Source organism: Takifugu flavidus, chromosome 21 (genome assembly GCF_003711565.1).
Source record: "Takifugu flavidus isolate HTHZ2018 chromosome 21, ASM371156v2, whole genome shotgun sequence".
Taxonomy (NCBI): domain Eukaryota; kingdom Metazoa; phylum Chordata; class Actinopteri; order Tetraodontiformes; family Tetraodontidae; genus Takifugu; species Takifugu flavidus.
The window spans coordinates 5,791,595-5,854,853 of NC_079540.1; the positions used below are offsets into that span (position 1 = coordinate 5,791,595).

Genomic DNA, 63,259 nt, shown 5'->3' on the forward strand with positions numbered 1-63,259 from the left:
CTTTCTCACAAACTTTAAATCATCGAACGTGTCCTTTGTGTCTCTCGCCGCCAACTTGAAAACAAATCGAAATTTGACATTTTACTTTCCAAACCCTCGACCCAAGAGGACGACGGGTCGCCGGCTTACATCCCATAAAGCGGCGCGTCTCTGGGCCTAATTGGCCGGGATGGCTTGGGGAGGTATGGAGGTGGCCTTTTGCCGGAGGATTCCCTCAGCTCCCGGATGATGAGCCCACTGCGAGGCCGTTTATCAACGCCCATCGGTTTCTGCTGAGTGGTTTGTTTTTGCTCTTTGCACAATATATCACCTGTCACATCTAATGGGGCCCAAATGTGTCCCACAGGGGCCCCGGCGTGTCCCGGGGGTCCGTTTCCACCAGTTCGGTGGTTCCGCCGCAGTTTGCTGAAGCGAACGGAGGATTTTAGCTGGGAACTGGGTGAGAAACATTAAAGCCGTTGTGGTTGGACACACAAACGACTTCCTGTTTCCACAGATTGAAATAAATGAACTCGGAGAGATGCCATCAATGCTTTTATTATTATTTTTAAGCCTAGTATAATAAAGCTGTATACATACACAAATACGATTCTTATTTTGACTTGATTTCATGCTTTTCCTAAATTGACTGGAATTAATCAGAGGTCATTTGTCATCAAAAAGGCCAAAAAGAAAAAAAAATCGTATCGAATAGATATTGATAACTTAAACTATCTTAAAGAATGAGCGCTTTTGAAAAACAGTAAAAAATAAAACAAAATAAACATCAGATAAAGGTGCTCGTAATTATTATAGACACATTTTTAACAGCGTTAAAAAATGGTTATAGTATGTTGTTAATATTAATTCAAACAGATCCCGGTAGTTGTTGCTGTTAAAAGAAACGTAAATGTGACATAAAATATAGCATAAACGCACTTGAATTAAGGCAGTTTCGCCAAAGGAAGTAGTAAATGAAGTGCGTTTCAAAACAATTTTAAAACAATATATTACGTGTTATATCTTCAATTATGCATGATATAAGCGGTCAATTGTTAACAATCTAATAAAACCTTATAACTTAATATTCAGTAAATAATCGGGAGAGACATATTTATCTAGTTGTATCAGTCGCGTTTGGTTTTATTTTGAAATGGAACTTACTTCCGGTCCCTTGCCGGCGCGTCTCTGCTAACTTGACGCAGCTAAAAGTGGAGACAAATGAAGTCCAATTTCCGCAGCTGGTGATGGCGGATGTTGTTGACAAAGACAGTATGAAGAATTACAGCATAGCGTCTGAGAAAATTAACCCAGGGGCCAGTCGGTATCCGTACTGCATTGTGTGGACACCTATCCCCGTGTTATCGTGAGTTTTCACCGCCGATGTGCCCGTCGGCGTTCGAACATAAACCCGGAAGATGAGCCGAAGTGACATCTGTATTAGCTTAGCAAGCTAGCAGAGACGTCCCGATCACGGCTTTATCCCAATAAAAAGCCCCGTTCGGCTTTATTTATTTATTTATTTTACAGTTCGTGTCAGAAGCATAAATGCCACAGCTTTTACTTTTGGTTGTGACTCAAAAGTGTTGCAAATATGTCGGTTGGACATTAAAATAGCACAAACAAGCGCAACAGCTACAAACTGGACCATCGAGGGGAAAGTTCGCCATTAAAGCTTATGAAGCTCGTCGAATTCATATCAAATGTTAATGTGTTTGGAAAGAAATGTGAGGTAGCGCCTTGCAACTTTTCTTAATTTTATGATGCTACTGTGTAGTTTCCCTATTTTGACATCGATTATTAATGTCTTAGATCAAGTCATTTATCGGGTTTTGTAAACCAAACAGCTTGTTGACATGGTCAAACCTCCCAGTAGAGCTTCCCAGTAGGTTTACGTGATGACGACCAGTGTTTAACAAGCCCAAATGTTTGTATGTCCTGCACAAGATGCGTAGCTCATTGCTAAAACTCTTCTAAACTCTTCCTCAGATGGCTCTTCCCTTTCATCGGCCACATGGGAATCTGCACTTCCACCGGCATCATCCGGGACTTCGCCGGGCCCTACTTTGTCTCGGTGAGCGATGCTGAAGCGGCCTGGCTGTTTTCTGAACGGACCAGGACACAGAACCGAACCTGGTTCTCCCAACCCAGTCAACGCAGACCCAAATGGGCAGACTTTACCGCACATGCCTCACATCTAATTGGACAGAAACTCGGCCTGACAGAACTCCCCGAAGATCCACAGAAGCTGGTTGTGTGATAGAACAGGGCTGACAGATAGTGTGGTTATAGGAGAGCACACGCTGCGCTTTGTTGTGCATTATTTAGCATTTCCCCATCAAAGCTACTGAGGATAATTACTGAATATGCAGAGCATCGTGATGATTAAGGCCTACAAACACCATGCGAGCACACCCCTGCGTCCTCCGTTTCCAATGACGACTGCAGAAATATGCACCTTTGAATTCATCGATGGCTTGTTTTTGATTTCCTGCACTAATATTTAGCATCGGCAGTCAAAGATCCTCGCAGCGAAGCGACTGCTGACTCTGCTGTGATGCTTTTCTCTCTTTCAGGAAGACAACATGGCTTTCGGAAGACCCACCAAGTGAGTGGCGGATGAGTTGGTGTCGTTGTGGTCACATGTTTTCGGGCTCAGAGCTTGAGTTTGCCTCTCTGATGGCAGGTACTGGATGCTCGACGTTAGCAAAGTCTACGCCAGCGGCTCCAACGCCTGGGATACGGCCGTTCACGACGCCTCTGAGGAGTACAAGCACAGGATGGTGCGTGATGCTCCCACTGACGTGACGTTACGCCCCCTACGTGAAGCTAATCGCCTCCGTCTGTCCCCAACAGCACAACCTCTGCTGCGATAACTGTCACTCTCATGTTGCCATGGCGCTGAACCTGATGCGGTACGAGAACAGCACCTCGTGGAACATGGTCAACCTCTGCCTGCTGGCCCTGGTCCACGGGAAACACGTCAGGTGAGGAGCCCAGTTTGACGACGAGATGCTGCTAATAGCATCGAGCGTGAGGCCGAGAAATGAACCCGATTAAATGAGTAACTATTGCCACAACAGCAGGAACCAGCTGGTTCAGCTCTCGGATGAACCTGAACGCACCACGTGGCCTCTTTGAAATTCAACATTGACAAATGGTGTGTTGCCAATGGGCCGTTGCCGCGGTTACTGGACAATAACCTCAGCCCTTCCCCACTCCCAGCTGTGCAGGGTTTCTGAAGACCTGGCTGCCTTTCCTGATGCTACTGGGCGCCGTCCTCACCGCGGCCCTCGCCATCAACCTGCGGTGACCCGCTGGGGACCCCCGGGGGTCGGACACGCCTTCGACCTGTCGATGACGGACTTTTTTTTTCTTCCTCTCGGAGACGTGCGCGGCCACGCATCTGGAGAGCGCCGCGCTCGCTGCTCTCGCCGCTTTGGAGGCGGAGCCTGGAGCAGAAAAGTATGACGAGTTGATATTTTTGAGAAAACTGACTACAAACCCGCACTAGCATAGCTACCAGAATCATCGGAACGCACCGGATTGGTCGGAACCCACCTCGACCTCGCCATGGCAACGCTTCCACGCCTTACTTTGCTGTAATCCCATGTGTCTGTGCTTCCAGAGCGCCGTTTTGATAGCGCGGAGCGCGGACATGCTAAGTCGATTAGCTGCCTTTCTGGGGAATTTCCTCCATTTCACGCTTGAACTAACGCAGCTCCTCGTGCGAGCTGCAGCACAGCAGCGAGTAGCGGTTTTCTACACGCGTCCTGTTTGCCAGAAACAACTATTTTTTATCCACAGACGTGCACACACGCGCACGTAGCGCCTCATAAATGTGCTCATACCTCTGAGAACGACAGATTGTAGCGAATGAATGTTAAACTGGTGCCAAATGCAGGAGACCATCTCAAACTGTGTCACTCAGCTGTATCCAGCAGCGTGTTGCCTTCACGTGCATGAATGTTGGGGAAACATGAACGTCTCGGCGGGTCAGTGTCGCCACGCTAAATTAAAGGGCCGGTGCGTCAATTTAACCTTAAACAACAGGCGGGTCCCCCTCCGCGGGTGCTAGCTAAACAGGCTTTTACATAATCTGCCTTGTTAGCGAACGTCATTCGGTGCTTGGCTTCTAAATTCCCGCCACTCGGTGGCGCCGTATCCCACTGGACCTCTGATCAATAAGCAGCGGTGCGTTCCCGAGCACGTTACCCACCAGAGTTTTAACCGAAAGGGCCCGCCGGCGTTCGGCTCGCTAAATCCGTTGCCACGGTTTCAGCGAGCAACTTCAAATCCCCTCATTGTTGGAGGCACTGAGCCGCCTCTTTGTCTGCGCCGCTGCCAGAAGCAGCAGGTAGCCGCCGTCCTCGGGACTTTCACGCTCACCGGCTCCCGCTGGATAGGCCCCGCCTCCAGCGTCGCTCCCGCTGGATAGGCCCCGCCCCCAGCGTCGCTCCCGCTGCTCCCCCAGCAGCTCAGTAATCCCGGGGAATTAAAATCCGGAGGTCACACACGTTGCCTGTCGATGCTCAAACCAGGTGATTCATTTTCCATATCAGCTCGGTGCCCGACCGCGTCGCTAACGTGGCAGCGGAGGGGAGCGTGCGCGAGCGCCCCCTTCCTTCCCGTGCAATACGTGACCATCCCATCGGCAAAGATCGCTTAATCCGGTCTGAAATGATCCACCAACTTCCTGGTTTGGAGCTTCCTGTTGGCTGATACAGGAAGTGGTTTATGGCAATAACTAGTCTTGGTCCAATCACCGTCGACAACTCGTCCACGCCGCCGCCGCCGCTTCTCCGTCATCCAGATCTTCCTCTCCAGGTCTCTCTCACACGGGTACGGAGGCGAACCTTTAAACTTCCAGGAGGAATCAGCGGTTTAAGGTTGCATCCTGTAACTCCGCTCCCAGGTCACCGGAACTGGGAGCGGAGACGAATCAAACTGTAAATAACTGTTGGTTGAATAAAGGAGCCCTTGTTCTGAGTCTGGTTCTGGTTCTGGTCGGTTTGTGATGTAGCCACGCTAGCTCGCTAGCCATGCTAACGTCCTGGAACCCGACGTCACCTGTCGCCTGCTGGGATGTCTGGTATCCAAGAGCCGGTCCAGGAATGCGGAGACCCGTGGTGCTGTTATGAACGCCCCTGTCCGAGTGTAAGCCCCGCCCCCTCGGGTTCTGGAGCCGCTTTAGACCCGATTCCTGTCAGACTCCTGTTAGTCGGAATAAGGAAAGTGGTCCGGGGGGCCGCAGGGGTCACACCTCGGACCTCCGTCCTGCTGAGCGTCGCCTTCAGAGGAGGACGATCAAAGCGCCCCCCCCAGCACCACCTGGGTGGGTGAGGAGGCGCCTGAAGAAGTGTTGGAAAAGACACTTTAACGAGCTTAAAATCAGCTTTTAGACCTTAAAACGATGAAAATGACGTCGATGCTGAAACGCATCATAGTTTAAAAGTCCGGGAAATAAAGTTTCGTCTCGTATTTTGGATTTCAGCGCGTGTTAAATGTTAAACCTTTGGGGGGGGGGGACTGGGGGTGAAGGGGGGGGACCCCGCAGGAGCGAAGCCCCTCCCCGCACATCCCCTCCCCGCACATCCCCTCGCGAGGCGGTGGTCGTCTTTAACTTCATTGTTGCGGGAGAAGCGACGCCCCGCTCAGGATCAAACGCCCCCCCCCCTCTCTGTTCTCATGGAAATCCGCCCCCCCCGCGCGCACTTTCCTCCGCGGAGCTGCAAAGTTGAGGCTCATTCCCAGCCGGGACCGCGGACGAGGACGATGTCCCGGAGGATCCGCCTGTAGTCGAGCCGATCCTGGACCCGATCCGAACATGCTGCGCGTCCTCCTGTGCGCGCTGCTCGCCTCCGCGTGCGCGTCGTGCCCGCCGCGGTGCGAGTGCTCCGAGGCGGCTCACACCGTCAAATGCGTGTCCAGGGAGCTGCGGGACATCCCGAGCGGGATCCCGGGATACACCAGGAATCTGTTCATAACTGGGAATCAGCTGATCCGGATCAGCTCCGAGTCTTTCCGGGGCCTGGAGAACGTGACCAACCTGTCTCTGAGCAACAACAGGTAAAGGTTCTGATCCAACTTGAATATTTAACCCCTTTCATCCTGTAAAACGCGTTCCGGACTCCCCCCGCTCGCAGGATCTCGGCGCTGGACTCGCGCGCCTTCTCCGGGCTCCCCCGTCTCCGCTCTCTGGACCTGAGCAGCAACCAGCTGGCGCTCATCCACCCCGAGGCCTTCACCGTCCAGAACCAGTCCCTGCAGGAGCTCAACCTGAGCCGGGCCCTCTACAACCACTCCTCGGTGATGGACCTGGCCACCTCCCTCCGCTGGAGCTCCCTGGGGACCCTGCGAGGACTGGACCTGTCCAACAACGGGCTGGTCTTCCTCCCGCCCCGGATCTTCTCCCACCTGGGCGGCCTGCGGCGCCTCCAGCTGGCCAACAACTCCCTGGTGGCGCTCCACAACGCCACCCTGTCGGGCCTGGAGCGGCTGGAGGAGCTGGACCTGACCCTCAACGCCCTGAAGACGGTTCCGGAGGAGGGTCTGAGGGAGCTGGACTCCGTCCCCGGCGCCGTCCTGCTGCTGAGGAAGAACCCGTTCGTGTGCAGGTGCGGGATCGAAGCCCTGGCGCTGTGGCTCAACAGGTCCCAGGGCCGCGTGGGGGACGCGGGGGGGCTGGCGTGCGCCTTCCCGGCCAGCATGAGGAACACGTCCCTGCTGGCCGTGGGGGCCCTGGCCCTGGGCTGCCACCAGGGGGGCGGGGGGGCCCACCTGGCCCTGCAGACCTCCTACGTGTTCCTGGGGATCGTCCTGGGCTTCGTGGGCCTGGTCTTCCTGCTGGTGCTGTACCTGAACCGCAAGGGCATCAAGAAGCGGGTCTACGAGCTGCGGGACACCTGCAGGGAGGTGTGGGAGGGGTACCACTACCGCTTCGAGGCCGACCCGGGCCCCCGCCCGACCCAGGGGGCCACGGCGACGTGTGACGGGCGGACGCTTCTGTCAGCGCTGAGCTGGTGTAAATATTGTACAGATTTTGCTGTAAATACGCTGTGGCCCCCCCCCAGGACCCTCCTCTAGCTGCTGGACTCTTCACTCTGTCTTATCTGTGCCCCCCCCCCCGGACCCTCCTCTAGCTGCTGGACTCTTCACTCTGTCTTATCTGTGCCCCCCCCCCCCCCTCGTTCTTTAGCCCCTCAGGGTACAGAGAGGAAATAAAACCCACAAAGTTCTTTAAAAACCACCAGCGGTTGGACTGGGGGGGGGGGGCACAGCTTTGTTTTAGCTGTTGGGGTTTTATTGTCAGCGTGATGAGAACCAGCCCCCGAGAGGACCCACCCCCCCCCCCCCCACCCCCTGTCTTCAGCCGCTCTTTGAAGGGAGAGTCCATGTTTTTCTGTTTAGGGGGCTTCACCCCCCCGTGATAAGATACAGATGATCCAGCCTCGTCCTTTTGATTGGCCTTTGATGCTTCATCTCAGGGGGGGTTTCAAGTTCCCCCTTAGCATCAGGGTGGCTAACGCGTTAGCCCCAAAGTGACCTCTGACCTCTTGGTTTGTCTGAAAGCAACGGGTGCTTTGATGTGGAAGGTGAGAAAGGGGCGGGGCCACAGTTGCTCAGAAGTGTTTACTGCTTGATTGCTGCCCCCCCCTCCCCTCCCCTCCCCCCCCCCCGGGAACCAAACACTTCCTCGGTGACACAATAGATCCTGAAACGTTCCCGACGTCTCCGCTCATGTGGCGTCTCGCCGTCACCTCCGTTCTGCCCCCGCCATCCATAATGGCCGCCACGATGACACGGTCGCTCCGATCCGCCCGCCGCCTGGGTCATCACTCCTGATTACCGGGACCACCCGGAGACGCCCCCCCCCCCCCCCCCCTCCCCCCCCCCCCCCCCCCATGTGTCACCACCCACGGGTCAGCCGGAGGAAGGATCGGCATCTGAACGCCATTTTTACTTATTAAAGCGTCGATTAGTGGGCCGGCCCTTCCCGTGTCCGTCTGCTCGCCAGAAGCCGGTCCCGGCAGGACGGCGGCGAGGAGCGGAGCCCCTCAGACGGGACCAGACGGTCCTCATTACCGGGGCGGCAGAGGGGCTCGTTAAAGGCAGAAAAAGGGGCTCCAATTACAGCGCTCCTCCCGTCTCAGACGTCCCCCTCTTGATTCTGGCGAGGAAACCTTTTTCTAAACTTCTCCTTTTTCCTTCTCCTCCGACCCCCCCGCCACCTCCGACCCCCCCCCCCACCTCCGACCGTACCTGTGACACACGTCAGAACGAAGAACACGCGTCGTTATTCACGCTAGCCTTCGCTAACAGTCATCAGATACGCTCTGATTTCCATTCGGCTCCGGTTAAATAAGGTTGTTTTTTCCTTCTTTAACGACATGAATCAATGAAATAATTTACCAGGCTCCCGGTGCCCCCCCACCCCCACCCCCCCCCATCACCCTCCCCCGATCAATCACGCCCAGTCGGCCCAGTCAGAGCAGCTGAATAAAGCTTCAGAAGTGGTTCCAGTGGGGAACCAGCCATTGTTCTGCTGCTCACTTTATCAATGTGGCTAAACATGTTAGCTCCCCCCTCGCCATTAAAGCTAGCTACACCCCCATTCATCACTTTCACAGAGGTGGGAGGTGACGAGCGCTGAAACCCGTGGATGCTAAAGTGTTAGCGCACGTTTTTGTGAAAATGCACGATGTGATGGAACAATTCTGCCCAACTATAAACAATAAAAACGAATAAAAGAGGTTTGTTTTAGCATCTTGTCTTGACTAACTCGTGTGGTGTGAATTCATAACAGCTAGCTTCATGTTTTATCATTTCTCTCTGGATTACAAAGAAATTAGTGAGTGTCAGCACTAATATCAGCTAATTTGATATGACTTAGCCTGTGTTGCTAACTATAATGTGAAAAATGGCGTTCCAAGGTGGGAATGCACCCGTCAACGTGACAATTTATCATAACTCTTCTTAGTAGATGTAAGAAATGGCAGCACATAACATTTAGCCTTCATTTGCTAGCTCCCACGTAAGACGTAAAAACTAAAAACTAGCCAACAAGTCTGATGTAAAACACAAGCCGCACTGAAAAAGACAGCGCTAGCTAATTTTATGCCGCTCGTACGACAGTTAGCATCATATTCCTCCAATTAATTAGCATCAGCAGTAGATATATCACTCACTGAGCCACTCCAGGTGATATAAACTACATGCTACATGCTAGCATTTATTTGAGCAACGCACGTAGTTTAGCTTGACTTTTTTCAGCCTCTTAAACTCTTTTCAGACGTTGCGTTTCATTGCTGAGTCTCGTCTTTTTCTGTTTATGCAACGTGTCTGAATTGAATTCTTCCAGCTCTTGACACTGAAACAAAAGGCCCCGATGCGTGACCACGACGGGCCCCCGGAATCTTGGAAAACGAGAAACAAATGTTCCGAACAAAGTCCCGACCGGCCTGGAAGACAGACTGGTGTAAATCAGCCACCACAACAATGCAGCTTCCCTCTGAAGCCCAGCGATTCGCCCGCCATTGATCTCAGAATTGATGACAACTGTAAACGGAGACCCCCCCCCCCCCCGACCCGGACCCCCCCCCCCCCTCTGGGCCTCCTCACCCAGCTGGCCCAGCCTGGATCCATGTGGCCTGTCAGAAGTTCTGCTTTGTTGTTCTGCTGGTTGTTTATGGGGGGACTTTTCAATTAAACACACGTCTCTGTTTGGGAACGCTGGGAAGAGCTGAAGATTCCTGGTTTGTTCTTCGGAGAACGACGGCGGATGAAGACGAACGATGTGCCGCGTCTCATTATAGACCCTCCGCTCTCCGAGAAACAAAATGAGGCCCGCGGTGCCACTGATTATAAATGGCCTTGACCCGTTTTGAAGAAAGAATGAGATACCGGCAGCTCTGGCGCTACTTCATCATCCGGCGTCGGTGAGCCGACTCGGAACAATAGTCCGGCATTCCGAGACGCTCGGGATTAAACCTGGCTGAGCGCAGCAGAGAACAGCTAAATTAGATAAACAGTCGTATGGAAGATAAGAAAGATTAGCTTCAATTTATCCAGAAATGCTCCATCAATCCTTTTATTGTCACTAATTCCTAATTAGCATTAGCGAGCGTGTGGTTTTAACCCTCATACGCACAGGAAAAAGGTGCCAACAGCTCCTTTAACACTACGTTATCTCAACGTTATTCTCATTTTCCTTTTTGTCTGGAGATCCCGAGAAAATTGGAAACACGTCCAACTATTACTTGAAAAATGGCGTTCAAAGGTGGGAACGCCCCCGTCGTCGTGGTAATTTATCATCTCTCTTAAGAGGCAGAAGAAAGAGGTCTCCTAGCAGGTCTTTAGTCTCCATATGCCACTTCCTAAATGGGAAGTAGGAAAAAGCACCACTTTTACTAGCATAGTGCTACTATGCTACTTTAACTAGCATAGTGCTAAAGTTAAAGTGCTAGTGCTAGTTGCTTTTCTGTCGTCTAATTTTCCCGAACACACCCTGGATGCTATTTAAGCGCAGACACGAGAGGAAAACTGGGATTGATTCCTCCGGCGATGCGTTCAGGGACCACGTACATGTCAGATTTTGCCTTATTTGATTGGTTCCTGTTGAGGTTCCTGTTTGGTTGAATCAGGCTCCAAACTGGATCCAGACAGAATCCAGACCAGGATTTTTTTAACCATCTGAACAGAACAAGTGACACGAAGTCGCAGACATCCTGAATTCTAGTGGGAACGTCGCTTTAAATTCCAGAGCGAGATTCCGTTTCCTGCCTCATCAGCAGCAACAACATCTTCGTTTACATCCGGAAATTCCGAACCCAAAAGACGAAGCAGCGAAATGTGAAAAATTCAGCTGGAACGTGTCGCCGTGACCTCTCCGCAGGTCGTTTGACCCCTCGCCCTCCTGGGGGGCGGAGCCTCAAGTTCATCAGGAGGACTTTGGTTATTTCAAACGCCGGAGCAGATGCTGGGGGGGGGGGGGGGGCAGTGCTCCCATCAGGGACCCGGGAAGCAGATTGGTGGGAAGGAGGGAAGAACAGTTTGGGGGCCAAAGGGGAGATTCTCCCGGAGATGAGACACCATCTGCTCCGAGTCTGGATGGAGACGGCGACACAAGCGTAGCTGCTCCGCTACCAGGCTATCGCCACCTAGCTAAACGTTGCTAGCTGATTGTGAACATGAAGGATCTGGCTGTCAAACACAGTCGGAACATGAAACGAGGCTAATTGTCCAAATGCTACAGCAAACCGCCACGGCAGCACGTTAGCCGAGGAAGCTAGCATGCTAGAAACAGGAGAAATATGAAGACGAGCGCCCGGCGAGCATTTAGCCCGACTAACGGGGCCTCATCATTCCTCATTAACGCGTGTTTATCCAGGTCATCGTGGCGGGATCGTTCGGGATCATTTCAACGCTCAGAAGTCGCCTTAACGTTGCGTTGCTAGCGCTGGAAACGCGTCCTGTCCTGATTCCACTGATTTCTCGTTTCCGTGTGTCTGCGCGGATAAGCGGGATGGAAGGGATCTGGAAAACTGCTCCGGAGAGAATTCCTCACCAACGTGTCCTCTCACAGGAAATTGTGCCTTTGATGTTAGCGCCGCCGCCGCCATCATCTGGCTGTCGCATGTGAGGCGACGTCTCCGAGAAGAGCATGAAAAATAAGACTGTAAATTCTAATTCTGGCCGACGGCGGCGAGAGATGATGAAAGGTGACGGAGACTAACGAGGAGCCCTGACGACCCATGAGCAGAACCGTCCCCCAGATTCTGCTAGCGGAGCGCCGACTGACTGGTCGCTGGTTCGATTGCAGCGCCGGCCTCACATCAAAGCTCAGCAGAAGGAACATTTCTGAAGATCAAAGATCATATTGATATAATTCACGGCGATCCAAGGTTAGCATTTTAGCTTTAGCCCAGCCAGAGAGAGACAGACAGATAAATAGAGAGAGAGACAGATATAGAGAGAGACAGGCAGATAAATATAGAGAGACAGACAGATAGAGAGAGAGAGAGACAGATAGAGAGAGAGACAGGCAGATAAATATAGAGAGAGAGACAGATATAGAGAGAGACAGGCAGATAAATATAGAGAGACAGACAGATAGAGAGAGAGACAGGCAGATAAATATAGAGAGACAGACAGATAGAGACAGACAGATAGAGAGAGAGAAATAGACAGATAAATAGAGAGAAACAGACAGATAAATAGAGAGAGAGAGACAGATAAATAGAGAGAGAGAGACAGGCAGATAAATATAGAGAGACAGACAGATAGAGAGAGAGAGACAGACAGATAAGAGAGAGAGAGACAGATAAATAGAGAGAGAGACAGACATAGAGAGAGAGAGAGACAGATAAATAGAGAGAGAGAGACAGATAGAGAGAGAGAGACAGACAGATAAATAGAGAGAGAGAGACAGATAGAGAGAGAGACAGACAGATAAATAGAGAGAGACAGGCAGATAAATAGAGAGACAGACAGATAAATAGAGAGAAACAGACAGATAAAGAGAGAGACAGACAGATAAATAGAGAGAGACAGGCAGATAAATAGAGAGACAGACAGATAAATAGAGAGAGACAGACAGATAAATAGAGAGACAGACAGATAGAGAGAAACAGACAGATAAAGAGAGAGAGAGACAGATAGAGAGAGACAGACAGAGAGAGAGAGAGAGAGACAGACAGATAAATATAGAGACAAACAGATTAATAGAGAGAGACAGACAGATAAATATATAGGGACAGACAGATAAATATAGACAGACAGACAGATAGAGACAGACAGACAGATAAATAGAGAGAGACAGACAGATAGAGAGACAGACAGACAGACAGATAAATATAGAGAGACAGACAGATAGAGACAGACAGACAGATAGAGACAGACAGACAGAGAGACAGATAGAGGGGAGAGAGAGACAGGACAGGAATGATCACAGACATCTTCCTGTTAATGAAATATTGCGTCTATTTTTAGACTCTTACCCACAATCCTCTGCTGGTTCATCAGAGTTCACCAGCAACAGTCGTGACCTCCTGTTGCTCTCAGCAGGAACAGGAAGTGGAATCATGCTGGCAGGAAGCAGGTGACAGCAGCGCCTCACACCTGAGGCCCGTCAGCTCGTTCAGCTCTGATTGGACGCAGGTGGCTAGAAAAGGCGCGCGGGCGGCGCCGGTGAGCAGGTGTCTGCTGGTGCCGGCCCAGGATGGCTTGTGGAGTTCATTTGGGGTGAGTTCTCGCCGCCGCGCTTCCGGTTCCGTGGTCGTTTTCTGATCCGCTTCTTCTCCCCGCAGGTTTTTGCTCGTTTGTTTGATTCACGCCGCGTCTGTGAGCTGTCTGTTGGGAACGCAAGGTGAGCGTGACCACGGCGGGGGGGTGGTGGCGGTCTGGGGGGGGGGGGGGCGGTGGCGGTCTGGGCGGTGGCGGTCTGGGGGGGCGCTCACCCTCTGCTCTCTGCTGCAGCTAAGCTCTTCCCGAGGCAGGATGGCGGCGCCGGAGGACTGCAGGGGGCGCCGCAGCCCCAGAATCAACTCAGACAGGTGGTGCGACCCGTCGGCGCCGACGGCCCGAGTCGGACCGGAGGCGGCTACAGGCGAGCTCTCCCCCAGGTGCCTCAAAATGGCCGCCCTTTAAAACCGGTGGTGCAGAGCAGGCCGTCGCCACCGCCATCGGGCTTCAGCTGGCAGGTAACGAGGCGTTCGATGGCAACGCGGAAAGTTGTAGGTAGAACCGTGTCCTGACGCGAGTGTCCGGCAGGCTGGGATGTACCCTTCCACCAGAACCGGGCAGAACCCAGCGGACCCCAGCAGACGGGCCTCCCCCCAGACCCCCAGGAAGAGGCCCTCGTCCCCGATGACCTCTTCGGCCCTGTTCATTGACGGCGAGTACGTCCAGATGCAAACGTCGGCCAAAGGCCGTGGCAGGAAGGTGAGCGCCAGCGACGCCGCCAAACCGCAGCGCTTCATGTCGACCCAGGGTCGGTGGCTCCAGGGACGCTACAAGTCCATATCGGGGGACAGCGAGTCGCCACAGGACCTCAACTCCGGTGCAAGCCGGAACAGTAAGTTCTTCAAAAGCACAAACACTGTCCCGGCACCCAGCGGCGGGAAGAGAGCCCAGAACCCCGGTGCCCCCAGGAAGAGGCCCTCCGGAAACCCCAGCGTCCAGTACGCCCCGACCAGGGTCTTGGAAATCCCGGATCACTTGGGAGGCTTCGCCATCAGACGCCTGACAAAGCCTGGCAAGAGGAAACCGCAGCAGGCCGTGCATTTGCAGGAAAGGCTGTCTCCCAGAATGCACCGGGGCGGTCGTCCAGGGAGCAGCCTGACGAAGTGGAATTAGGTGGTTCTGATGTCCTGCAGCTGCGAGTCGCTGTTTTCAAATAAAAGTCTTAAACTAAAGTGGCTTTGTCCTGTGGTGCATTGACGCCCTCTGGTGTTTACAAGCGGTACTGCACGCGCGAAGGTGTCCGTTAATTAACCAGCTGGTCTCGCGATTAACGAGGGACGACTTGTCTGCTCAAATCCGATGATTAAAGCTGCCTGACGCCAGATTAGATGGTCCCGATTCATTTCAACACGAGGCAGCGGGACTAAAGTTCAGTTGGTGCGAGTGGAACATCAGATTCTGGTCCCCTCAAAGACGGAAGATGTCAGCGAAGTAACGCTGCTCCTTCCCTCCACGAGAGGGAGACAGGAATATAAAAGCAGGTCGGCTGCCACAGCTCTTGGTCCGGGTCAGGCTCGGGTACAGCCCGGTGGAGCGGGTCCACAGCTGGGGAACCAGAAGCATAATTGACAACACGTTTCTCAAGCACGCCCATTGAGACCAGATTAGGGCGGCGCTACCGGTCTGTCCCACCAATCATTACCGAGCTGAGTTTCTAGCTCCGCCCACTCCTTTTGTAGCTCCGCCCAGCACCGCTGAGGCTTTTGTGCCGTCAAGAATTTCCCATTTTTGATCCTGAAGTGTCCAAACATGGATGAAAGTGTCCCAAATCCTGGGACAGAATGTTTGTGACAGAATAAATTCACAACAAACGTCTTACGAAGATTTAATGTACATTTATTTTTAACACGTGGAACATATAGTATAAAGATTTCATACTGAATAAATGATATTCATTAAGCCAAAAAAAAAAAGGAAAAAAAGAGGAATTTACATCAAGTTTTTAGCTACATCATCTGAAATACAAATATGCAGAATCCGCATCACTGGAAAAAAATAAACAAAATAAAATTAAAACGGTTTCTTCATCCAGGTCTAGTTTGTCATTTATAGAGGAGCTCGAATGGAACCGCAGACACGTCTCTTATATTCCTTTACAGACCGTAGACAAACTGAAACTTGACGTTTGCTGTTGTTGTTGTTGTTGGTGGTGGTGGTGGTGGTGGAGGAGGGGGGGGGTTCGGACAGCAGCTAAAACTCCCCCCGGGGCGCCACGCGAGCCGGCGCCTCGATGACGGAAAGAGCGTCGTCTCATCACATGGCGTGCTTGACGCGGGGAGGCGGGGGGAGGAGGATTTTGGAAATCGTCAAGGGATTTTTTTTTATTTTTTTTTTAAAAACAGTGAAGAGCAAAAGAAGTGGAGAAAGAGATAGAAGTGTAATGTACAACATCATATATACACTGCAGCTCGGACTGCATCTAGAGTCGAGGACCAGTCCTAAAGAGGTGACTTCTTTATATAAGGGTCAAGTCATACAATCAAGGGACAAAGAGGTCGGGGTGTTGTAGGTTCACCATTACTTTGGGGGGAAAGCCGTCGTTTTTTTCTCTCCGTCAACATCAACTAAAACTGTTTTTAAAAACTACAGTTTGCTGCCAAGCCAGCGTATCTCAGTGTGAAACAGTATTATTACAGTATGTTTACAGTTTTTAAGGTGTACAGTACAGAAAAAGTCCTACAATCTACTGCACAGGCCTCCCATGACAGTCGTCCGTTCACAGCCCATCACGTGGTTCCTGCGGGGCCGAGTATAGAGCGTCCAAAGTTACAGCAAATATACCACACCGTCCGGGTCTACGTAGCCTCCCAGCGTGAACCGTTGCACTTAGTCCGTGCCCCCGTCCCCCTGCTTGATCCCCCACCCTGACTCCCCCCCCCCCAGAGAGGGAGGACGCGAGCGCACGAATCCCCCAAACTCACTGTAAACGAGACAGCAACTTTGGTTACAGTTTCTTCTTTTTTTTTTCTGAAGGTTTTTTATTTTTTCATTAAAAAACAAGTACTTTCCGCAGGGGGGGGGTGGGGGGTGGGGGCGGGCAGCGGACTCCGTCCTACGCCCGGGTCCCGATCTGCTCTTCTATGTCAGTATCGTTATCCATACGTTTAAAATCCACAGCTACTTCATGATATTCCTTCCTTTAGTGAAGCGGGGGGGGGTAAAAAGACAGAGGAATCCGAGGTGATTTTGCATAAATTAAAAAAAAAAACTTTGCTCTTCTCACTCACACGCAACGGACGCACACATACGCACAAAAAGAGTTAGGGGAGCGAGGGCGGGGGGTGAGAGAGGCATAGCGGAAACCTCTCCCACAGCTGTCATGACTGGCCGATCAGAAACAGTACGTCACAGATCACCTGGGACACCAGAGAGTTCATTAGTGGGGACACGGAGATGTCCAGTAGCCGCGACTCGTACAACGTGAACTCCGAGTGGTTCTCCTCCACCTTCGCCAGGGCGTGCAGAGCCCGCGCCGCACGCCGCATCATGTCCACGCTGGTGGGCTCGAACTGAGGCCCGCCCTGCATCTGTAGCAGGGAGCTCTGGCTCTGCTGGTACTGCGTAGCCGCTAGGCTGTCCTCTAAGAAGCCCAGCAGGTTGCCCACGCTGCCTTTCTGCACGGCGATCGCCCGCGCGGCCAGGCTGTCGCCCTGCGCCAGGTTAGCCAGCAGCACGACCGCCATTTCCCGGCACACGGCCACCTTGCGCTCGCCGACCAGGCGCACCAGCGAGCCGTACAGCTTCTCCAGGCGGCTGAACGGCGGCGTGGCCAGAATGAGGTCAACGTTGTTGTCCTGGATGCTGAGCTTGCTGAGGGTCTCCAGGACCAGTCTGTGGGGGGAGAGCGAGCCGTGCGGCCCCAGAGTGGGGAAGGGGTCCAAGGCCTCCGCCGAGGGGCACACGGCCCAGTGGAGGAGGCCGTCCAGCAGCGGCAGGCATATGCTCTCCGAGTAGATGGAGAGGTCCAGCTGGCCCGAGATGTTGGCCAGCGTGACCAGGCAGTTCTCCCGCAGCACCTCCAGGCAGTCCCACCACCACTCGTCTCTTTCGCAGCTCACGCCTTCGTCCTCCTCCTCCTCCTTCTCGTAGGTGACCGGTGCCTGCTTGCGTTCGGGGTGCCTGTGGTGGAGCAGGACCAGGCGGCCCAGCAGCAGCAGCAGCCCGGGGTGTTTGGACATCTCCAGGTCGTTGCCGGGGACGAAGGAGAGGCTGCGCACGATGTTGGAGACGCAGATGCAGCGGCGGGCCAGCGAGTCCTGCCAGTCCGATAGCGTGCTCAGCGGCGTCTCGTCCTTGCTGTGAGGCTCGTCTTCCAGGATCTTGACGTTGCGTCTGCTCTGGAGCTCTGGGTTGATGCTGAACAGGTACTTGCCGTTCTCCTTCTGTTCCTCGGCACCGCCGCGGACCGCTTCCTCTGTGATGGACCCCGGGCGGGCGGAGAGGACGTCGTCGATGGTGGCGATGAGAGGAGGAGGGGCCTTCTCTGAGGGAGACTTCTGCGGTCCGGAGGATTGAGGCTGTCGCTGAGGCTTCTCCTCCAGGCCGGAGTTGGATTTCTCCGAGTTTTCCGTCACGGCCTCCGTCACCTGGGCCTTCTTGCGACTCTCCGTGGCAGCAGGTTTGCGTTTTCGCTGCTTGAGATGGTCCGCCCGGCTCTCGAAGTGGGTCTGGATGTGGTCGGTAGTGTCGCCGCCACCGATGCTCCAGTGTATCAGGCCGCTGTCAAAGTTCTGCCTCTGGCCGAGCTTGGACGAGTGGTTCACCAGGAAGGGATTCTTCTTCCTCACTACCTTGAGGGGTAGTTTATCAAATTTACTAGCCTGTCGGGGCCTCTCTGAATGGAGGCCGGGGTCTTGGGACGACCCTGAGGTAGAGGTGTTAGGTTCCTTTATCAAAGACTCCCTTTCGCTGTCCTCTTCCTCGTCCTCTGAACACTTGTGTTTCTGCGAACTCTCCTCTTCCTGCTTCACGCGGACCAGTGAGGCGTCAGCATTGGCCTTTGATTCCTCCACCTCCTCGTCCTCTTCGTCGTCCTCCACCAAGTCCATCCCATCGCCCTCTGGCAGGGGAAGGTCATTGTCAGAGTCCTCAGCAGCATTGGGGTCTATGAGGGTACGCTGTCCAGGATCTCCCACTTCATACTCCTTCAAGATGCCAAATATCTCTATGAGGCAGCGTCTGAAGTACTCCACCACCAGCTCCAGGAATCCAGGTAGCTGGAATGAGAGGAAGAGAGTCAGGAAAAGGGTTCTGTGGCTAGCAGGGACGTACCGGTGCTGGACGTGGCTCACCTGGCACAGGTTGAAAGTAGAAATGCTATTGTCGTCGTACAGTAAAATGTTGATGGTGTCCAAGGCCCAGGTGCTTTCAGCCAGCAAGCCCGACTTCAGGGACATCATCACTCTCCAGGCCTCTGGAGTTCCTGTTAAAAAAAAGAACACGACAGAATTGGTCTTTGCAGTCGTGATTCCGAGTAGGTTCTGCTCAGGTAAACACAAAAAGGTTCTGTTACCGATGTCTTTCATGGTGAGCCGCCGGCGGGGCTTGAGGTGAGGTTGTGAGGCCTCCACGGAGCCAGGAGGGAAGGCCACATCTCGTCGGATCATGGGCTGCTGCACGGGCGCCTGGCCGATGTGGGAGGCCGGTACTGGGGGTCCAGCTTTCTGCACTTTGATCCCCGGGTGCATGTAGGGGGACTTGCTGGGCGACGTCCTGCTTTCCATTGGCCGGGGCATGGGTGCTGGGCTGGACACCTGAGGAATGTGGTTCTGGGAGGTCTGGTAGGTGGATGGCAGGGGTCGGGTCATGGGAGGTCCGGACCCACCAGGGCCGAACGGTGGCTGTCGCTGGTTGACGTGGCTGGGCCACTGACCTTCATGGTTCATGCGTTGGTCTGAGGGCATCATCTCCTCTGAGCGGTTCATGCCGTGGTACCCAGGGCCCTGGCCCGGTACAGGAGGCCCCTGTCGGTTCGGATAGTTGGGGTAGCCCATTTCATTGCGGCTCTGCCACATTGGGCCTTGAGGCCCATCGGGACCTGAAGGCATGGAGCTCGCCATCATTTGGGGAGGCATTGGAGACTGAGAGTTGGGGCCTCCGGACGATGGTCCTCGCTCACGACCAAAGGGGAAGGGGAACTGATTCTGTGGGCCCGGTGGTCTGCGGTCCCCACCAGGGTATGCATTGTACTGGTTATACATGTCCTGTTGGCCCTGAGGCCCCGAAGACTGAGGTCCTGGCTGCTGCTGACCACTGTAGGGCACATTGTACATTTCACCCTCGTGACGCTTCGCCGGAGGTCCGTACCCTCCATCCACAGGTCGCTTGTAGTTCTGAAGACAAATTTCATTGTTGCAATGAGTGGCATGAAAAAACAGAACCACAGTAGTAAAGAAAAACAACAAAAAAAACACCATCAGTAGAATGTTCGTACCGGCTGCTGCTGAGGATACATTCCTGGTTGTTGGTTTGGATACGGGCCACCAGGGGGAGCTCCTTGTCCAGGGAACTGATTGCTATAGGAGTCATGCCTAAACGCAATTAAAAAAAACATTTACATTACAGATGTCTGACAAACCTGTAGTTCAAAGACAACAACAAAAAAAAGGGTACGGACCGTTGCTGTGGCGGAGGGCGGCTGGGTGAGTACATCCCTGGGTCAGCTCCAGAAGGCATCATGTTTGGCTGAGGAGCCCCTGGTCCCATACTGCCGTCAGGGCCCATCCCCGACTCCTGCCTGTGGACCCCCCCACACACACACGTGTGAGCAAAACGAAAACCGGCCCCCCTCCCCTGACAGAAGAGGACAAGCTTGGTGCTTACCTTCGGTCATATCCATACGGATACTGTTGCCTCTGACCCATCTGCATGTTAGCCATCGGCCCGGGCGGGCCTCTGTTGTATTGTTCTCCCATCCCACTGTTGGGCCCTGGCTGCATGAACTGTTCTCCAGCTGGAATCAGAAGAATCATTTAGGTTCACCTTCATGCCAAACTCCTTCAGCATCCGACCCAGGACCGTCACCCACCTTTCCTCATGCCACCGAAGGGGTCCTTGTTGGACTCGTACGGACCCATTCGGCCCATCATCTCTGGGCCACCCATGCTTGGCTGGTAGCCCTGAGAGTTGGGAGTCATGGCGTTCCTTCTTGAAAACGCTGGATCGCCGCCATCAGCAAATGGATCCTGTAGATTAACGCTACTCCTGTAAGAGGAGGAGAATCAGTTCGTTATCAGGAAACGCGTTTCTAGATTTTTAAGGAAACACGTTATTGTAGGTTCTGATTTGTACCTGGCGCCAGGCATCGGAGGCATTTGTGTGTGTGGTGTGGAGGCCGGGGTGGGGGGCTTCAGGTCTCCCCCCTCTGCCATTGAACTACTGGTGGACTGAGGAGTCTGGGGTCCTTGGAGGGATCCAGAACCAGCTGCAAAACAAAGACACGGAGAATGAAAAAAAGAGCCCCCAAATAACTAAAATTTAATCTGTTTTTTTCTGCTCTGCGACGGGAAACCACATCAAAACCTCCCCATTTTACAGAATCTATTTTTGTTTGATTCCAGAAATTTCAAAGTCAGCCGAGGCGGATGGTTCCGATCTGGCCGAGCGCCTCGGAGAGCTTTCAGGAAGGCGCCACCTTTGGGGTGAACCCAAAGCCCGTTAAGAAATTCCTGTTGGTGTCGAGCTGGCACCGCTGGGAACCAGGACAGGTTCCCGCCTGACCGGGGAACGCGGCGTCTGTTGATGTGGCGAGGGCCGCTCATCCTTTCCTTCAGCTCAGGACTATTAGCACGCCACTCTGATGAGTCACAGGTTCCCATTCATTAAACTGGCGCACACACACATCAGTGGGGTCACCGGCAGGCCACACTTCTTTTTTTTTCACATTTTCTCACATCATCCTCTCGCCTCTCAGGCTCTCACACGTACGCACACATGCTTTAAACTGCCTCCCCTCCCCCATCCGCCTCCTCCCTCTGGGCGAGGGATTTCCCTCTACTAAAGATGAAGGGGAAAAGAGAAGGGGGGGATGGGGGGGACCTCTTGAAGATGGAAAAAAAAAGCACAATGGAAGCAGAGTCAGACTGCTGGGGGGGGGCGCTGCTAGTGCAGACCAAAACGCCATCCACTGTCCCGAAACGCATCCCATCGCAACCTGGCTGCCACTTCACACGCCGATATTCAGAGTTCATGTAACGATGGGCGCGCTGGTGAGCTTTGCTGTTCATTTCTCAAGGGGGGGGGCAGCAAGGACATTGTCCTCTGCAAATGCCAACTGTTCTCCAGAAGACATTTATTTGTGGAAGTATCCACTGAAACTTCTGTGAATTACAACTGGCGCAATACGCCCCAAAAATGTGTGATTTATGAAAGATGACAGGTGTGGAAGATGGTCCCAGATCAGTTTTTAAACGAGGCCATTAAAGGGATTCTGCTCCAGCAGGATGTGATAAACAGCATGGAACCACCCTGCTCTGCAACACTACAGTGCAATGTCCTCACAGGACTCTGAAGACTGTTTTAGGGGGAGAAATAATGCGGTTTCTGAGTTGCAAAGACCCGAAGGTCACCATATAGAGGACGGCCGAGGTGCCGGCGCTCACCTGGGCTGGGAGGCTGGATCTTCGGCTGACTCTTTTTGGTGTCCGTGTTGAAGAAGTCCGGGGGCGGGTCCTCGCCACGCTCGATCTTGCACTCGAAGGCGTACAAACACTGGATATACTGCTTCTTGAGCGAGCTGGCTGCGCTGCTCGATGTGCCCACGTTCAGGTTGGTGGCCAGCTCCCTCCACTTTTTGTTCTTGTTGACCTGGTGGGCGACAGAGGAAAGATGGAGGAGGCGACTCAGGAAGCCGAACGCAACAGTCTTGTAGGGATTCATCTATAAATATCAATTCTTCACACGGACACCAGCGCAGCCTCGAAGAATTACTGGAGCAATCACAGAATTCTGTTCCTCGGACAGTTCAGATTGGACACGCGAGTGCCTAAAACCTGCTGATGAGGACCAGTCGTACCTGTGTGAGACCCCCGATCTGTTTGACAGACACGTAGAGTCTGAAGAGATCCAGAGGTTTGCGTCCCACGGCCGGCAGGTTGCTCATGCCCATGGCCTTCTCCTCAGCAAACGCCAGGTACTGATCCACCCACATCTTCCGCTCGGGCTCTTGGCCCAGATCGTACAGACGGGTGATCTTCTCACTGGTGATGGTGGAGGAGCTCGACTTCTACGGGAGAAAAATGGGGAATTGGTGAGCCGGATGGACAAAGGTCTCAATTTTGTACCTGGATGCATTTCAGCTACCTTCTTGGATTCAGTCTTGGGCGTGCCGTCGACCTTGTTGTTTATCTTCTGGGCAGGGTTCATTTTTTCCATCCCAAACTCTGAATTTGGAGGCATCCCTGTGTGTTTGGGGAAAAAAAAAATCATCGGTAAAACAGGTCGGAGTAACCAGTGAGAAAGGCAGTGGGGCTTTACTGACCAGGGGTGTTGTTGGCCATATTTGTGCCCATCGGGTACGGTCCTGGGCCCCCCTGGTTCATCATTCCGTGCATGCTGTTCATGCCAGGGCCGTAAGGGGAGCCTGCTCCCATCATGCCCTGGGACATGTTAGGGTAGCCAGGTGGCCTAAAGAGAAAGGAGCTTGTTTAATACTAGCCGAGGTTTTACAATTACACCAAGCAGACCTCTCAAACAGACCAAAAGGTTCAGGGAGAGTGATTCTCATTTTATCTTCTCCTTGTTCAGCTGCTGCACTAACAATTCTGCTGTGTTTGTTCTGCATAAAAAGATCCATTTACGTCATAATCCAGCAATTCCAGCCCACCAGTGCCTCTCTGTAGGCTGAGCTGGTTGGCATGCTTGAAGGATAAAAACTGAATTCAATGTCAGGGAACATCTCCTGCTCTCTTCTCTCTTTACTTTCCTTTTGTACACAAGTGCTGGGTTTTTCCTGCCACGGACTGTCGCACATTCACATAAGAATAGAGTCACAGCAGACTGCCTCACACGTGGGAAGCACCAACCATTTTTCACGGTCATGTGGGTAAGGACACACGAGACAAGAGCCCTCGTCGGAATCACGTCGACACCGCTGCAGCCCGGAGCTGCGAGTACCTACCTGTTGTGTATGGAGTTTGTGGGTCCATGGTGCATCGAGGGGCCCCCGTCCTTCCTGTTCATGCCCGGAGGAGGACACATGCCGGAGCCCACCTGAGGATGCATGCCACCCATGTTTGTGCCCATCCCGGGGCCGTAGGGCCGAGCACCCATCTGCCCTGGGCCCAGTCTGCCTGGTGGGATGCTCCCATATGGCCCCCCACTGCCCTGAGCGGGCATTGGGTTCATGGTCCCGCCCATCCCAGGGCCACTGGGGTAGTTGGCATTGGGCATTCCTGTGTAGCCAGGCTGCCTGGGGTAACCTACAGGTGTCAGAGGGACAGACATTAAGATTGTCACCCTGAGACAGGTAAGCGAAACTAATCCATTCTTGTGGAGATGAGAACACCGAACAGCCCGGGTCTAAATTTATTTCCTGTTCTGACAGGCAGCCTGATGAAGCAGGCCTCATCTGGCCCTTCACCGCCCGCCACTATGACTCATTTCACAACTTCATCAAAGGCCACAGAAACCATCGGAGACTTCAAAAGTGTTTTAATTTCATAAATATGAGAAGCGAGACGAAACTTCAAAGTTTTCTTTTTTTAATCTACTTCCGTCTCTGAAACTGCAGCGGTCTCGAGCCAACGAGCGCAAACTCATTCAGGATATCTTTTGGACGTGCACGACGGCACTGAGAAGCATCCAAAAACATTAGTGTGAGTGGTTTCTTAAGCCCCACCTTGTGGGCCGTACTGCCCGCCCTGAGGACCATAGTTTCCCATGGAGTTGTTCTGGGGATACGGTCCCATTCCACTATGCATCTGGCCTCCAGAAGACTGGCGTGGAGATAAGGCAGAACCAGGTTGTCCAGGGTGACCAGGAGACCCGTAAGGGGGCATCTGAGGGTTACGCATGTATACTGGGGAAGAAGAACAGATAAACCTTTAGCAAAATATTTTCGGGTCAGGTCGACTGGTGAGGTGATGGATCTTCCCGTGACTGAGCAGAGAGGGTGAGGTGGTTGTACACGTGTCAACACTCACCCCTGTCTTGGCCCATGGCTGACTGGTTCATGGAAGAGTGCATGATGCTGTCAGACTGGACGCTGGGTGGCCGAGGAGGCATTTGGTTACCTGCAACGTGGGATGTCGGGGAAAGGAAACAATTTTAGACCTTTTTTGTCAAGAATACTTTGTTCTCATCTTTTAGAACCTGATATTCTCTTACCTGGTACAGCAGCGGGGGACAGCGGGCCGGTGCGTGACGGGGTGACACTGGCCGGAGAACCCACGGGTGATGGCGAGGGCCCACGGATACCTGGCAGGTGAGGAGAAGTGTGTGGAGAGAAGGGCGACTGGGCGGGGTTGCTCTGCTCGCCCTGACTGCTGGAAACTCCGGATGTGCTGACGCCGGGGCTCAGGGCCCCTTCTGTACCAGTGGGCAGGTCATCAATAGACCCCGACAGGTCCTGTAACAAGATGGGCAACACCGGTGAGTTGATCTAAGCGGAAGCAGCTAAGAAGTAAAGCAAGTTCCTTTTTGACCACCCCACCATAGCAGTGACAATGCTTTACCCAGGCAAACAGCTCAGTTTGAGTGGCTTGTAAAGGGAAAACAGGGGGAAATAATGTCTGAAACAAGTCATCTCAGGAGGCAGTCAAAATAATTGGTGCTGGGCACCGACTCCAGTGCCATGTGGTGTTGTTATTGAGCCTCGCTGGCTGTGACACAGAGACGAGAAGCGAGGTAGGAAGGCAGCCGGCGATGATTATGTTTGTGGGAAGGTGAATGTTTACACACTGGCCACTCACGTGGAGCCCATGTGCTCAGCTCAGAAATGCAAGCTCATCTGCCAGTTACATTGGAAGAGGGGGCGAAAAAATGAGAGGAGGCAGGAGGAGGAGGAGGAGGAGGGGGGAAAACACGTATTGGAAGGTGGCCAAATACTCCCATAGAAATCTCACACTCGCAGACTGGCTGCAGCCCCGAAGCCGGCGGTTTTGCACTTGAAACGGCGCCCGTTGCTATTTTTGGGACATGACCTGATGGAGAAACCCCAGAGGGAGTGACAGGAGCAGAACGCTGATTCAGAATCCACCCCCTCCACACCCCACCCCACCCCTTCCCCTCCCACCCCTTCCTCTCATTTCAGCGAGTACACTAACCCAGGCCTCTCTGACCCGACGGAGGGGACGTGGCCACAACAAAAAGCAAAAACACGTGGCGCGTTAACATGAGACTTCTGGGGAGTGTTTGACAGCACACGATTCCCCAACGTGGCCGGACGGCACGGACGACTTGGAGCGGCGGGGCGCTAAGTACCCTGGGGGAGAGGCAGAGATCAAATAGCATGACATTCCTTGCTAAAACAACCGTGGCAAGATCCCCCCCACCCAAAAGCCATTACCGTCAGCTGACCTACATTCCCCATTCTTCCCAACCCCAGACATCACAAGACCAGTCATCTGACAGACACCCGGGTCCAGCCGCTGAGATGACCACCTCAGTAGCAGTCAAAGATCATTACCACCCCCCCCATCAGGCAGGTCAGAGGTCAAGTCCAGTTACACTCCTGGTGGACAGCTTCAGTCACAAGAGTGACAGGGGTGCATTAACAAGGCAGGATTCACCTGAGGTGGGGGCAAGGAGGCTGCACGGAGGCTGCACAGAATAACAATAGACAAGAGTTTTTGGAATGAGTACATTTAAATTTAGAATTTATTTATCAGGATCATAATAAAGCAGAGGTTGAAGATGACAAATTACTGTTGCATGTCAGATTTTAGCATTTTCTTTGTATAAACTTCACATTTCTTCCACATTTTGTGCCCAAAGTCATTTATTTTGCATTTAATTGGTTAGAAATTGAGCCATTCGATGTTGGAGATGGAACAAGGATGAAACACTAGCCAAACTGCCGTGTTTTATCATTGTCTTCTTCTTGCACATTTGATATGTACATGCGTAAGGTTTTAATATCATAGGGCAGTAATGAGATGGTAATTGACATGGTGTTAATTACAAAATATTCCTCAAATTACACTCTATTAGCCATATTGAATATGCAAATACACAGCAGGGCCGTGGCAAACCCACGAGCCAGCTTTGCACATGCAGAAATGTGAGCTCACTGGTAAATATCTGACAGCACTGATACATCAGCCTGGACAGGCAGAAAGACACACACACACACACACACACACACCACACACACACACACAGGCTCCTACCTACTCCCACTCTGCAGTCATTGATTTTTCCCGACTCAATACTGCACAGCACCAGCCTGTTCTGCTGACTGCACAAGCTGGACAGAGAGGGGGTGGGTGGGTGGATGGGTGGGGGTATGATACCGATGCTGCTGCCGCTGTGGCTCCACTCTTCAGCACGGTCTTTATTTTAAAAATGCACGGGGTAGAAATGATAGAAACTGGGCGTGTGACGCATGTGAGGGACACCGGGGCATCTCACTATGGGGGTCGCAGCTCAGAGAAGGTTACAGCATCAAATCTAATTTATGGCATTAATGGCAGCTGATGAGGTTAAAATATTCAAGTCCGTGCTGTTTTCTGAACGAGGGAAAAAGAGGGGAAAGCTGTCTCGGATCTGCGAGAGAGACGGAGAGGGCTGCAGCTCTTTCTGTGGGAGCTTCAAGCTCCATCTATGGCAGCCATTTTGTGTTTTTCCCAGTACTGCCTAACATGGAACTTCAGAGCTGCAGTCTTCCGCATCCGAGCTGATTAAAGAGCCGCTAAAACTGGACAGTTTCAGTTGGATTTTTACAAAAAAATGGGATGGGAAAGAAAAAAAACCACAGACTGCATTTTGAGATGCTGCGACATTTAACGATGTTTGCGCGTATATAGGAGGTTCAAACGGGGAGAAACTAGTCTAAGTGTTTCTGCTGCCTCTGCTTGCTGCCGTCCTAATGTTTTCCATTTGCAGATTACTTCACTGAATCAATCAAGCCCAGCAAGAGCCATTAGTCTGCCGAGCGGGCCAATTTCTTCCCCCCTTTCTTTTTTTGGAGGCTATGACAAACACGCAGCGGGAGAAGGAAAGTAGCACAGCCGCCCTCGTGGTGACGAAACATCTCTGGATTGTGTAACCCCGGCTGGTAGTTTGTAACTAGATCTGGTGATGGCGGCGAGGGGGTGGGGGAAGGAGGCAGAGTTCATCCCTCAGTCACACACATTCTTCCTGACCTACACTCCTGTTGTTCGCTGGCAGGCTCCCTCACTCTCGAACGCAACACGCCGCGAGGGATTAAAGGAAAAACGCGCTGGCGCATCCTCTGCGGTGAGGCAATACTGGAGGAAAACAGAAGTTCTTTTTTATTTCCCAGATACGGTTCCAACTCCTGGTTACCATGGTTACCGGGATCCACGTGGTTGACACATTAGAGCAGGCACAGTCCCTCCCCCCCCGTTGCGGCCACCCCGCTCTCTCTCTTTGCGGCCTCCCTGCGTGCCAGGCAGGGTCACGGTGCAGTCAGCTACTACAAAAGAAGCAGCCCGTCATTGTTACAGGAAACGCAGACACGGAGAAGCTGTGCTCCCCCACCCCCGCCGCTCCAGTTCCACCACCGCTTTAATTACAGCCTCCGCCAGGCCTTTTATTTCGTACGCGCGCACACAAGAACAGCAGAAAACCTTGACGTCCCGATGTTTGTGCGGAAGCAACAACCTCGTCGGCAGAAGCGCGGCGGTGCTGTGCTTTTGACACTTCATTCAGGGCAAAGAGGGCTTTTTGATATTCCAAGAGGGTCATGGGAAAAGGCATCTCTTGCCTTTTAAGCATAAGATGATGTAAAAATTCCTGCGCTCATTCTCTAAAGCTTTTTTTTTCCGCCTCCCCTCACAACTTGGGCAGCAGCTGGGAAACACCGGCGTGGCTGCAGCCTCAAGATCTCCAGATTACTGCTGTAGCTTAGCATAAATCACATTTGCTCAGGCAAAATTAAATTAAACCTGCCTATTTCTTGAAACCACCTGTATTGGCTGATAGTGGCAGTCTGGGCAACAGAGGGGGTTGGCTGAGTTGTTGAAAAAGATGGACGGGCGAGTGCCGACACCACCGTGGGGGTCCCACTCCCATCCAGGCTCTGTCCAGGTCTCTGAGGACCTCCTGAAAGGCCGGGGACAGTTTGGAAAGAGGCAGCTACAGCCCCAACTCAAGGTTTGCAGAGCTACGCTCAACCATGAGGGGGCACTCCCATCCCACAATGTGTGAAGAACTGGAGAAAGGAGGAGAAGCCAGGCCTGCGTCTCATACAGCCGAAGCAGCAGCCATTACAGGGATCCACATACATCACATGCTGACAAACTCTGCACATAAACTGGGAGAAAATGTAACTGCGAGCCATTCAACCTTTACCCAAAGTGCCCAATGGGATTAAAAAAACAACAAAAAAAACCCCAAAACATAATGTCGATTAAACAATCGTGTCTCGGGCCTGTTATTTCATATCTCAACAAACACAAACCGCCATTTGGGCAACACTCGGCAGCACCGCTGGGATTAAATATCTGGTCAATCTCCAGTATCGCTGCCACAAGCACAATGGTCTTCAGACAGGCTTCCTCCAGCTCCCCAGAGATCACCATTATGCTACTACCTCATCACCAGTCGCCACGTGGGCAGGATAACAACAACAAAACAAAAAACAAAATCCAAGATAGAAGAGTGAACCAGCACAGAAAAGGCACAGAAGAATATGATCCATCCATCTAATTCTAACGGTTTGAAATAAAGAAAAAGGCCAACTATGAATCTTAATCAATGAGAAAGGAGTTCTTTTTATAAATGCTCCACATTTGCCTAATTGAGCTCCTCTGTGGGGGTAACAAAAAGGGGGTGTGCGCCGCACACAAACACTGCACCAGCCTGTGTGTCGCTACCACGGAGTAGATGAAGGGAGGCGGTGAGGAAAGGGGGGAGGGGGTGTGTGTGAGGGGGGGTGGGCTGATTGCTGTGAATAATGGGGAGATGGTGTGTGCGTGGGGGGCCTTTTGTAGAGATCACAATAGTAGCAGGGAGTCCCAGGGCAGTGCACAGATGCCCAAGTGAGGCAGGCAGCTGCCCAGCCCGAGGTGAGGGGTGCTGGGTTAGGGAGAGCTAAAGGGGCTGAAGGGCCTGCTGGGTGAGCTGGGTTAGGAAGGAGGGGGTGTCCAGATCCCCAGATTTCCTGCTCTGCAGCCTCTTCTCATACAGAATCGCACACCCTGTGACTAGCGAGGCAACCAACACCGACAGTAAATTAACTGGGGGTGGGGGGGATGATATAGAGGTTATTTCATCGCGGGCTAATTTGATTGTGAGGCAGGTTTCACCCGTGGAGGCTCAGCGGCTCGTTCAGCGAGGGCAGTAGATGGAGCACAGACAGTGCTGCAGTCAGCCACAGTCTTTGTGCTGCAAAACTAGCTCAGCCCAGCAGAAATGGAGGCAGAGGGGAGGGGCAGGGAAGAGTGTGATCAGCCCAGAGAGCGAAAAAAAGGGAGAGGGAGAGTGCTCTGTGTGTTTGTGTGAGTTTCCATGCATGTGTGCGTGTGTGAGAGAGCGAGCGCAAACCAGCAGAAACAGGGTCTGGGTTCTGGCAAAGCTTAGAGACGATTCGCTGAAGCAAAAGCAAAACAACATCACTTTGTCAGCAGACGGAATTTTCCCAAATACATTAATTAAAAATCACAGAGGAAAGAGAAAAAGGGGGGTGAGACAGAGCGGGAGCAAGGGAGAGAAACAGAGAGATGGGAGGAGGGAGGGAGGGAGGGAGGGAGGGAGGGAGGGAGGGAGGGGTGAGAGCCAACCAGAGGCGCCCTGGAATCTGAATAAGACAATCACACACAGGAAGCAAAAGCCCCAGAATAGCAACAGGAAACTGGCCCCGGACTCTGAATACCAACATAAGCCAGAGCCTCGCAAAACAAGGCTGCGCTGCACGGCGTTACGAAAGACAGAGCGAGAGAAAACAAGACGGGGAAGAGGAGAAGAGACGGCCAGGCGGAGGAAGGAGCGGCACGAAAGCGGCGTGGCCGGAAAAAAAATAAAAACCAAATAATGCAGCAAAAAAGTAATAGTGTAATGGAGTGTAATAGTGAAAAGGAGGGGGGGTTGGGCTGGGTTGGAGAGGAGAGGAGAGAGGAGGGAAAAAAAAGTGGGCTGGCCTTGTCAGGCTGATTGCTTCAGAGCTATGTCGCAAAAACAAGCTTAGCTGCAGGAGCAGAGCGGCGCTGGGCTGGGCTGGGCTGAGCGGGATTGCAGAAGTGAGACTCAGAAGAGTTTAATGGCAGCGGGAGATCGCTCAAGTCCGAAACCAGGATGTTTCTAGCACGCCGCAGAGGGTTTGGTGTCGCCTCGCGCTCCCGAACGCACCGCCTGAGAGAGGGGTGGGGCCGCAGTGAGCACCCAATATGAAGCCAGGGATCTTCCGAGATTATTCCACCAACCCTTGACTCTCTCCTCACAAGCGCTCCCCTACAAAAGTCGCCCATTTGCAAACCTCCGGCTGGAGTGTGTGACCAACACGTGACCTTCCCCTCGAGTCTGGAGCACATTCAGAAAGATCAGAAAAAGAGGAGCATCACAACCCGGAGGGCGGATCCTGGTGGGATTAGCCCCGCAGTGGGGAAAAGGGTGTACAAAAGACATGAGAGAGGACAGGGGGATTAAAAAAGAAAAGAAAACAAGAAGTGAGGTGGGAGGGACGCAGGCGGAGGTCTGGATGTTCTGCTCATTTCCACGAGTTGACTCGGAGAGGAAGTACGACTTCCAGGGAGTCCGTACAGATGCAGGCCTGCTTTATTTCTGAAAATGGGAAATAGGTGGGCTGTTCCCTCTCTGACTGGCATCTGCAGAGAAATACCAGTCGACCAGTCATGTGATTAATGAAACAATGCTCTGTAGCACAGCCTCGGCACTGTAAAGCTCAAATATCTGTCCCTTTTTGGACGGTATTGAGGACAAATATGGACAACAGCTAAAGGCCCTTTTTAGCTCCCGTTTTATTTTAAGGAACATTTCAAGGCTGGATGGACTTTCCACTTGTGCGCTGAACAACTACAGGCTGCAAGTTTGTTTCAGATTTCCCTCCACATTCATGACCGTGAAAGCTGTTTCCATGAAGACGAACGATAGTTCCAGTGAATCAGCAGTGTGGTTAAACTGTTCGTGTGCATCCCGGAGCCACAAACCAGCTCAACCTGCTCAGCTAGTTCCACGCTCTCCGCCTGTTCCCCCTCCACCCCACCCTCCTCCTCTAATCTGGAGCCGTTTCCCGAGGCCGACTGTTGCTTCTGTACCTGTACTTTGCAGCAGGGGTCGGGGCTCCAGACGGTAGGTGTTTAGCACCTGTTGCAAACGGGGGCCCATCTGCGCTCTGGATGAGGTGATGTCTGGCTGGCTCGGAGCGAGAGCGACTAAAGTAGCTAAATGGTGCTTACCCCTGAGCCGCTGCTGGATCAGGATTCGGTCACAGTCTGAGGCAGATTAAAACAAATGTGCCTGCACAAAAATCACTGCAGGTCATTGGGGAATAAACAATCAATTCAACAACACGGTGATGCTTGGTGAGAGGCCGTCAGGCGGGTGTTGGCCTGACGGGTTAGCCAGGATGTAGAATTTATCCTCAAATTTAGCTGGTGCCACATTTAGCATGGACATTCAGAGCCAATTTCTCAAATTATTGAGCCGGCTTGTCCCTAAATAGGTGGTTGATGTTTCTGTTATCCAGCAACAGAGCACAACAAATGACTTTAATCTAAAATCAGGACCTGAAAACTGGGAAATGCTGCCAGTCTTGCTGGATCATAAAATGTTCCTTGATATCTTCTCGCGTCCTGCCAGTTTATCAGAGCTTTCATAGCTGCTCCAGAAGCAAATTCAAGGCTTTATAAAGCACCACATCCAACACCTGTGGGAGTAAATTCAGCAGCGTGACCGGCCGTGCACGCCACCACGTGATCTCTGCAGGGAGCAGAGGTGGGAGATCCGTTCATCTCTACCTTAGCCAGATTAATGGCCCTTGCAGCCAATCACAGCACACCAACAGGGAATCCCCTGGAAGTCAGGGAGGAAATAAATAAAAATAGCCACGGCCCGGCCAATGGCTGAGCCTGCTGAGACGCGTATAAATAAATAAGAGAAATAAATAAAAGAGGAGGGAAACACATCCTGAGGGCATCCCCTCCTGGCATAGACAGTGCTGCATCACATCCCTCCCCACCCAGCATCCCCCATTCCAACCAATCGCTCACACTATTTGGAGTTATTTGCTTTGACTCCCCCCCCTTCCCACGCTGGCGACTTCGCTCTCTCACTTTCATTCTCTGTCATTAATGATCTCATTTCTCACTCTCCTTCCCTGAGGCCCAGAACGAGGTTAGCTCCACCGTCTGACCTATAAACACCGCCATGGAGACTCAAACCTGTTAGCCGGAGCCACCTTCTTTCACAGCGACACCTATCAGGCTGCACTTTGCTGAAGGGAAATTGGCTCTTTTGAGGCTGTTTGGTATTTTACTTGAAAATTTTCGCTCTCCCTGCATCTGCTTTTTTGGGATGTATTTGTCAAGAGTGGAATTCAGAGGTGACAGTTTAATTTTCAAAAAGACAGCAAAGGAGGGAAGATACTGTGTAAAAAAAAAAAGAAAATTCAATTTTACTTTAAGATGTTGACCCTCAATCATGAAGTACAACAGCTGCATGCCAGCAAAGGGGAAAAAAAAGGTTCCGTATAATAAAGCTTCCTATTCCAATCCGAGTCTTGGGAATAAGGCAGACGTGTGATCTAGCAGTGAACAAACCAGCGGGAATCACCAGTGTCAGCAGTCCAAAGTTCTGATATTGAACTTATGCTAGTAAAACACACAATTATCCACAGTTGATTTGGCTCTGAAAGGCAGAAAATGTCTATTTTCAAGCCCGGGGCGGCATACGGTTGTGCTATTTGGCCACAATTCGGACATTTATCCGATATTTAATGTGTTTTGACGGTAGTAATACAAGGATCTCCAATAAAACGAGCCTGCGTGGGCACGTCTATAGTAAACACCGTATTAATGAGCAGATCAATAAAACACCAGTCAAAGCCGTATTATCCACGTCCGTCTCATACTGGTCGTCGGGATATCGACCGGTAAATTAGTCTGCGGGTTCAGGACGCGGCCCGGGTTCCATGGAAACCGCCTTCACTGATCACAAAGCCGGAGTTTGCGCAAGAAGAGGCACAGGGCTTACCGGCAGGCTGGACGGTCGGGTCTGCATGCTGTCTTCCTGACTGCTCTTGCTGGAGGCCATGGCCTGGTTGGAAGCAGAAGCGTTGGACTGGGAGCTAAAGGAATCCTGGGAAAGTTCCTGGTCGTATGGAAAACGTCGGATCAAGCATCATTGCAAACAGACCATGAATTGAACATACTGTCTTTAAATGATGCTCTTTCTATTAAGAGAAAAGTCTGCAAATGACTGCAAACCGTGTAAGGAAACGTTGAGGTTGAGGTGTTGTTACCTGTGGAGGAGGGGGGAACCTCTGATAGGGTGACTGTTGCTGCTGCTGGGGTAGGGGGGGTGTCTGGGAGTATGGTGAAGGTTGACCCTGCTGGCCATGACCGGGAGGCGGCTGGGCCTGTGGAGTTGGACCGCCTGGCTGCTGTTGGGGCTGCTGCTGCTGCTGCTGTGGCTGTGGGGGGCCCTGCTGCTGCTGCGGAGGTGGGGGCTGCTGCGGCGGCTGCCCCGGTCCTGGAGGCTGCGGGTAACCGGACTGACCTTGAGGACCCTGCTGACTTTGAGGACCCGGCCCTTGCTGCTGCTGCTGAGGCTGCTGTTGCTGCTGCTGGGGAGGGACGTAGGGAGGCTGTCCTTGCTGGGAATGTGGGGGCTGGCTATAAGGAGGCTGACCTGGAGCGGGGCCGTGGGGGCCTTGGGACTGTTGGTAAGGGGATCCTGACTGTCCGTGTTGTCCCGGTGGCTGTGAAGGATGGCCCGGCTGGGAGTAGGGAGTTCCAGAACTGCCCTGGGGCTGGCCAGGGTACGACGGCTGCTGCTGCTGCTGACCGGGGAGGGGAGGGGGGCCGTGCTGACCGTAGTAGGCTTGACTCTGCTGGCCGTAGCCTCCTGGGCCTTGCTGTCCGTAGGCTGACATCTAGATGAGATAAATGGGGAGGAAACATTACTCACCGTGAAAAACGCGAGAAAAGCTAGCTTAGCCATAACGTAGCTTAGCCATAACGTAGCTTAGCGACAGGCTGCTTCCCTGGAATATCACTACCTCACTAGTCTACATCATTACACGATTCTTACAGCAGAGCCCTCACAAAAAATTAAATGAAAAGAGCCAAAAAATCCAGTCATAGATTTTTATCATTCATCCTCGGTGGAGTAATCAAAGCATCTCTTCATCTTACTTTCAGATAAGAGAGGAAAAGACAACCGTTCCGTGCAGCCGCGAGACGAGCACGATCCGCGCAGCCAACTGATCATTTGAAGTGAGGAACAAAAATCATTCAAGAGTAAGAATTCAGACGAGTATCGCTTTAAATTACAGCCGCGAAAATAAAAATTGACTTTTGACTTCATCTCCTTGAACTTCGATATGAGGCCTTTCATATTCCATCCAATCTTGTGCACAGAAAAGCCTTTCAATAATGCCTTTTCTTTTCATTACCCTGAAGGAGCATGAAAGGAGAAAACCCTGACCTTATGAGGAAACACAGCGGAGAAGAGAAAAAGGAGAATTAAAGCTTTGTACTCGTGCACCACCCGCCAACCTGCTCCAGTTTATATACAGACTCTGATTCTACAAGCTTCAATTACTGAAGAATTTGATGAAAATAAGAGTGGCCACTCATCTAAAACATGGTGAAGGACCTATATACTGCATCTGAAGCACATTCATCAGGTCCAGACTCAAGATTTCAGGCAGGCTGTTAGGAGATAACAACACAACATAATAAGTACAAGAGCACAATAGGATTCGCTCCAAGAGTTCCAAGAAGGGTCTTCTGATTTGTAGCCAAGCATGTATTACAGTCTAGATGGTTTAGTCCTCGCGAGCTCCACTTTAAACACCAGAGTAACACTTCCTGTCTCGGGTTCTGCCAATGTTGTGGCCTAAATTTTGGTTCTGTCGATCTATCGGCCATCTTTGCCACTGTGCTCAAAAATCTGAAGTAAGTAACCAACAAATATGGACAAAACACCTCGGTGTCATCTCACACAGCCAGTTCCCAATTCTCTGGGGGGAGGCACCACCCTGGATGTTTGACAAAGGTGTACATGTCACCCACCTGCTGTCCGTACTGCATGCTGCCCATACCCCCAGGGGTCCGACTCTGCATCCCCATTGGATACCTCTGAGGACCTGGAGGACCGTAGCCTTGACCAGGGTAGGAGCCTCCCTGCTGGGGTCCGGGCCCTGCGGGAGGCCCCTGCTGCTGCTGGGAATAAGGGTTGGGTCCTCCGTACGGCTGCCCGCGCATCTTCCCTACCTGGTCCATTGGGCTCGGAGGCTGCAGAACAAACGAGGAAAACGTTGGTAGTGATGGTGCGTTCACTGTCGACCGGACAGCGTAGTAAAAAATGCAATCAACACTTGCGCTGCTCGAGGCTTCTTTAATTTGACGCGGCACGACTCCACCAAAACCAAAACCATCGTCGAAGTTTGTCAAAAACTCAGACTCGGATCCCAAACTCGTGCGGAATTCCCCGGAAGGGGTGGATCCGTTAGAAACCAGTGGGGACACAAAAAAGATGATGCAGGCATCTACCCATAAATCAGTCACGGCGTAATCAAGCAAATATAGAACAAAACGCAGGAGGAGGGGAGGGGGGAACGGAGTGGATTTACTTTCCTACTAGAAAGGGAAAAAATTGGCCATGAATGAATGAATGAGCCCACTATATGTGCCAGGAGCGTTTTCCTGCCCAGGAGATCATTGTGCCAGTGGGTGGATACTGTTACATCCTAGATGTTGGTTGGGGGGGGGTTCCTATGAAAAACGTGTGTGAGGAAACGTCTGCGGTGGCTGGAGCCGAGCCCAAGAGTCAGCTGGAGCCACGTCACAACGGAGGTCGGAGTGGCGGCGGCGGAGGCGGGGGGGGGCAAACTTTGGCTGTGGTGGGATCGTTAAGACCGGCGTGACCTGGACCAGATGATGTTACTGGGTCAGGAGGACGTACTGGCAGCAGATCTGAGGAGGGAGCGGGGGGGACGGGGGGGGGTAATAAGCTGGCCTCGTCTGTCAACAGCTGGAGCCGAGGTCATAAAGTGTCAGATATTCAGTGTGTACACAAGAGATGAACACGTGGAATCCCTCAAACCCTCCCTCGTGACAACAAAAACACACCAGCAGCAACAAAAATAAACAGTCCAGGCAGCTCCAAGAACGGAGCGCCCGGCTCTTGGTGTCGCCCTTGCACGTTGCCGTGGCGGCCCTGGCGTCTGGGGCTGCGCGCCACAAAAAGGGCTTTCAGGCAGCAGCACCTACTGGCCCGCTGACCTTGAGCGGCAGACACAAAGCTCTCGTTGCTTCCCACGGTTATTAATCTGTGTGTTTTTCCTGACCCAAAAAGAAACTCCTTTCCTTGGTAAAAGGAGACAACCGCAGGGGCTATTTATAGCCAGCGAGACGGAGAGGGCAGTCTGCCGAAAATGTAACAGGTCCCAGCTGCACTGCTGTTTGAACCCGGGCCAGGCCGAGCTCTTCCTGGGCTTTAATAAAGCAGCGGGCTTTGGCACTCCATGAATGACAGCGTGCAGAGAAGGGGGGGAAGGAGGGGTCCAGGGTCTCAGCAGGAGGCTGCAGTGTGTCTGGATGTGTGTGTGTTCCTGTAGGTATTGGCGGTGGGATCAACAGGCTGTCGGGAGGGTCACGATCATTATCCTAGATAAAGTATTCCATTCCAGGTTTTCCTTCTCGCCTCCCCAGGACTCCTGAAGTACAGGTTCACAAGTGTGTGTGTTGGTGTGTGTGGGAAAGAGAAAAGCTAAAGGGTAGCAGAGTGTTACTACAGTCTCTAGGGTCATTACCAACCACGCACTGGGGGTAAAAGGTGATGGGGCCGATAGGGACCCTCCTATGACCTCTAATAGCCTTTTAACCCCTGGTCCGTGCCCCCCCCAGCACCCAGCTGACACAACATGACATCATACCTTAGAGGAGAGGATGACAAACAGTCTCGCTTTTACTTAAAGGGGTCAAACAATGAAAAATACATGAGCTAAAAACAAGCCAACTAGCTTAAAAGCTAACTGCAACTACAGAATAAAGGTATATCCGTCATCAAGATCCACTCTTCAGCCATCAGACAAAACAAAGAGCTCCTTTTCCATCCTTCCTAATCAATGATTAGCCGCCGCTGAGGCTATTTTAACGCGGCGTTGCGTCCTCGCTCTCCCTTCAAGACTGGGGTGAAAGGTCAGGAGAGCAACGACCTGCAATCAGACTTGCACCTGACGGATGTAAACAATCGCCGCCGACATCAGGACCAAAGGTAACGAAAGCTCTAAACAGATCAAAACAAGCCACGAATATCCAGAACTCAAACAGGTTACAAGTGAGGCGGGCGTGGACGGAACCACGGGAAACTCGGGGCGTTGCGCCTCCTTTTTTAAACTCCTCGACCTAATTCAATCATGTCTGAGCACTGGGAGGGAGCTGGGGCTCTGGGATTTATTGATCTGTTTACCAGTATTTTCCTCACACTGCTTAAGTTGTTCACATCTGACACACCATTACACATCCTGCAACATCCCAGAAAGCATCGACTGTGTGTGTGTGTGTGTGGTGTGTGTGTGTGTGTGTGATCATCACTGCTGTGTGTTGTGTGTGGAGATCAGGGATCGCTACTGAAGCCTCTGTTCAGCTTCACCTCCCACTAAACTCGAGTGGTCCAAGTGTAAAGTCTAAAATCTCAACTTTAATGTCGTTTTGTTCTCATAATCTCTTTGATGTGCGCAGGTCAGACCGACGCGGTCAGTTAACAGTGGGGTCGTCTATTAGCATGCGGCTAAAATGACGAGTTTCGACCCAACCCGCGCTGCTCGGTGCCGTTTGTGACGGGAATGTCGCAGCAGAAACCATTCCAAGGTGACACGGCGAGCGAGCGAGCGAGTTCAACATTAACCCCAGGTTAAGAGTTACGGCCGTTACTCGTTAGCCCGGATGGTTGAACCCTGTCTGCGTTCACAGTGAGCGATTGTTTCACGTCTCCATGGAAACGCTGACGGTTGCATGGAGTCTGGCACCGACTCCAACTGTTGCAGGAATTAGAAGAGGAAATATTAGACTTCTAAGATCGACGCCACACCTAAACTGGGCGGAGTTGAGCTGGTTAAACTAAACAAACCGACGGTTTCCCAACGCTTCACACGAGAAAACCCCACAACTGTGTCAACTTAACGAATAAAAACTGTTGTCTTTGTCTAACAGCACCTTAAGGGTCACATTAAATGCTCCCAAAATGAATATTAAGCCCTTCATCCATGGTTATTTACTCGAGCGCGCGTTAGCCTGTCAGGTTTTGTAATTCACAGGATGGTGTTTAAACATTTTGTGCATTATTGGAAAATTAATTTGAATTAAAGTGTCAGGGGAATTCCCCTCTAGACACGACCGCAGATCACGTGGTGAGGGAGCGCTGGAGGTTGCAGCAACCCACGCGTTCGTTTCTGAAACCAGCGCGGCTGCAGAGGCAACGGTGCGAGAGAGGCTTGAAAGGGTTCTGCTAGCGCGAACCCTGCTCGTTTTAGCCTAATATACAGCAAACACGTGTGGAAAACATCCTCAATGCTGACGTTAAGACTGACGACATTCACCATTGGCACCAGTTCAAAGCTAAAAGTTGTCAAACCTTTCTCAGAACCAGAACCAACACAGGATGGTTGACGCCGCTGTGTTTCATTCTGCTGCTCAGTCATCCACCCCTCCCTTCTCTCTCTCTCTCTCTCTCTCTCTCTCTTCCATAAAAAAATAAATAAAAAAATAGCCACAATTAGCACATGGCTAATCTGCATAGAGCAAAAGCAGAGCGCTCTTGGCAGAAGAGGCTGCCCTGAGTATACTGTGTCATGACTGCTGGTGGGCATTACAACTATTCAAAACTGTGCATGTGTGTGTGTGTGTGCGTGTGCGTGTGTGTGGGGGGCAGAGATTTGCGAGGGGTAGGGGAGGGCGCGACTGAGGGGTCTGGAGTGGTGCCTGAGCCTATGGGGCCGAACGGAGCAGATGGACCCGGGGGACAGACGATAAACAACTGCTGCTAATTTAATCCGCCACGCGGCCACACGGCCTCGGCCCGGCGCGCGCTATTGTTCCACTTTAAAGCCCTTCGACACGCAACGCGCCAGCGCTAACGCACCCCGGCGGAGGCCACGGCGAGACTGGCGGAGTCACACGGCTCACATGGCAGACGGTGAAAGGACAACGCGCCGCTGTAGTGTGATATGTTAAAGCAACGGTTATTTAGGATGTGTCGGGTCACTCCGTACCTGGCCGAGGGGACGGCTCGCAGCTAGCATAATGCAGAAATAAACCATTAAATGCTGTTATGATCATCATATACTGTGTTTACATGTATAAGCTGCAACATGGGCTGCAACATGGGTCTATTTACTATTTATTAGCACACATCCTGGCTAAAATGCTAAATGATATTGGCCATCAGAGGCAGATGTGATAGCAGCATCGCCTCCTCGTCAATATTAGCTCACAAATCAAGAACGGCAGTGCAAATTTATTTATAAATCCACCGAGAATAAAACTGTGCCGACTGTACCGAGGCGACCTGAAGGCACCATCCCGCACTAGTAAACAAACATGTCATTATCTGAAGCTGTTTACCTAAAGACAGTAAGGTCAATAGCATCAAACAGAAATAATATGAGAGGAGACGCTTCCGACTGGTGCATCAGAACTCAGCTGCCAGAATAAACTGGTTCCCAGCGATGTGGTCGCTATAAAAGAAATGGTTTCCTGAGCCTGTGGGGTTATTGGTTTGATAAAAATGGAGGGTTTGCCGTCTGCTGCCAGGCCTGTCAGCCTGATGAGGTTGGAGTTATAAGAGAGTGAACATCCTCCCTGACCACCTGCTGTCAACCTGTCAGGACAGACTTATATTTCCAGGTGACGGCGGCTGAATGAAATGAGCGAGGCTAGCGGCCACCGCGTGAAACGCTACAAGACCGACCAGATGTTTATCACCATAACGGTGAAGGTGATGAATCCGGCGGCCGTTATTCTGGATTTACGTTCACACTACAGGTGAGGCGGAAGGAAGCAACCACAGGAATAAACTGTTGACACCCTTAATTATGTGATTTCTAACACCAGCGCATGCTGCGGCACCCTCGGAAAACACCAAAATAAGGAGATCTGTGTCCAGTCTGGGGCAAAATCGCCCATTCTTGAGACTGCAGCCGGCCACTGGGGGCAGACAAGATACAATGACCTCCACACACATCAGGAAGTCCACCAAAAAACACGTAGCAGCCTTTCAGATTACTAGCAAGATAGCAAGCACCCTACACGTCCTTCAACTCCAACAGGAGAAAGAGAAAGAGAGCAGGAGAGAGCAGACCCCTGGCTCACTTTTGCTCTGTAGAGGGGGCACTAAGGGGGGGTGAAAACGCTTCTTTATAAGGCCACGCGCTCTCTCACCACATCAGGATCCTTTCCAGCAGCTAACGCTTGACCATCTCACACTGGCAGCCATCGCTGAGCATGCGCCACCTCTTGGCCTGATGGGAAACTCTTGATTTTTGCTCCACGCCGACAGCTCACGGACGCAGCAATTCACCTCTGGAGTGTTTACCGTCACGCACCACTGACACGGCGTGATGAATGGCAGCCGGACTTATTTAAAGCCCAAGAATGGCAGCGGCGCTCGGGTTACACAAGCCATCATTGGGGCCGAGCCGCTCCGAGATGAGCCACCTGACGCGGCGGTGGAAGAGCATTCCCAGCCGACATTGGGCGGGAAACACGGCAGTATCGGTTACACCATTTTACCGCGGTACCGAGGAGGGTTGTTAGTCCGGAGGGCCGCTGGCATCCTGGAGGAGCCTTTACGATGAGTGTTACTCACTACGATTCCAAAAATACCCAGACTGAGGAAGGAGGCAAAGCCACTTAAGAACCTGGCCGGGACACCGGCCTTCTCACGGTTGGAGACGCTACTCCCACGGTGACGTCAGAAAACACACCGTCGGATTTAAACACGCTCGGCCGGAGTTCAGTCCGGTTCACACTTAAATCAAAAAAAGGTTTCATTTTAAAGAATAGTAGCGTGGTCGTAGCATACTCTGACTGCGTCACATCTAGTGGCGCTAGCATGCTCGTTAGCATCGCAGGATTGTTTGAAATTCCCAAATTCACCAGAGCCATTAGCAGCATCGTGCACCAGACTGCACTGATGTGCACAACAGCTACCACAGAGCAGCAGCACCCAGACAAAACAACATTAAAGGGCCTTTCTGCTGCGGCTTTTGCCTGCGTGACTTTGCTGACCGACAGATGCTCTATTTATATTATTTTAACCATAAGCTGATCAAATCAAAACAAAACAATGCGTCTGCTAACGGTGCCCCAGACAGGCCTCCGATGGCGCTGGTCCATGTGAATACACAACAAAAACAAATAAAGCGGGTTAGCCAACAATAAAAATGGCTAACATCTATTTCCTGAGTCAAGCTAGAAATAACAGAACGCTTAAAAATGATCGGGTAATATGTGCGTTGACCTCTGACAGGAGGACACATTTATTCTCCTGCGCGTCGATTAATTCTGCCCCCAAACTGAAGCACCAACAACACCTCCAATGCAAAATTGAGGCCAGTTTATCCCGTAAACACACACATCATACGTCATTTAAATCAAGTCTGCGGCGTCGCGGAACCACATTACTATGCTAATCTAGAACATTTTGGGAGGTAAATGTCAAAGGAAATGAATTAGCTTTACATTCCAAAGTGGGCTGGGGCAGCAGTGAAAGAGAGGCGAGAACGTATAGCTTATATATAGAGAATCCAGAATATTGACTTTAATCTGGAACAAATCTGCAATATTCTGGAATCAAACAAGATCCTCGGAGGTCCTGAAAGACAACAATCCAGACAAAAACTCAATCACATTTACACGATTTTGCTTCAAATGTGTCTGAGGTGACTGGAGGCTGCAGTATTAGCTAGCCCATGCTAGCCCGTGCTAGCCCGTAGCCTTCCAAAAGGCGGGATGTCAATGACAGGTGGAGAAAGAGGAGGTCAGAGCGACTCCCGACGATGCACTCACACACATACACACAGCTGTCAGAGGCAGACGAAGATCATTCACAAAACACCCCCCCCCCCCACCCCCACTCCCCCGGGTCCCGCTGACACCGTTTCTCCCTCACGTGCACTCTCTCCATCTACTCACACAGGCCGTCCATGTGGCCTGGGGAGAATCATTACTCAGCACTGCAGACTCCAGAGCCCGACTGAACTTCCTCCTATCAGCCCCCTCCCCCCCCCCCCCAACCACAGGCCCACCAGTAGCTGGTTGTGATTCTGTACGTTTTCTTAGAAATGACTCTCACTGTTGAAAAACAGCTTAAAACTACAAGAAAGTGTGGGTGGGGGGGGGTCATATTTAAGTGGTTTGAAAAGACTCGTCAATCCCATAAAAGCAACAAAACCTGAGGTTGTTGTCTTAAAATGACCATAAAGTAGAAGCTGCTTTTCATTCAGCGGACCTTAAAAACAAGATTCCAGACTTAAATAGTCCTGCAGCAGCACTTTGTGGATTAATCTGCCTGTTTACTCCGTCTTGTAAAGGTAAACAACAAAAGTGTCCAAATGTGATGGATGAACTCTCCTGCAGGAAGTTTAACCACCATCATGGCTGCGATTATTAATCACAACAGTTGTAAATTACTGCTGCGTGCCTTCCATTTATACCCCCCCCCAAAAAAAATCACACTCTAATGTTTTGATAAAAGTGTCGGATTTCTTTGATTTATATCAGAATAAAGCAGCTAAAAATGACTAATTTGGAATCTGTTTTTAATCTGAAATGGTTTCCGGCCCCGGCTCCAAAGACCTGCCACAGCTTCAGCCTTCTATATGTTAAAACGAGCGTCAATAATATACCTTCCTGTAATAAATCAGCGGCACAAAAGCTGTACATCAGGCCCAGAATGGTGAGTTCATCCCCACCACCTTTGAACTGACGCATACTAAAACTCCCAAGAACTTGTGAGACTCAAAATTAAAGACCCATAAATTTTCATCTGGAAAAAGCTAAATCGACCTCATCCACTGATCACAGCCATGTGATAATAAGCTAATTATGCCTCTGTTGGGGGGGAGGAAATCAACATGGTGATAAATGTTCATTTAGCCGCTGATGTCCTCCAGCTAACAGGCGATTTCATGGTTAAAAACGCACTCCGGAGTTTAAAACCACACAAATACTCACAATAAGGTACCAACTTTAGCATAAACACGAAGGCGGCTAGCAGGCTAACGGTTAGCACGGAGGTGGCTCTCCTGAGCCTACTGACCTGACGTCTGCGTGCTCTTCAGCACAGCCTCACCTGGATTATGAATCCTCACCTGCAGCAGCTTCTATCCCATAACTTCCACAGCAGCAGTGATTCCTTCCCACTGCTCTATTAGACACTTAAAAACAGTAAAAAAGAAACTTAATCAGCTGTTTCAAGGTCACCACTTTAATCCCAGAGTGGGGACACATTTGGATCCCTGCAGGAACTAAACGGAACTGTAGACAGAGGCCTTTTCTCACCTCTGCCAGTCACCATGGTGCGTTTAGGTGCATCTTAACTCATAGGAATCTGACCTCAACCGCTCCGAGGTGGTCACAAATGTCAGTAACGGAGGCGGTGAAAGGTGCTTAAAACTGGACGTCGAACAGGAAGAGAAGACGAAAAGGCCAAATCCAGAATTTCCACATAAACAGCTCGAATGTGGCGTCTCCCCTCAAAATAATGCTCACAAAAGTACCAGCTGAACACTGCTAGCCACTTTAGCTCCACGCCGGCAAACTAGCACACAAGTTTCCCTGCCTGCACCTTCAATGCTACGACCACAAACGTCCAGCAATCTTCGGTTTTTGGGATGTTTATCGCAGAACGCTGAAAACTTTCATCATAGCAAAACGCCGCCGTTTATGTCTCATCTCTGTGAGCTAGCTAGCTACTTTATTTGAGAGAAATAGTCTACTCTGCAAAATGTACACAGCCAAGATGATGCTATTTTGTGAATTAGCCCACCTCTGGTCATTTCTAACTTATTGCCGCTGAACTCTGCCGCCATTTATGTCAAACAGCCCAAACAAACGACAGACACACACTAGCTGGGATGCTATCTACACATGCTAATGACAAAACGCTGCAGCTAAAATGAAGTCGATGCGCGCAAAAGTTTCCCACAGCCTCCCTCGGCTTTTTGAAACATCAGCTCCAAACCTACACAGCAACCCCCAGATAACAATCAGGCCCAGCGTTAGCTGTAGCATAAGCTCTGTTGCAGTTATCAGAGGAGATGAAAGCTAACGTCGTTCATGCAGTTCTGCTGCCAGCGTGACACAAATTACTCTCACGCTCCTGTAAACCTGGAGGAAAACATAAATCCTGTGGTGACACTTGGCTGACACCTTGAGTTGTAAACACAACAAACCGACACATGGACGCCGCGCGACCACACCTATTCTGCTGTACCTTAACCCCAAGCTGGGCTAACGCCCGGCACGGCGAGCGCCCGCGCGCTAAAGAAGCAGCAAAAGTCAGGGGAGAGCTTAAAATACACAAACAAACCAGAAGTCTTCATGCAAATGGATGCAAAGAAAAGACGAACCAAATTAAAAAAAATGCAACATTATTCTGTTTACGTCACAGGCGACGCTGCAAAGAAAAAAAGAAGAAGAAAAAAAAAGAAATGCACGCAGCTATTTTAAGATTTTTTATTTTATTCTAGATGGATGAAATGAAATGCAGGCTGGCTGTCACATCTGCACGCCGTGGTGGCTCTGAGCATGCAGGGGGGGCTGTTTTCCTGCAGCCTTCCATTAGATGCAATTATAAATGGCCGAGAGCGGAGGGCCGCGCAGCCAATCAGATCCCTGCTCGCATGTCAACCTAAGACCAACTGTCTCCTGGCTCTGACAGCAGCATTTTACCTCCATAATTCAAATCCCAAAGCAAAGGCAAATCCGCACTTTGCCAACTCCGACCGGCGGAGCCGCGTTTGCGGATCGGCACATGCGGGAAGAAGCGGGGAGCGAGTGGGGAGGGGGGGGAGAGGTTCAAAAAAAAAAAGGAGAAAAAAAAAACCCGTCGGATCGAACCGAACCGCAGCAGAATCAATCAGCGTTCGTCGCGCCAGAACACTTTTTGCGGGCCCGATTTCGCGCACTTTGCGGGGTTTGGAGACGCTCACCTCGCTCCTCGCTGGGTTTTTTTGATTTATTTATTTTTAACAAACGGGGGTGGGGGGGCTTTTCCTGATTATGCAAATGTCCTTTAACGGCTCTCCGTCATTTGCATCGCCCTCGCGGCGCTGACAGCCGTTCACGCAAACTCCGATAGCGGGTAACGGCGGCGCAGCGGCCGCCGGGAGCGGCGGGGCTCGCCGGCAGGAGCCGGAGCAGGCGGCGGCGGGCAGATCTGCGACGGGGACGCGGAGGCAGTGCAAGGAAATGTGACCTTATCTCCCTCTGCGAGCACCCGCACTTTTGTCCCCCGCAAACTCGGGCTCTACTCAGCCAAACTCCCGCCCCGCACCCGGCGGGGACGCACGCCATCGGCGGCGGCTCGCGAAGTAGTTTCCAGCAGAATGCGCGGCTCGTTTCTCTGTCTAAACACTAATGCAGGGGGTGGTGTTGGGAGAAACAGAGGCAGCCATTTTAGAGCTCTTGCTACATAGACAATGGCTGGGCCAATGCAAAATACAACTCCACGGTGGCTCCGAGGAGCCGCCGAGTGACTTAAACTCAATCAAAGTGTGTCCGAGAAGTAAATGAAGTTTACCTGGTTTCTGTTGGGAGGCTGTCCAGTGTTTCCCGGGCTCATAGGAGGCGGATGGTGGGTCCTTTGTTGCCAACCCGGATGGACCCCACCATACTGACTGCTGCCCATGTCTCCTGCTCCCTTATTGGCCCCTTCCTGATTGTTATAGTCTCCTTGGGGGTAATTCGGGTAGCTCCTGGCAGAGCTGGGTGATGTCAAAAGCTGATTCAAAGTTGGCGTAGACGTAGGTTGTTGGGTTCCCATATTAAACCTCTGATTATTGTAAGAGGCAGCCATAGCCGTGGTTCCTCCTGCTGGCTGTTGCTTGCCTGGCTGCCCCCCAGCCGCCGGAGGCTGGTTGTTACGCGGGGAATTCATGGCCCCGTAACCTTGGCCCTGGTAAGAAGTCCTGTTCGGGTACGGGCTGTAGTTGTTGTAATGGTTGGGGTAGCCGTGTTCGTGTGAATTAGGGGGGTAAGGGTCCATCATGCCCGGCCCCGATGCAGCTGCCATGCCAGGGCTTTGTTGTCCGCCATGTTGATGAAAAGGGGCCCGGTTGTAGTGCTGGTTGTAACCGTAAGGAGGTGGAGGAAAGGGGCCCGGGTGGTGGTGTCCCATACCGGGATGGTTATTCCCTTCGGGCCCGCCTGAATCATTCTGAATACTGCTATTATTATTTACCCTGGACAAATTCCCGTTGCCGTTCTTCATATCAGGATCCCCTCCTCCCCCAGCATTTCCAGCATCGGTCCCGTCCTGCAGCTCTTTCTGGCCCGGAGATCCGCCGTCAGGTCCCGGTTCCTTATTTTCATGCTGTTTCTCTCCCGGTACCGACTCCTCCTGCGAGTCCCGGTCCGGCTTTTTGAGTTCGGATGGCGGGCTAGTGTTGAGAGTGGCGACGCTAGCGACTTGAGCGGCCATGATATCCCTCTCTCTCTCCCCCACTCTCTCTGTACCTCTCTCTCTCAGCACGGCGACTCACTCACGGTCAAACTCCGAAAAAACATTGAATATAAATACAATTATATTTATTAGAAGAACGTACCCGTTGTTCCGGTTCATTCCCCCTTTGCCCTCCGCCCGGACCGGTATCCGGTAATCCACCGCGACTCCGTTTAAAGTTAAAACGGAGAGAGGAAAGTTGCGGGAAGAAAAATATATAAATACAGAGCCGGAAAAATGTATTTCTCCGACACAAATGTGAGTGTGTGTATGTGTGCGTGTGTATGTGTTTGAGAGGGGGGGTTCTGTTACAGAACGAGAGCGCGAGCTAGAAATCAACCAAACCAGCACGAGGCTCCGCGAGACACAGCCATCTTACCGACCTGTCGCGAGAAAATCAAAACACGGACTGGACTCCGCCGTGAAAACTGGATCCGGAGCGCTCACTCGACTACACCAACGTTGTTTATGCCACCCCAAAACTGCCTCATTTCACATTTAATTTTTATTTTTTTCAAACTTCACATGTCGACATGTTCAAGTGTTTGCGTGTTAGCTAATTGTGTTGCTAATTAGTTGTTGGCTAAAGGTAGGAAATGTTTTGCGAAAAACATTTTGAGGCTACTGGACGTGTTTTACTTTCTTTAGGCGCATATAAATGTACATTGATGCAAATATGACACGCAGTTCTGTGGATATCAACTGGTCTTTAAGCACTAATCCACTTTGGACCATTGTCATTAACAGGCTTGACTGACAGACACTAATGTTAAAAAAAGATATATAAGAAAAAACATATGTCAGTCGTATGCATTAGTAACGTGCGTTCTAGCGAAGTGTTTCTTTACATGCATTTACGTGTAACAGTTTCGAACATTCTGACAGCTATGCCACCATATGTTCTACTTATTAGAAATGTAAATCTATGTCAAATATCCTCACTAATAAAACATTCAGCAAACATTTTCTTTATTTGTTTACTTTATTTGCAGACACTTTACTAGTGTGTATCCTGATTGAAGTTACCATAAAATGCTAATTGATACATCTCAGTTTGAATGGCTGCACATCACTGGCCTTAACAATTAACTTATTTTACATCAAACAGGTTTCAAATATAACTGATATACAAAGCTGCCCTCTTACGCTGCTAAACTGCAGACATTGTGTCCACAATTTTATGGCATTAAACAATTAAAATGCCCCTCCAATTACCATATTATGGTCTCTTGAAGTCAACCATAACTATTCAACCATTCTGATTACAGAAATTGCTTTATGCACAAGCCTGTGTTGCTCTTTGTTGCTTTCATGTGTGCATTTATCTTATTAGCTCATTAAAGGACTGGAACAAAAGAGATTTCTGCTAGCAGAGTGGACAAATGGATGTAGGTGAGTGACTCCATAAGGCTAATGCTGTGTCCAAAACAGCAAATGAGCAAGGTGAGTTCAGAGGAGGAGAGTATAGATGATTGCATGAAATCATAGCCTGTGTGTGCGAGAGTCATCGAGACAGAAAGAAAGGGAGAGAGGACAGAAAAAGAAGGAAGGTTGGGGGATGGACTGAGCCAACCACAGAACAGGAAGTGAAGATACAAAAGGAGAAACAGCCACAATCTTAAACAGTCAGAAAAAGTGACAATGAGGGGCTGCTGAAATTTTAGCGCCTCGCGCGGCATCTGTCTGAAAAATTCAAAATCTCACGGCATCACGCTCGAGAACGAGAAGAGATTTGGCGAGAGTCTAAAGTTGCCCTGTGCAATTAACGGCAAGAGACACTCTATGTCTCTCTACCACTCTCTCTCTCCCCACCCCCTTTCTCGTGCTCTCTGCTTTTCGCTCTCTTAGCAGCAGCTTTCATGCTACCTTTACGGAATGTCGGAATTTTTAAAATCGCCACCAGAACCTCTTAGCTTACCGCGCAAAATAAGAATAAAGAGGAGGATATTTGTTGCTTTAGTGCCACTAACTTTGTGCCAACGCTATGTAAACAAATCAAAAGTAAGAGGGGGTAATTTATGAGCTGTGTATCTATAGATATAGTTGATTTGTTTAACATTATCACGAGCGTCAGTTTAATAAAGGGCAAATAAATGCAGTGTGCAGAGCTCTGTTGTAAACTGAAAACGTGTTATGAAAGTGGAGGAAACAGAATCACCAACATAGCTCTTAAAGGGTGTTTTGACTCATGTTTATTGGCTAATAACGTATTAAACATGGTCGTAAATTTCTTAAACAAAGTCCGTGGGGCACGCAAATCACGCCAAAAGGCCGTTGAGAAAATAAAGGTATGTAACGGGGTAAAAGAGCGCCTTCTTCGCCCAGAAAGCGCTCTCAACGATGCGACATGGTTCGTGAGCGAGCTTTCGTTGGGGTCCGTGAACGCAGCAGCGCCGCTTGCAAAAGCAGTAGAACTTTGCTATGTGGATGTGGGGGATGGGAGCAGCAGCAGCTCTGCTCAGCCCTTTCTCTCCACAATGCGGGGCTTTTTTTTCCCTCCATTGCTCAGTCTGCCGTTGTGGAGAAAAAAAAGAGATCCCCATTTACTTGAAGTTTAACCAACAAAACTGTCCACGTGTATTTTGGGACGGCAAATACAGCTTTTGTGTGTTTAATAAAGGGGAGTATATGCAGGGTGGAGGGGGTCAGCTCAGCTGCCGTCTGCTTATATAGGCTAAGGGAGGTGCGTGTGTGTGTGTGTGTGTGTGTGTGTGTGAGTATAGCAGGCTTTGAGGGGGGAGGGAGGGAGCTGCTTTTTCTTTTTAGCATAAACTTGCTATTTATTAGTATGGGGTGCAGTCTTTATTCTCTGTGTTAAAAAGGCAGCAACCTGCTTTCTATGCTCTGTTTCCTCTGCTCTTATTTTAGAAGCGGGCTTCAAAACTGTGCTGTATTTTCAGCTCTCACCTTGAAAAACATTTATCTGCCATTCAGCCGCCTCTGTGGCTTCATTGCAACCTGCAAAGTGAGTCAAAACACAGAGATCATATGGTAAATCTCAGTGGGAGAGCAACAACATGATGCTAAAGACCTCCTGTGCAGCTAAGTGCCATGCATTTATTTATGCGACTTGTTTTACAAGGATGCGGTGTGCTCTAAAATGTATCTCCGCCTGTCTGGACAAGCTCAGCACCAAGTACCAAAAAACCTTCTTCACGCAGAATAAAATGAGCAGCAGAGCTTGACCCAGGTTTGAAGAAGCTTAAAATCAGAACTTTTGATTTGAAGTAAACTGTTAGCATTCCACCTGCAAACAAAGAAGGTCTCACACAGGTATGACAGGGGCATTATCCTTCTGTAACCCCACCACCCCACCCCCGTCCAAACAGTTCTAAGGTGTAACTAGTTGCTTGACTTGTTTCGCCTCTGAGCAACAACCCAAATGAGGTTGCTGAACAGCACCATAAAGTCTTCACATTTAAAGTAGCTAGCAGCTAGCTCGAAAAAGAACCAGAACTTTCAGGACGTAATGACATGGTGAGCTACCAGACCAATTATATCTTTAAAATTAAAAAGTGATTCACAAAATAACCAGGAGTTGTTGGAGCCTGGCCCGGACTCCGTTACCCTGGCTCTGGATAGGCAGAGGGGTATCTGGACCCCCCCCCACACACACACAACTCACCACACACACCTCCGATCTGTCTCAGGACCATGATTTAAGAGTGTTTACTTGTGCCCCCCACCCGCCACCGCCTCACCACGAGGATGACCGTGATACATCACCGTCACCTTCCCTGGCCATCACCAAGGCAGCAGCTTGGATTTCCTCCAGCCGCCTCTTTTTGTTCGAGTAATCACGATCAAACTGATCTCACGTGTTTATTTATGGAAATAACTAATAAAAGCTAAAGCGAAAAGTTGGATAAACTTGCTCGAGCATATAAAACTAGCATAAAAGCTACAATATGTAATATTAATTTGTGTAAGGTTTGGATTTTCTTTGGTTAATCTCAGCTTTGAACAGTTGAAGGCGTCGGTCTCGTTAACCGATGACTGATCGCTCATTAGATTTTTCTATTACTTTAATCCCTCGGGATCTAGTCTGGGAATGGAGCCACACAGTCACCAAGACGACCCAGTAACGCGGCGTGGAATTTCCTAACGAGAATGGAGCTCGATTCTGGGATGCAGATGCACTCATGCAGATGCACCGTACACGCCCACCTGCGTGGCGAGGTAATGTACACGCTGAGAATGTATGGCCGTGGGGAGTCCATCATTATTGCATACCTGGGACAAATATCAGCCATAATCCCACGTAGTCCAGGCCACACACAAATAACAACACACACACTGTTGGGCCCTGTCCAAATGGTTGCCAGGCAGTAGTTCCAAACATAGTCTGGAGTGTGTAGAGGAAGGAAGTGCCACTTTGCGGAGTGCAGCGGGCATCCGGCTTATTCCCAGACGATGCGTGCGTGCGTGCTAGAGCGTCAAACCTGCTGTTTAAATGTACACCTGACCCACACACACACACACGCAGCTTCACAAGCACCTCCGTAATAAGGAACGTGCACTAAAATGATGCCTGTGGTTTCCTCTAAAAGTCAAAAATTACAAGATTCCACAATCCCCCCTCAACGTGAGAGCTAAGGTTCTCTCAGTTGTTCCTCGTGTCCTCGTCTCAAGCTTCAGGACGGCCATTCAAACAAAACCAACTGGACACATCCAGGCACCTCCAGGACACCTGTATCTATTCTTTTGTGTGATAATCTGCTGCCGAGTTCAGAGAAGAAAAAATGCGGCAAGCAGCAGCGTTGAATTGTAAACACTCAATTTTCTGATGTTGAAGTAAAGGACGGACCCCTGATCTCAACAAAGCCATGAAGGTTAAGAGCTTTCAAAATTACAGTGTCCACGCAGCAAGGACAGAAAAACTGCTGGTTCTTTCAGAGGAGATACAAAAGGAATCGTGTAGAGAATCGTCTCGATGGTAAGAGAGCCCTCGTGAGTGTACCGGCATACTGGAAGCAGCTCAGTCATGTCATGAAGCTAAGTGTGTTAGCACCCTCGTCTTTGAAAATAACCTCTCAGCTGAAATAAAGATCTCTAAATCATACACCACTCCTACAATAGGCCAACAATTGCACATAACCGCACCGGAAATTTACGCATGATAAGCTAAGAGTTAACCAGCAAGCTAGAAAATTGGTAGCCCCCATACAAAGGAGTCGTTTCATGTGTTTTTCCTGATCTTATGATTGCGTATCATACAACACAATAAAGAGTGAGCACAATGAGAAATGGGGAGAGCTTTCTGGGACCTAATTCAAGTCATTTTAGGAAGTTAGCTGGTTGCAAATGATTGAGTGGGACAAATCAACATATGATTTTTAATCTATAAAAGAGCTTATGAACTAAAAAAAAATCACTGCACAAATATGCCAAAATCTCCTTTCTGGTTGGATGTGTTCTCTCCGAGGCTAGCAATGCCAAGCTCATGGATATGGAGCTACTCAGTACAACAACCCTTGTGTCCTTTATGATGATTTAATAACGACTAAAGTGTCATTTTCCTACACAGATGAGCATGAGCTAGTCATCAGTGACTACATGAACATTTCAAAATAAAAGCGGGAGCTAAAATGCCCTCTTTAAAAGGAGATTCACGATCCCGCATGTGCAAATCGACCCTAAAATGCTGATTTATTAATACCCTTTTGAAACACCCTGCTTTTATTTTGAAATGCACCAACAGTGATGCAGATACAGAGAGCTGCTGGGCGGAGAGACGGCACTGATCGACACGTAGAAGTCCTACTGAACAGGCTACCTGTAGGAGAGCAGACGTCAATATGAACTACGGCAGCCGGGAAAGATTAATTTGACGTGAACGAATGGATGTGGGCAAAATTAATAAATAAATTACGGCTCTAGTGATTCCGAGCAGAAAATGGAGTCCGTGCAGAAACCAGAGGAGCATTTTATGGAGAACCCATCATCTGTGCGCAATATCATATGTTGATACAAAGCATTATATTGAAAAACGGCTGATGTGATTCACTCCCCGGGACACTCAGACGCTCAAGAGACCAATCTTCTGGCGTATTGAAATTGGATGTATTTCAGCTGTTACCAGCTGAATCATTTTCTTGTCCCACTCTTTTAGCTGGCTGTTTACAGATGCGCCTTTTGTTGCGCCTGAACTCTCCACTCTTATGGGAGCTGATGTTTACGCTGTTTCAAGCATGAGTGCCTTAACTTACAAAGGGCAATGCTAAAATGAAATTGAAAGAAGAAAAAAAGGGATGAAAGGGGGGGCCGGGATGTATTTGCATTTGCGTTAGCGTTAGCGGTTCGGTTTGAAATTGGTGGCGGAGTCCTTGTTGAGGGAGGTAAATGAAATCAGCGGCCGTCCGAGGATTCCAAATAAGCTTTGCCACGTAAACTTTGGAGCTTCAGGAAAACTCGGACTGGTTGTGTTGCATGTTAACGGGAATATGACAGCTGTCAGTTCGATGGGGGCGGCCGGCTCCGAGGTAAGGCACCACCAACGACACAGGCCCCTCTGTTTTGATGGGAATTGTCTCCACGTGGGGCGGCACCCTTCAGGATCAACCTTTTGCTAGGCCAGCGGGTGTGGTGCTGGGGAGGGGGGGAGGGTGTTATACTGTGAAAACAAAACTTTATCTTGGCTCTGTGGGAAGTCTGTAAGATAGGGAGACCCTGAGGTTTGTGTGTGTTCTCCAGGTGCTGATGATGGCTGCAAGGCAACTTAGGGGATAGGGATGATACCGGGCCAGAGGGTGGAGTTGTGGAAGGGGGGAGGGTTGGATCTTTGCATTGAATGAGAGAACATTCAGCTGTGTCAGAGGATGTGCCACAGATGCCACCTTTTACATTCCTGCAGGAAGAGCAAGCGGGAGATTAACGAACAAAAACCTACCCGAACGCGCCACAATCAAGAAAAACGAGGCTGCGCATACGACTTTTCAGTTCCCTCCATCTGCCGCCAGTCGAGTTGATAAAACATAATCCACGGTTTTCTCTGAATATGATATGAGAGCTTACAATTTGGAACGCGTAATTTGGACCGTTTAGGATTTGGATGGGGTTCACATTTGAAGGGGGTATTTGAACCAGAACCTTAAGAGACACTGCTGGGCAAGGCTCTTGCCAAATAGGGCATTTATAAAAGGCTGGCACGGGCGCTGCAGAGCGAAGGCTGGCAAAGGCACCGTGCCCACATCATAGTGCCAACCAAGGGTTTTGTTTGGCATGTGTCTCTGTAGTATGGCTTGCCTCCTCCAGACAACTGGCCCGAACGCAATTTAGCATTAGGTTGCAGAAACAAACCGAAAGTGATTCATTAAAAAGCCTTTCCGTGAGACGAGGGGTTCGGGAATCGAGAGACCCACAGCCAAAGTACAGAATACCGCGACCGCAGTCCACGCCGTCGCTCCTATGGTTGACTTTTAATAGCAGAAAATCAATAGCGGCAGTTTTTAGCGTATGGATTAGTCACATCAATGAACAACTCTGGACTTACGGCTCATTCACTTTTATACCGAAAGCACAACTGGACGAGCTCTAAAGGTTCCCACTGAAGGATTTTAGCCAAAATGAAGAGATTTCCGATGCCCCCACTTGATGGGCTCAGGCGCCACGTATGCTCACCGAGACGGTTCCAATAAAAAGGCCTCCAGGAACACAGTCAGGGACTATTGGCAACATTTAATTTCAGGCACCAAGGAGAGCAATTTCTATCCTGGAACTGTATGGCTCAAGACGGTGGGGAAAGAGGGGGCAGAATATAGCCAAAGTAATTTATTCTGCCTCATCTTAACCTGCCAGAAAGGCCTATTTTGAGAGAAATAAAAAAGGAGGGAGGAGGTGCGGAAGACAATGCATTTTAAAAGAGCCTCTTCCCCAAGTGAGCCTTTATCTGTCCGTCAAACCCAGCAACGTAAACACATATTAAGGGGGTAAAAGACAGAGGGGTTTCCATAGCCACAGTTTTAAAATGGCTCTGTTGGGGTGAACACATCACTCCCCCCTCATCCCCCTCTTCTCGTTGCCACACTGTTTATTTGCTGTTTTGTGCTGGAAGAATGCGAGCCGCACACACAAAGTGCTGATAGCGAGGCAGCGGTGGGCTCACCTCGCGCTATTTCAACTGCAGGGAAAGATGAGCGAGGCAGAAGAAGGCCCAGCAGACTGCAGGGAGGAAAAAAACATACAAGGCCGGTTATGCAGAAACACAGATTTAATGTAAGGCTTGCCTCTCGTATAAGCAGCGGAGGGAGGAAAAAGCTGGTCTGGACCGGCAGGAAGAGGGAGACGGAGATCAGGAGAGGAGGGAGCGGAGTCATAAAGACGGCCCCTAAAGACCAATTTCACAGTGCGATCGTTTGGATTTTGGGGCCAAAAACCAGGACAAAAAAACCCCCAATCAATAAAATGCAAAACTGTGGCCTGAACCCAAACTCAGTCGAATTCACACGTCTTTGATGCTTTAAGCTTCGTCACAACTGTGGTACCAGGACATGCATGTCACATAACAGGCGCCAACAAGAGATTCCTAAAAGGAACGCACGTTAGCCAGTCCTGGGATGAACCATATGGTCTCAGGGAATGATGGGAAACCTACTGAAGCCAATTCTGCCTTTCTTTAGATACACGCCGCTATAATATACTGAATGAATAACTCAAGCCCTGGGGAAATCAGGCCCACAACAAACTGGCCACCCCACCTCAAACCTGTTTACCCCCCCCTCCAAATCCACTATTTCATGGTCCCATACTGGGATTTTTTTCTTTTGGGTGAATTCATTATGCTAGATGATATTTCATAAGCACTTATTGATCGCGGCTGCGGTCGACAGCGGCCCGCCGAGCTGCCTTTTTTCTCACACGTGGAATAAAACACCCTGCGCATCAAACCCAAAACACGGCATGAAAAAGGGAGCGAGTTCGTGCCGAGCCACATTAAAGGGTCCTCCAAAACCTCAGGCTGTGTTTGTTCTTCCGTGTCTGCTGGAGACCAGGTAGGAACCCCTTTAACCGTGGCTCCTCAGCCGCCGCTTAATCTCAGCCGCAATCACATTCGGTGACAGGCTCACAAAGCAGTCCGGCAAACCCGACAAGGCTCTGCTATTATGTAACTGCTGACAGCTGGGCTTTTCAGGGGATGGGTGAACCCCCCCATCTGTGTGGCAGCACTTTGTGTCAACCAGACGTGACAGTTAAGAAAGGGCCTGGGTGGAAAAGGGGTATTATTGGGGAGAAATGTGCTCAGAGGCCACGGCAGAGACATTTCCTCCTGATCCATCAGACGTCACGTGTGTTGCACACTACATGTGATCACAAAAGTCAGGTGCGGCCTCATCGGTGCTTTAAAGCGGACCCAACCGTCCTCTCGCAACCCTGATGTAGCACAGATCTGAAACGTGGTCGCACCAAAATGGGAAATGTTCCCCCACTGTTTTTCTCTATAGGTGATTTCTTTGAGACGGTGGCTCCTGACCCTGAACACAGAGGCGCCCAAATGTTTGATTAAACCGAGCATCGCCTCCCTTTAGGCCGACAGTCTCTGACGGGTCTTTGATGCATTGAACACACGGCGGATCCAAAGGACCCAGAGTAGCGGGGGGATAATCAACAGACGGCGTGTTGATTTTGCCACCCTTTTCCAAATAATTCCCCGTTGTTCCAGGGAAAAATCGCTGTCAGTGGCAGCATTCCAGGGCAGACAGACTGGAGAGATTGTACAGGATGAGGGCCACAGTCTAGATACAGTAGATCTAAACATGCGTGTGGTTGCATAGCTCTGCCCTTCAACATTGTTCAACAAATTGTGTAGCTGGCGCTGCAGGTAAAGCTGATTATTTTGAGCAAACTCACCAATCAAAGCCTTAAAGAACTTTTCTAGAGCACGCAAAGACAAAGATTTGTGCGTTTATTATCTTTAAAAAGCACCTTAAATGGACAGCATGTTAGATTTGGCGACATCTAGTGTTTTGAATGCAAATGGCAAGAATTGATGACAAGGATTGTTCCGTGGACCTTTTTGGGTCTGCATAGGCATTTCATGCGTTGAGTGATAAACATATTAAAAATAAGTTTTGGAATTTTGTCTTTTCACTCTGTTAACATGAGGAATGTAAATACAACACACAAAAAGTGAACAAAAACACAACAACCATGTTGAGAATATTACAGCTGATTTAAAATATGACTGTATATTATATATTATATCATTATACTCTTCAACATTTCGCTTTTGAATTGTGACCCTTTAAAAATCTATTTCCTATAAACTTTGATCGTCAGTCGTGTCACAATTAAATATTTTAACTGATTTTAAAGGACGCATCTGTGCCTAGAAAATGCTTTATCACACCACAGCACATTGATGGTTTTAAGTAGGAATAAACTTTATAGACTTGATGAATGCTAAAGCCAAGCTAAGCTTTCCTTGCGACATTTCAAAATGTCCACCCTGGTGCTGCGTGCTGAATGCTCAGAGTGCATTTTGAGGACTGCTTGCTGACCTTGAGTAGGCCATAAGAGTGTCCCATGTTACAGACCACCAGTACAACCAGTTCCCCTCCCTGTCTGTGTTGCTGGTGTCTGTCACGGTTTTGCCACAGATAGTCAAGTCTAGATAGAGGTCATAGTACAGCAACCGCTCCCTCCAATCCATGCACACTTCATGAGCAAACAGAGGCTAAAAACAGCTATTAAACTTTAAATGTGAGCCATCCCAGACTACGAAATAGGTAAATAGATTATGTCAATCGTGGATTTTCAAACGAATTCGTTTCTAATCTTTTTAAAATGTGCTTTTGCCTGAGATTAAAATCAAAATCCATGCCGGGTTTTCTCCAAAGCCGAAGCCTCAATTTACTGTGTGTGCTTTCAGTGCCGCGGCACTTACTGGCAACCTTAAGGATTCCTCCGCGGCTCACTTGTGTGTGCGTGTGTGTGACTCTTGTTTTACAGCAGCAAACCACGCCTGACGCGCCGCGGCGCGTCGCCTAAATCAAAGTCTAACACAAAATTGTTACCCTTTTCTCACGGGAGAGTGAATACCGTGCCTTTCCGCGCATCAAAGACAGGTTTGGGGAAGTTGGCGCACTATTTCGCCCCAGCTGTCCTGTCTTTCTAACGCATACAATACATTCCTGTGTTGCTCCGCGGTGTGACAAGGCCCTGCCTGCCTGCTGTTCCTGTAAACTCCCGCCTTGACTTGATGAGCGCGAGAGGCAGAGAGACATAGAGAGAGAGTGGAGAGAGAGAGTGGAAAAGCCCTATAAAACAAGCAGTCCCTCAGCAACCGCTGGAGTTCATGTTCCATTAGAAAGCTCACATTAAGTTTCCTGCCTGTGCTCAGCACAGCCATCAACACAACAGAATAACTGCTCGTGTGTGTTAGAATGCTGAAATATACCCCTAACTATCAGAAATAACCACATAACCACAAAAACTTAGACTTAGCCTTGTGATCCAAATATCAGGTTTAATTTATTCATGCAGTCAGCGTTTCCCTCAACTGACATTTAAACTGTAAGTCGGTGTTGAAACATTTAACCACGTATTAATTACTGAGCAGGATCTGGTGGTGTCGTCGCTCAAACCAGATTCCGACGCGTCTCCAAGTGCCGCTTCACGGTCTTCGGTTTGATTTGAAGGGAGACGGCCGGGCAGCAACGCTAAAGTTGAGTCACGGACGAGGCAGCCATCTGTTCTGCATCCACGGCGAAGGTGAATTAATTTAACAAAGAGAGACTAATCCCGGAATCCAGCGGAAGATTTTTTTATTGTGACCTGGAATCACAGAGAAAAAACGTAGACTGCATTGAAGAACGGGGTCACCCAACGGCGGGTCAACGTCGCCCGCTCAGATCTTCAAAGAAAAACCTCAACAAAGGTGGATGCTTAAAACATTAAGATGACAACTGGACAACAAAGCGGATGCTATTGTTTGCTGTGACTCTAAAGCAGGTCAAAGTGTACTAATCCCCTTGAATGCCGGACATGCCTCAATATTCAAGTCCAACCAAAAGACTTTAGACAATTCAGCTAAGCTAAACCAGCCAGGGAAATCAGAGGATTAAGCTTCAGGCCAAGGCCAAAAACGGCATTCAGGTGAGTGGGTCTTGACACGTCACTGACCTCTAACCCCTGCTGTCCTTGACCCCTGGCACGCGGGGGCCAAGGCCTCTTGGCTCAGACTGCACGTTCCCCTTCAGCTTCCTCCATCCCGTTCATGCCTGTTAAACCTATATTTATTGTTTTACCCTGCGGTCCACGAGGCGACACAATGCCCATTGAGACAGAGAGGTCAGAAGATCGCCACGGCGACCCCAGCGCAGGGGGCTTTTGTATGGAGCCAAGCTTGTATCCCATTCTCCATCCTGGCTAAAGCCATGTAGCCCGGCCCAAGACACACGCCCGGGCTCACACTAAATCAGCCGGATAAGGGGCGTGGCTGCGCTAAATGTTCGGCGGGATAAAGGACCCGCCAACTTTTGTTTTTCTCGGCGATGCCTGCCAGCTAACCCTCATCCTGACAACACCAAGGGTACCTGGTCCTGGTAGTTAGATGTGAACAGAATAGCATAACTACTGGTCGGCTGGGTCCGATTAGCAACATCTCGAAACTGTCGCATGTGCTTGATTTTACACCGCGATCACGACGTCTTGACGCGACTTCGCTCTGAGAGAAAGGCGACTTATTTGCATTCTGTGGGAAAATAAAGAGGCTGCCAACAATCCCAGAGCGTCACCCTGACAGGTGCCCCAGATTTAGGTGCGCACATTTGATGATTGTAGGACTCTGAGGGCAAGGCTCACACTCAGCCATGATTAGCCCTGTTGTTTTTAATAGGGTGGGAACCTTTCTCCTTGGCTAGATCGAGGTGAACAAAAACTCGCAGGATTGCTGCAATTTTAGAACGTTCAAGTGAAGGAAAAAGAGTCAGATGTGGACAAATCTAGGAGTTCTTCCAGGGTTTCTCTGAAAGTGCCCGATTACCTCTCTGCCCCCTTTCATTCCCATCTCCCCAGGCCAGGCCTCTGCCTCGGTGACGACGCCTTCAGACCATTTTAGCATTTCTCTCTTTGGGCTATTTTTGATGATTGAAAGCGCTTTGACAGCAAAACAAGAGTGCATCCCTCTCAGTCCACCAGGAGAGCAGAGAACAAATAGATCCCTCTCTCATGCCAGCAATTAAATCAGCAGTGGGTGGAAGAGTGTGGGAAAAAAAGGCGGAAGGAGGACGGGAAGAGGGCTGGTTCAGGCCGCCACCTAGCGTTGGGATAGCCGCATTGCAGGGTGATAAGCGCAAAAGGCTTTTGTTTGGTTTTATCAGCACCTTCTCTGGGGAAGGGGGGTGGGGGGGGGGGGGGGCACACGTCGGCGTTCAGACGGCGCAGATGGTGATGGTGCCAAAATGACCCACCCACTGGTTCACATGTTCTCCCAGGTCCCGTATGGGTTTTCGCCAGGTCCTCCAGCGTTCCCTGTGACCTGCCGAGGAACCAGTGCAGGTCAGAAGTTCTCCTGTAGCTCTGAAGTCATTTATTTTTACTCCAAAATATGATTTATACAAGAATCCTGTAGAGGAAAAATAACAGTTCATCACCCGGCAGAGCTGAAACCAGAACGCCTCATATTTGAATGATTGTTCTTTATTTGCATCCTGCTACTACTCACGTCTGCTGTACACAAAACCATCAGAAAAGATTTGCATGTTATTGTAGCCCAGATCAGGGCCTGGTCACGCTCACCCACAATGAAGTGGGCACTTTTAGAAGGTGCTTTAAGCCAGGATATGCTAAACCTGAGCAGGAATGACCTGAGCATTCTGAGCCAGGGGGACTTGACCCCAAACAGTTGGTCCCTTCTCCGTATCTTCTCCTGAACCCTGCGTGAAATCACAGACCGCTCCTACACATGATCGTCTCCACATGCTATATTGCAAAACTAATGATGATAGTAATAACGGGGGCGACCTGCACTTGGCTGCTGGAGTGAAAGACGGATTCTGATCCTCTAATAAGTCTGGCTCAATAAAGAGCTGCAGCAGGAGAAGGACTGGGTCAGATTAAGGTTGAGGAGTTTAATTATGAACAAGGAAATGAAGTCCTCCAGATCTCTGCCTCATGGGATAATTTTAGCTGAGCGACAGCGGCGGGTGTCTCCGACCGTCCTCCCTCTGTCGCCGGATCGTCTTTCTGCCTCTTCACAATCAGAAGCCTCCTGAAGGAGGTGGAGAAGGAGGAGGAAGGAGGTGTAGAAGGGGACGGGGATGAAGTGCCACTTAGGAAATTGCCTCAAGGACCGCTCTCCTTCTTTAACTCATTGCTGCAGGCATGTAGAGCCGGGCCTCTGATGATTTATTGACGCGTGATCCATCTCCGCCTCCCTCCTGGCTAACAAGCTAGCAGACAAATGAATTGTCCGACTGAAGGAACTCTGACTTGATTCCCACAAGTGTGTGTGTTGTTTTGGCTGGATAAAAATCCACTGAGCACCAGTTAGCTGCTCAAACTCGAATGCAAAGATGCTCATCAAGAAATTGTAATTTCATTATTAAAGTTAATGGTAACTTGTTAATTATTAGCTAGCTCCAGCTACGAAGCTACCGAACAGACTTGCAAACACGATACCAAATTTAGCTAAGTGTACCTCTAACTTGGCCTGTGTTGCATTGTGGGATTGATAAATATTAGTTCCCTGCTTAGGTTCAGCAATACTGACGAGGACAACTCAAGAAATGACCAGTTAAGGCCAAAACTCAGACGTTTTGGACAGTTTTGGGACAAACTGCTACTAAATTTGGGTCTCAGAAGCAAAAGACCTTAATTTTAATGCTCTAACTGGGATCTGCGAGTGAATTTAAAGCAAAAGTTGCTATAAATCTACAGAGAATTCTGCCTCGAATACTGAGAAATGGACAGAAATTCTTGGCGCTCGTCACCAGTTCATAATCTGCTCTTCATCACTTTCTCTTTCTCGTTGTCAGAGAGGCTGCAGCTTCGGAACTGATCCTCTCTGACAATAAGCCCCTCGCTCTAATTTACTCATTTATGATTGACGTTTCATTTCTGCTGCCCCCCCTCCCCCCAGGCCGCCGCCAGCCTCCCTGTAATCACTGACAGGCCCATTAAAGGGAGATTGCGCGCAATTATCTTGCTAATTTAGAGAGTTCTTTTAATTTGGCAGCATAAAATTGTCAATCCTGGAAGTTTAATCGGTCTCATTGAGGCCGGGGCTAAAAATAAATAAGTGCAGTGGGCCAAGGAGGGCAGCCAGAGCCACGGTTCGGGAAAAAATATTGTTTTTACCAGCACATTGGATGAAAGATCTGCTGATCCAACACACAACAGTCAAGTTAGCCGCTAATGCTAACTGCTGTTAGCCACAGGCACCTGTGTGGGAGGAGTCCATGACACAGCAACATTAGTAACACTAAAGCAATGCTAACGTTAGCATTTCCTGTGTGATACGGCAGATCTGCCCCACGCAGGGCGTCCAGACTGGGTCAGGGGGCAGTTGCTCATTTCCCCGTCAGTGCCGGGGGGCCCCTGAGCAGCGGCCCCACTGAAGTGGCCCTGCTGAGGCCGTGCGGTGGATGGGAAAGGCTGCGAGGAGCGGACCCCTTGGCATTCAGCGCTGGCGAGAAAATGGCTTTTCATGCCACAGAGGAGCCAACTGGGCCGGGATGTGTGGCAGATCCCCTCCGCCGCTCGCTGGGGCCCAATTCAATGACCTCTGACGCAGGAAACCCCGGTAACTCACGAGGCATCTGGTCTGGCAGGCGAGCCAATGTTGGAAGGGGAGAGAGAGGAGGGGCGCCAGCAGGGATGCGAACACATGACTTCCACCAAGTGTGATGAGAAGCAAGTGAAAACGGGCACCAGCGCTCGGATTAAACCCGGTTTACAGGAAGCTGTTGCACACGATGTGTTTACTGATCGGCAGAAGCCCGACTGCAGCTTTATTGTTGGCCCAGTTCCTCCTGAATAAAACATCACGTTTTTACTGCATGCAGCC

General features: G+C 50.5%; 4 protein-coding genes and 1 long non-coding RNA gene across 9 annotated transcripts; 3 read left to right on the top strand and 2 right to left on the bottom strand.

The window, feature by feature from the left end:
• Positions 1-1,168: 1,168 nt before the first annotated feature.
• Positions 1,169-4,968, top strand: tmem222b (transmembrane protein 222b). The gene is made up of 6 exons (XM_057020833.1): positions 1,169-1,345; positions 1,969-2,053; positions 2,556-2,587; positions 2,666-2,762; positions 2,836-2,966; positions 3,205-4,968. The coding sequence occupies exons 1-6, from the start codon at positions 1,227-1,229 to the stop codon at positions 3,290-3,292; spliced, it is 552 nt and encodes a 183-aa protein (XP_056876813.1). The 5' UTR covers positions 1,169-1,226; the 3' UTR covers positions 3,293-4,968.
• Positions 4,969-5,629: 661 nt separating this feature from the next.
• Positions 5,630-8,732, top strand: tpbga (trophoblast glycoprotein a). Its single transcript, XM_057020818.1, has 2 exons — positions 5,630-6,048; positions 6,126-8,732. Exons 1-2 carry the CDS (start codon positions 5,807-5,809, stop codon positions 7,063-7,065), a joined length of 1,182 nt encoding a protein of 393 aa, XP_056876798.1. The 5' UTR covers positions 5,630-5,806; the 3' UTR covers positions 7,066-8,732.
• Positions 8,733-11,472: 2,740 nt separating this feature from the next.
• Positions 11,473-13,235, bottom strand: LOC130518328 (uncharacterized). Of its 2 annotated transcripts, none has more exons than XR_008947991.1 (2): positions 12,978-13,235; positions 11,473-11,838 (listed from the first exon to the last, which is right to left on the bottom strand). It is a non-coding gene; the product is annotated as an uncharacterized LOC130518328 (long non-coding RNA). The 2 variants fall into 2 exon arrangements; XR_008947992.1 differs by having other exon boundaries at positions 11,473-11,895; positions 12,978-13,113.
• Positions 13,044-14,384, top strand: LOC130518323 (translation initiation factor IF-2-like). 2 transcript variants are annotated; one of them, XM_057020829.1, is made up of 4 exons: positions 13,044-13,221; positions 13,287-13,345; positions 13,456-13,679; positions 13,750-14,380. In XM_057020829.1, the coding sequence occupies exons 1-4, from the start codon at positions 13,199-13,201 to the stop codon at positions 14,332-14,334; spliced, it is 891 nt and encodes a 296-aa protein (XP_056876809.1). In that variant the 5' UTR covers positions 13,044-13,198; the 3' UTR covers positions 14,335-14,380. The 2 variants fall into 2 exon arrangements, with proteins under 2 accessions (XP_056876809.1, XP_056876807.1); XM_057020827.1 differs by having other exon boundaries at positions 13,184-13,221; positions 13,287-13,366; positions 13,408-13,679; positions 13,750-14,384.
• Positions 14,385-15,036: 652 nt separating this feature from the next.
• arid1ab (AT rich interactive domain 1Ab (SWI-like)) lies at positions 15,037-47,677 on the bottom strand. 3 transcript variants are annotated; one of them, XM_057020803.1, is made up of 20 exons: positions 46,333-47,677; positions 35,598-35,819; positions 33,821-34,453; positions 33,553-33,669; positions 24,547-24,787; positions 24,363-24,452; positions 24,059-24,238; positions 23,339-23,639; positions 22,700-22,845; positions 22,522-22,619; positions 22,235-22,444; positions 21,822-22,026; positions 20,512-20,644; positions 20,249-20,424; positions 20,044-20,173; positions 19,838-19,957; positions 19,655-19,751; positions 18,734-19,553; positions 18,513-18,643; positions 15,037-18,437 (listed from the first exon to the last, which is right to left on the bottom strand). In XM_057020803.1, the coding sequence occupies exons 1-20, from the start codon at positions 47,230-47,232 to the stop codon at positions 16,539-16,541; spliced, it is 6,849 nt and encodes a 2,282-aa protein (XP_056876783.1). In that variant the 5' UTR covers positions 47,233-47,677; the 3' UTR covers positions 15,037-16,538. The 3 variants fall into 3 exon arrangements, with proteins under 3 accessions (XP_056876783.1, XP_056876785.1, XP_056876784.1); XM_057020805.1 differs by having other exon boundaries at positions 47,357-47,676; XM_057020804.1 differs by lacking the exon at positions 35,598-35,819.
• Positions 47,678-63,259: the final 15,582 nt, after the last annotated feature.

Coding starts and splice junctions, on each gene's coding strand:
- arid1ab (XM_057020803.1), bottom strand. CDS start 47,232: ATGGCCGCTCAAGTCGCTAGCGTCGCCACTCTCAACACTAGCCCGCCA. Junction 23,640..24,058: donor CGGGCAGTACGGCCCACAAG/GTGGGGCTTAAG, acceptor TGACACCTGTAG/GTTACCCCAGGCAGCCTGGC. Junction 20,425..20,511: donor CCTCCGATGCCTGGCGCCAG/GTACAAATCAGA, acceptor CTCCTCTTACAG/GAGTAGCGTTAATCTACAGG.
- LOC130518323 (XM_057020827.1), top strand. CDS start 13,199: ATGGCTTGTGGAGTTCATTTGGG. Junction 13,367..13,407: donor TGAGCGTGACCACGGCGGGG/GGGTGGTGGCGG, acceptor CGGTGGCGGTCT/GGGCGGTGGCGGTCTGGGGG. Junction 13,680..13,749: donor CATCGGGCTTCAGCTGGCAG/GTAACGAGGCGT, acceptor AGTGTCCGGCAG/GCTGGGATGTACCCTTCCAC.
- tpbga (XM_057020818.1), top strand. CDS start 5,807: ATGCTGCGCGTCCTCCTGTGCGCGCTGCTCGCCTCCGCGTGCGCGTCG. Junction 6,049..6,125: donor CTGTCTCTGAGCAACAACAG/GTAAAGGTTCTG, acceptor CCCCGCTCGCAG/GATCTCGGCGCTGGACTCGC.
- tmem222b (XM_057020833.1), top strand. CDS start 1,227: ATGGCGGATGTTGTTGACAAAGACAGTATGAAGAATTACAGCATAGCG. Junction 2,054..2,555: donor CCGGGCCCTACTTTGTCTCG/GTGAGCGATGCT, acceptor TCTCTCTTTCAG/GAAGACAACATGGCTTTCGG. Junction 2,588..2,665: donor GCTTTCGGAAGACCCACCAA/GTGAGTGGCGGA, acceptor CTCTGATGGCAG/GTACTGGATGCTCGACGTTA.